The 71456-nt window shown below is 41.3% G+C and overlaps 4 protein-coding genes across 4 annotated transcripts; 3 read left to right on the forward strand and 1 right to left on the reverse strand.

Annotated features, from left to right (window-relative positions):
• Positions 1–12190: 12190 nt before the first annotated feature.
• st18 (ST18 C2H2C-type zinc finger transcription factor) lies at positions 12191–28191 on the forward strand. The gene is made up of 20 exons (XM_067252829.1): positions 12191–12224; positions 13150–13180; positions 13588–13775; positions 16821–17534; positions 18352–18486; positions 19308–19398; positions 19485–19577; positions 20183–20394; positions 20840–21042; positions 22841–23074; positions 23557–23666; positions 24334–24396; positions 24704–24772; positions 24936–24998; positions 25275–25355; positions 26943–27164; positions 27321–27409; positions 27576–27679; positions 27768–27914; positions 28051–28191. The coding sequence occupies exons 3-20, from the start codon at positions 13601–13603 to the stop codon at positions 28189–28191; spliced, it is 2946 nt and encodes a 981-aa protein (XP_067108930.1). The 5' UTR covers positions 12191–12224; positions 13150–13180; positions 13588–13600.
• Positions 28192–31814: 3623 nt separating this feature from the next.
• On the forward strand, positions 31815–39046 carry pcmtd1 (protein-L-isoaspartate (D-aspartate) O-methyltransferase domain containing 1). The gene is made up of 6 exons (XM_067252830.1): positions 31815–31953; positions 34091–34550; positions 34677–34779; positions 35077–35248; positions 35745–35868; positions 36235–39046. The coding sequence occupies exons 2-6, from the start codon at positions 34244–34246 to the stop codon at positions 36612–36614; spliced, it is 1086 nt and encodes a 361-aa protein (XP_067108931.1). The 5' UTR covers positions 31815–31953; positions 34091–34243; the 3' UTR covers positions 36615–39046.
• A 2295-nt stretch (positions 39047–41341) lies between these two features.
• sntg1 (syntrophin, gamma 1) lies at positions 41342–52642 on the reverse strand. Its single transcript, XM_067253614.1, has 17 exons — positions 52616–52642; positions 51127–51261; positions 50481–50537; positions 50212–50269; positions 50087–50130; positions 49628–49669; positions 49253–49355; positions 47725–47807; positions 47288–47418; positions 46286–46415; positions 44549–44587; positions 43580–43696; positions 43098–43169; positions 42488–42640; positions 42230–42322; positions 41675–41785; positions 41342–41524 (listed from the first exon to the last, which is right to left on the reverse strand). Exons 1-17 carry the CDS (start codon positions 52640–52642, stop codon positions 41342–41344), a joined length of 1578 nt encoding a protein of 525 aa, XP_067109715.1.
• A 10979-nt stretch (positions 52643–63621) lies between these two features.
• On the forward strand, positions 63622–65757 carry snai2 (snail family zinc finger 2). The gene is made up of 3 exons (XM_067253496.1): positions 63622–63788; positions 64000–64521; positions 64922–65757. The coding sequence occupies exons 1-3, from the start codon at positions 63710–63712 to the stop codon at positions 65101–65103; spliced, it is 783 nt and encodes a 260-aa protein (XP_067109597.1). The 5' UTR covers positions 63622–63709; the 3' UTR covers positions 65104–65757.
• Positions 65758–71456: the final 5699 nt, after the last annotated feature.

The raw sequence follows: 71456 nt of genomic DNA on the forward strand, positions 1-71456 counted from the left end.
ATATTCCTCACAGGCTGTGTGGGTGTGATGCTGTTCTGGCCTTTCTAACTGAAGTACGACAGCATCATGCCTGTCATCTGTAGTGTCATGGTCCTGGTGGAATACACAGTACATCCGCTACAAAATACTCCAAAATCTTTTTTCTTCCTATCGTGGAAGAACTATGAAGACATACAGCAAATCTTGTAGTTAATTATCCAGACAACCATTTTACAAGTTTGCAAACAAAAAGATCCCAGGTGTTCGAGAAATGGAATATAGGGAAGTACAAACTTCCATGGCAGTAGGCTCTCTTTTGATGTTATTCTAATCCCCAACAGAGCCAACAGAATCCAATGGTGCAGAAGTGATAAGAAACAGGCGTTACTCCTCTTCCAACCACTTACATTTAGTCCTCTTTCTGCTCCAAGCAGTGGGACACTAGTTCAGTTGCTACCCAACAGGGAAATGCTACCTATCTCTGCCTGTTCTCTTGTGTGGCAACAGGAACTGTCCATGGTACCGACTAAAGTCTCTATTGACTTGAGCCAAGGCAATACCGTTCATCAAAAGGGTTACAAAAATGATCTGTACACATTTACAAAGTTTAGTGTCATTATTTTACTATAACATTCTATAATATGATTAGTAAAGGTTTTGGAATGGGAATATCATTCAAGCATAAACTCCAACCATAATCTGAATGTACATTTACATTTAGTCCTTCAGCATCTGGGGAGCAAGACTAAGAAATGGTTTCCTTTCTTGTGATGAACTCATAATTGAGTCAACAATTTCTTTTCTCATAAGATTGAAACTAAGTTATCATTGAAAAAAGTTCACTTTTTAAAGAAACAACCTAGCACTGAAATAAATACTGGTGAGCTTTCTTTGGGTGAATACAATGAGGAATGAAGTAAGCAGAAAGCGTTCACTGACCACCCAGTATGCATTGTATTACCTGTTCCACCACTCAAACTTCACTTAGTTAATCCAGGAAAATGAATTATGAGGATTTATTCAACAAGGTTTCAGAAATGTTCCATCTGCTGTCGAACAGCTGGTGAAAGGATAAATGTAATTAATTACTTAACTTTTAAAGAGTATTTCAGAAAACCAAGGCTCTTTTTAATGATTGTAGCCTAACTGAATAGTAAGGCTAAATCAGACAAATGAACTTGACGCTTAAGAACCTTGTTTTTTATAACATATTTTTGGGCAGGGCCCTAATAATACCCCTTTTTATATGAAAAGTGTGATTACTCTATTTAAAGACACAATATATTATAAAATGTCATGCTATTTCTTTATTAAAGTGATCGTTGAATGATCTTATATATCTCATATTATTTAGTCAAATACTTGTACAGCAAGTATCAACTAACATATTCCTAAAAATCTATCAGGTAAAACTTTATGATTCTGCCGTATAGTAACAAATGTAACTAAAATAAATTTAAATGAGAAAATCTTCAATTATGTTCAGCAATGTATATTTGGATTCAGTGTGGTTAGTTTGAGTCCATTTGACTATTGGGATGTGGCTCAGTTTGTGATATGTATTTCTGAAATGTAAACGGAATATCAAAATGCATTAGAATTATATATATTAAAAAATGCCCTTTAGAATAACAGGCTGAAAACCCGTAGCGGGAAATTCACATTAATGTGTCAACACTTACAGTGTGTGTTTTTCTAAGATTCATGAAGAAATGTAATGTATACGTTTAGCAAGTAGCCGATATAAGGGTCTTTTTTCTCATTACAATAACATGGGATTTTTTCCCCCTGTCTTTTTCAAAATATATTTCAGCATTTACCTTGAATGTAATGTACCTCATTGGCTGTGGTTCTGTTTGTTGGCCTAACTATAAAGGATCTGCTTGTACCCTTGTGGGTTGGGAAGAATTAGGATTTATGAATTTATTTCCTCTGTTGTATTGTTTAAACAGCTTTGGTTTAGTTTTGATCCCTTCCTCTTGCCTTTGAGGCTGTTCCACGGTGTCAGCTGTTGACTGATAGTAAGAGAACTGCCTCACAGTGTGAATGAAAGAAAACTAGCGGTTGGTAAACACTGATAAGGGATAAATAGAAAGCGGTCAGGCAGAGATAGTTCTGTGGGAGCCCAGATTGTGTGCGGTCTGTTAAAATGAGATTCTGAGCCTGTCCTTCCTCCTCCCCTCTCCTCCCCTGTGCAGCGTTTGTCTGGAAAATCTCCAGTGACCCTGCTCAGCAGTCCCAGGCTGCACTATTCTCTTTTTGTGTTTTGTTTTGTTTTCTAACAAGGGTCAAGTTGGCCCATAGACATGTCCCTAATGCATATGGACAGCTGTCATGACTTCAAGTACTTACAATAATTCATTTTGCATGGAATTATAGTTCTGCACCAGAAACACAGCATCAGGGAAATGGCAGGAAAGAAAGTAAAATGTGTCAAACAGACATTTTAACTGTATAGTCTTTATGTCTGATGGCCATTCATTGTCCCAGGCTTTCACTTCAACTTTCCTCCTAGTTTGTTTTTAATATTCTTACCTATGTGAAGTTTCAGAATTGTTCAAACATACAGTAAAACATAATGCATATGGTAAGCATATACCGTGCACATTATATACTTTAGTAATAATTATACCACTATGTTACACAGTAAAATACTGTATGTACATACATTCATACCTACATTCATACATACTGTACATACATACATGTCAACAAACATACTTTTTTTTTTTCATACAAGACTATGTTAAGTTTAGTCCTAACCTGAATATTTAAGAACCAATGTTTTATTCATTCTTTTTAAGGGCAATCTGTTCATTCTTTGGTCATTGATTTTTTTGGGAATCCATCTTTTATGTGATTAAAAAGACCTTCAGAGGTCTTACCTTGAGGGTCACCATGTGGTGTATTTACACAGAAAATAATTCAGCCCATTGTAGCCCCGGCAGCTAATGAGATTGGTCGTTAAGTGAATGACACAAAGGCTACAAAAAAAGCTTAGCGGCTCCGCTGAATATCACAGTGTCCCCGCACATACACTCCACGCGACAGCAACACACTGGACTACCCTACCCCACCTCGATTTCCCTCAACATCATCACCTGCTTCATGTGACTACTATGAAATGCAAAACAAAGGCTAAAAGGGGCACGGTAAGTCATGCTTGCAGATTCTTCCCCATCGGAAATGTTGATGTGAGAGTGTATGATGTGAGCTGCTGTGTGGACGCATGAGACTGCGAGCAAGTGGATCTGTGCGTCTTCAGGAAATGCGGTGCTGTAAGTCTCAGGGTAAACAGTGCTTTTAGCTGATAAGTAGACCGATGAAAGGATTCTGTGGCTTCCACTGGAAGTTCATGCTGGCTAATGTGGCAGAGGGAGAGGTAGACATAGTACATTAATCTCACCCAATTTCCTTTCCAACATTTTCACACAAACTTAACTTGCTACAGTACCAACCCACTTGCTGTTTTTCTCTTTGCCCACTTTCTTGTTGAAGTAAGGCTTGATTGTATCAGTTCTGTCTTTTCCAAACTTAGCTCTTTCAAATGGGGATACAAATATGAATAAGGTTGTAAATGTGAATTTTCACAAGTGGTCTCCTAGCTTCTTCAGGGAAGTTCCTAGCTGCTCTCCCTTTGGTTGTACTCCCAGTACATCTGGTGAACAAGTGTAGAACTGCACCTATCTGTTATAAATATTGGATGAATGAGGCAGAAGGTACTGTTGTGCTCTATGACATTCATGCATTCATTCCCGGATTCATTCATTTTCCCATGTCTTAATTCCTCCTTACGCAAATACAGTATCAAGATTGTGTTGGCATAGTACAAGTACAGTTTAGAACAAGTAATACGAGACCGATCGGCTGTGAATCAGAGAATTTGCTGCTCTATGCTTTGTGCAAGGAAAGAATACAGCTGTTGTATTAAGTAGATTCATCTGGGACGTGGTGGGCAAGCTTCATCATTTCAAGTGCATTAAAATATCATACTCTCCAGTCCGACAGGAAAGTGGGTTAAAGTCCATCTTGTGTATTAAACCCTGGAGTTAAGTCAAATTTACATTTTGTTAAAGATTATTCATTTTATTGATGCACATAATCATAATCATGGACCATCTGCTGATCTGGCAAGCTTGGTTCAAACTCACAAAACAGGCGTGTTAACCTTTTAAGTACAAAATAGTCAGGCTTAACTCTACTATCCCAGAAGAGAGAGTGTGTGTATGTGTGTGTGTTTGAGTGAATAAGGAGATTGTATGGATATTGGATAATGCTTAATTTATATCCTCTTGACTGCTTCTGGCAGATTTTTTTCAATCGCTATCATTTTTATTTCTAACGAAAGCATTTGAACAACTCAGTGAGCTGCAGGTCATTATGTCCAGACATTTTCATTTTTCTTTTTGAAGTTGATTGCACATTGACCACAACATGCTGTTTGGGATCTGTAGTCTTGCACTTCTGGTTTGGGTCTGGAGGCCAGTTGTTCTTGATTATTACGGTAGTTACCATATACTGAAGAAATACTTCTGTAGTTTTACATGCTCTTGTATTTATTTTGCTAAATTTTTTGTAGTGAAGAACAAACAGTTGTTTTTTTGCTTCTAGTTGTTAGTTTTTCTTATTGTTGTTATAAAATGGGAATTCACCAATGGGCATCTCTTTAATGCATAAAATACTTATGTACAACTCATTCCAAACAAAGCTTACGTAGACTGAGAATTCATATGCTAGAGGTAAATCCGAGTTAACACGGATTTATACTGGCATGAGTTAAAGGACTAGAGTTTGTAATCCAGGTGGCCAAGGGATTTTGCCACACAGTGGCAAAAATCACTTAAACCTCCCCCACCATACTGAGCCACAGAGCTCAGGAGGCAGACAGATCTTTCAGAATTGATGACAACACAAATACATCAGAACTGAACTGTATGTGGATATGTGTGTGTGTGACTGTGTGTGACTGTGTGTGTGACTGTGAGTGGGAATGCTTTTGAGTGTCTTGGTCTTGTGTGTGCCTGTGTGTTTTACTTACTTTATATCCTCAATTAGTAAGAGTGGGAGCCAACTAACATAAGACCTTGACAGATTGATATTCTTCCCCTTTGACAGACAGAGTGAGGGGACGATTGGGAATCCAGCATCCCATCTGCATAAACATAAATAAATATTAGTAGCTTAAAGTAAATGATAATGACCTTTATTTCAACAGCCATTGACTCCTCCTCTTCATTACTAAAGTGACGCATATCCTAATCATTTCCTGTTTTCCCATTGTGCAGTTTAGGACAGTACACAACACATAAATGCTAGTTAAAGTAACATTTAGAATCATTAAAAAAACTATGATACGAGTTTATGTTATTTTGCTTGGGTATTAGGATAAGTGTGTGTGTGTGTTTGTAAAGTGTGTTTGCGCGTGTGCATGTGGAGGACAGAGGAGAAGAGATAGAGTGGAGTTGTTTAATGACAGGAACAGCTGACTCATTTAGAGAGAGCAGTGAAAGGTAATTAACCCTGGGAAAACTACAGCTGCCATGCGGGCTGTTCACTTCAGCGCAATCTGATTAGGAATCAGTGGTAGAGTCTCTGGCTCCTTTCAGACTCTGTGTGTGTGAGGTAAACTTCTCCCTTCGCCCTGGAGGGCCCCAGAGCACAGGAGACCTGCCTTTTGTGACGGGGGATTAGCTCGAATGGTTACTACGTTTCTCCAAATTGCCAACCACCTGGTAGCATTCATGCACCCTCATCTATAAAAGGGCCTTCTTGGGCAGGAACAATGGCTGGGATTACTCTGTAGAGATGACAGACACCAGGGCTGGAACTTCTTTCTCCCCAAACACCTGTCCCCAAATTAGTCCGTTTTGAAAAAACAAGTTTAGTGATTTATCTAAAGATGTAACGTGTAACATGACAAGAGTCACTGTCTTGATAAAGGCAATCAGATTTGGATCTATGCAACCAAAAATTGATCCATGCTGCAAATTGCATACATTTTTTCAATAATATTTGCAGGTACTTATTAGCTAGCATTGACCAAGAAAGAGGGAGGACAGCCTTACACTTAAAAAAGAAAGCATTGCTGTGTTTGCGATTTAGAGTGATATTCAATTAGCAATTTCACATCATCTGAAAGCCTTCATGGATAAGAGAACTAAAAGTTCCAGCAATTTGGTCAAAAACTAATTTGGTCTGTCTGATGATAGAAGAAACATTCTGGACTTTGCGCTTCTGTGTGGTCCTGCTCCAGGTGAACTCAATTTAGAGGGAAGGCTTTGGGATGACTTTGGAAAGGGATTACAAGATTCATAAATCACCTCTGCGAATGTGTCACCATCTGACTCTTTTATGGGCGCCTTGCTAACTGGCTCCAATAACAAGTTTCCCCTGTAGTTATGCCATCATAACAAATCATTGAAGAGACAGTGGCTAGCCAGGCTCCTAATTGTCTGTTAAGAATTCTGTGAGCCTTGTCCTTTATTGAAGCATCTCAGTCTTGTGGCAGTGATAAGATAAGCTGCTACCCTCTTCTAAAAGTACTCAGTTGGCATGAGACACAAACACTGTGCTTGGCGGTCTAGGTGGCTGTGAGACTGTTATGTCTGAAATCACAGTTGTGCTAAAGATTTTTTTCTAAGTGTCTCCCAGCACCTCTCTTTCAGAAAACATTCATTTCCAGTAGGTTAAATAGTTAGCAGTCTTCAATGAGCAAGCCTTACTGAAGGAGGTCTACCTCTTGAAATCTGTGAGATCTGTGATGCACTCTTACCAGTATCACACTATTGGGATACATATTTTAAAATGATTTGTGAATGAGTAATTTCAGAAGAAAAAACCTATACTGATATATAAATACATACACTGTGTATATCAGGGCATACTTGCTTGTGTATAACAGTAGAATATGATGAAACCCAAAAGCAAATAAAATCCGCCCAGCGTTTTAGGGCCAGATTTGATCTGAATAGGAAATCAGCCCCCCTCCCCCTCCCTAAAATGTCTCTAGCTAGTATTCTAATGTCCAGCTGCTAGCTTTTTAGGCAGAGGGCATCTGATGGCTGGCTGGTCACACCGCAAATAGAAAATCCTTTTTGCAAAAACTTGTTTATTTGAGCAGGTTTTGATTTACTCACCATGCGCCCATTTCCATCTCAGTGTAAGGTGGTAAAGCCCTGCTCTGTTCTTTGCCTAAAGCGTTTTACTCTGTCTTCCCTGACAACATATTACAGCTCTGCACAAGCAATTGTTGGTAGCACACATTTCTGTTTCCTTCTGAAGTACTTTAGCCACATATTGCTGATTCTGTGCACAGTGGATGATATCAAAACCAAAACGGCTCCTATGTTTCACATAAATAGTGATCAGTATGCTCTGTGCTCAGACATTCATTACAAGAAAATATGAAAGTAAATTGTGCTATCTCTTGCCCGTTTGCTCTTTATTATGCAGAAACAGAAAACACTTAGCATGTAAAATTAATGTGGAAATTATTCCCGGGGTAAACTATAAACACAGAAGTTACCCCGCACATTTACCCTTTTTTCTCCTTCCCCTAGATCAGAGTGTAATTGCCAGTAATCAGGTCTGTTTGCTGCTGATAAAACCACTCTGAATGCGAGGAACCCTCTTTGTGTGATGACTCAATTATGCCAGAAGTGGCTCATCAAACCTGGCCCATCAGCTGCTTTAATAAATAAGGAGGAAAACTTGCTGCAGGCGCATTATAATTCCATTCATTCCATAATTAAATCCATTCCAGTTTTAACCCTTCACTCTGTGCGCCTCTGGTAGAGGAAACAAAAAAACATGGGTGGGTGGGGGGGTTGTGGTGGGTGGGGGAGTGGGAGTGGGGTTGGGGAGGGGGAGAGGGGGGCGTTACAGAACAGACAGTGACCTTGCACACCACCCTCCCCCGTCTCCCATAATTCAAAATGATACTGCTGAAAAAAGGTTAAGAGAAAAAGGTTGAGGGAGAGAGGACGGGTATCAGTTCAGATCCAGACCCAGTTCTTTATGTATGCATTGTTTCCCACACGCAGCCTGGGTCAGTAATTACGTTAGAAGACTAATCTAATCATAACAGTCGGTTGGATGAGCGCGCAGCGCTGTCGTTTTGAAATCTCACTTCGGAGTAATCTCGTTTGCCCCTATCTAAAGAAAATGTAAACAATGTCTTTAAATTTGTGGTCTTGGAAATCTTACATTGAGGATCCTACAGTTTAATGGGTTTGAAGATGGAGCGTCTCATAGGCTACAGTTCAGTTTTGCTCGATCACAATGGCCTCTATGTTAATTACACAAGAGTGTCCCAAGTGCATGGATAAGCTAGGAACAAGGGGACATTTCAATGACTCAAGGTCAATGATGATTATTATTCTTATTATTATCAGCTGTAGCAGTTCAGTAGTAGTTACACATTTAAATAAAGAAGTAACATATCCCTAAGAATAATCCGTACACCTGCTGTGATCAAGATATGTATAAAGAAATTGGGGGACAGAGTGGGATAAAGCAGAAGCAGCACAATATTGTAGAAGTAGCATATATTTGATTGGTCTGATTTGATTTGTAGTCGTGCAAGCAAGTCCTATGCACTGTGCATTAGCTGTGTGTACAACAGACAATAGCTATGAGCTTTTATGTGCTTAATTCAAGTTCTACAGTATGCAGTCAAATGTTTAATAGTCAAATACAATAGTTGTATTTGAAGTGAAACATTTGACATGGAGTTTGATTCATGAGAAGAGAAGCTATCCAGTGCATACTGGGATCCAGTCCCCCCCCCCCCCCCCCCCTCTCTCTGGAAGCGGTGTGAGGCGATGGTTATTCATGACTGGTTGACTGGGAAGGCCGTCTCTCCCCCAGTTGCAGCCCATTCTCCTTCCCGTGGTGGGAACTCCAGCAGATGGGGCTGGGGGGAATGGGCAGGGCCCAAGGACAGCAAGCAGATAGATTAACACGTAGAAAATCACGTAGGAACCAAGAGCATCAGGCGGCCTCTGTCCCCCTGAGAAATCTGCCCCATACACGGGTGCACATCCCTCTGAGAGCCTCTATTTGTGTTTGACAGAGAGGGGGGGGGGGCGGACTATGATTCAGCAGATGACAAACCGCCTGCAATGGTAATACTTTTTTTTATGCTAATGACAATTCCCCCCCTTTTGTTTCTGGGGGGGGGGAAGGGGGAGGGGGGGAACGCTCTGAGTGGTATAATTAAGAAGACGTTTTTTTCTTCTTTTTTTTCTTCTTTCAAAGCTAACAGAAATAAATAATTCTATAATAAGATCTGTGAAGTGAAGAGGCTTAATGTACTCATTGTGTTCATCCTTGTTTTCCCTCTTGGATGTTTTGTATTAATTAGAGGCAAGCAATTTGATCTCTGTCAAGCAATCAATTTGCATCTTGTTCCTTATTCCTTGGGAGGTATTAACGTGATCCCTGTCTCTGACTGCATGTACCGGTACACCAACATCTTCCTCATGACCAATATCACTGGAAGGAAACTGTTGATTAGCAGGCATCTAATCCTTACTTATTATTATTAATAAACCAACATCTACAATACCAGCCAGGTCATCTGGCTGCGGCCATTACAGGAAATGATAGATACCCACTTGACAATGATTTTCATTTGTGTTTGGGCTTTTTGTTTATTATTATTTGTTATTGTGTTACAGAGAATGAGTTTCATGCTCACATCCTGAAACAAGTGAAGAGTTGTGCACACACGGACCAAGGTGACCCTGGCCAGCCTGGCAGCGCCTTCCACATTCTGCCTGGAAAACCACAAGAAAAGGTGACAATTTTTTCCGATGGGTTGGATCATACTACGTTTGGTCTATGAACTGGTAGTTATCTTTCAAAAATATAAATAATTCCGGAAAAAAAAATCCTGATGCAGTAATGCGGATGTAGTCTGGGTGAATATTGATAAACAGCATAGCTAATGGCAGAGGTCATTAGGATGCATTGAATAAGCATCATGTTGGGCTAAGTCACATGGGTGCTTAGCTGATCCCTGGTAACATCAGACGGAGATGTTGTATCTGTATGCAGAGATGTGGGCGGTGCGCGGACACAGTGTTGGATATTGCTGAATCTGCTTCTTTTTTCTATACCATAGGCTTTCTATAAAAAAGTGGCATAATTGACTGCAGGTTGAAATAATTTAAAGTCTGAAGGGATCCTGCGTCCAAACTACAGATCTCATGATCTAACCCTAACCCCAAACACAACCATAACTAACCCTAACCATACCTGACTAAAATTACAAGCAGCCAACAAATCAAATGTAACTGTTGTGAGGTGTTCAGTATGTCAATGTGTGTTTTCCTACGTCAAGATAAAGGCACACACAAATCCCAGCCCCAGAGCATAGTAAACATTCAAACACAAACCTTCTCCTTATTTGATCAGAGTTCATGTATTTGTTTTCTGTGTGTAAAAAAGCCCTCAACATGGTGCTCTGTCTCCATGACGCTTCAACTCACTACTGGATGTTCTCCCTCATGAGTACTCACTTTGACCATGTGAGTGTCTAATAAAGCTTTTCTCACAGTGCCATTACTTCTCGTTCTCTTTGAGGAATTAAATCTAGTTGGGAGTTTGTGAAGTAGCTCTCGTCACGAGAGTGTAAAGAGTGCACGCTCTGTACCCTCACAATGCAAAAACATGAGGCTTCGGTTGCGAAGGGGTTTTTATGCTTGACAGTCTTAGCTTATTTGGGAAGCTGAATTGCATTGCAAAAGATTTGATCAGCTTTTTGGCATTTGGGGTGAATGTGCATCCCTTCCCATACCACCTTCCAAACGATATAAAATATGTTATAAAATGATTTTGGGTAATAAATTGACTTAATTCTCATTTTTAAAATAGCTTTAATGAATCTGTACTGGTACAAAAGGACATGGCAAATTTAACATGAGTATAAAACCAACAGATTTACATAATGAGTTTTACCCCAGTAACATAGAGGTGCTTAATGTGGAAATATAAGTCAAACTGTGATATTAAAACAAGTGTACTGATAACATAATTTCAATTTCAACTAATTAATTTGCTCTCGTCGGTGTTGAATACATTTCACACAGACTTTTTTGGGTAAAAGCTGTGTTTTAAAAGAAAAAAAATCATCACATGTGAGAGAGTGTCCTTGTTTCTGCCCGTGTGATGTGGAAAGTGTTCCAAACTAATCAACAGCATTCGTTTTTACAGAATGTAATCTATAGTGTTTGGGTGTTGTTTATCTCAATAGGCTCTAGTAATCAAAAGTAATGAACCTATTATGAGCAGGACCTCAGAGGAGCTGGCGTGGCATTAAGAGTGTGGCACATAAAAGGTTTATTAAAGGAAATTAAGGTCCATCACTGCCACACCTGCTCCCCTATTATAAATGTATGACAGGTCAGTGCCTTCAATCACAGCAGCAAACCAGAGAGAGGAGTCATGTTTCCCATTACCAGGAAAAGTAACAGCATATCCTATGACTCATAGATTTCACTGGCCTGTGACCACTATACACCACCATCAGCCTGGAATAATTATGTTTAATAGGTTTTATTTGGGATCCACACACGAGCAATGGTGGAGGGAGAGTGGCTGGATTTTAACAACTATTTTTGGTCGGAACACACGTTGTGTAGCACCACCACAACCACTCACGCTTTAATGTCCTTATTTAGCATTGTTGTGTTTTTCTCACCTCAGAAATGTTTGTTTTGTTTCGCCTTTGTTACAACTTCAGTTTAGTAATTACATTCACATGCGACCGGCATTTGTGATTTTCTCTGCATGTTGTTCACAGTCACAATGATTGAAACATGACATTATTGTCTACATTTACATTTAGTCATTTAGCAGACGCTCTTATCCAGAGCGACTTACAGTAAGTACAGGGACATTCCCCCGAGGCAAGTAGGGTGAAGTGCCTTGCCCAAGGACACAACGTCAGCTGGCATGACCGGGAATCGAACTGGCAACCTTCGGATTACTAGCCCGATTCCCTCACCGCTCAGCCACCTGACTCCCTTCAATCTGTCTAGACAGATTGAACATTACTGCATTGCCTACAAATACTTATGAAATCATTAACAAGTTTATTTCATTTCCCAATTTAATGGCAAACATTCTCAGATTTGAATCATGTCCCTTGAAGTATCAAACATATCGCAAATCAATGTTGTCTTTACAGATGGATTCTGAGGGAGAAGACTGCACACTTCAGACATGTATCAACAGCCAAGGTGAGTAGCTTCTGCACCATCTGTGCCATGCCATGGAATCACAGGTGGAAAAGTAGTTGTATTCAGTGATGCACACACATATTCCACTTACAGCCATGAGATAGGAGAGGGTTGGATCAGTTCAACAATCCAACGTCGCAGCTGTCAGCTTTATATGTCATCTTACCAATTTGAAGAGCACCGCATTGCCATTATATTGTTCAGAGGGGAATTACTTCATTACATTGAAACACTGGCTCAAATTAGTTAAGGAGTGCATATATATTGTGTGATTGAAAACCTCTAGACAGAGTTTGTCATTATGCAAGTGTTCACAGCCTCTGAGGCCTGAATGTTCACTCTGGAGCTCATCACTACGTCTGGGAAATTCATCTGGGCTTTATTATTAGTTGTGCTTCATGGGAATACATTGTAACCTGTGAATGAGATTTGCATAGGCCTCTGGGAAAATCGATTTACCTTTTTAGATCATGTTGTCAAAGCAGTGACGAGGATGAGCTACAGCGGTGTGCTTCGCTGGTCTAATAAAATAGGGAGGATTGAGTCAGGTTCTTTTCAACATAACTCAGGCCTCAAGTTCATGAATTTGGTTCAATACAAGGGTTTTTATGTGTAAACTATTTAGCAAATCATGTTTTGTGAAAGGTGAAAAAATATGCTTTCGATCAGATGGAGCCGAACGTTTTGTCGTTGTTTTGTGTGTTTAACATCGGACACAAACCAAAGTAAGGCGTTAACACTGATACCCGTGTTAACACAGGCATTGCATAATTCCCCAACTGGTTATCCAGGTAGGGATTTTGATCTTTGATCAGGATTGTGTCTCTCCGTAGACAGACGCTGGCAGAGCCTGAGTCACCTACTCTAGTGGAAATACAAACACCACTATTTACTCTCCACATCTTTTCTCTGCTTCTGTTTACAGTTCCAGCTGACTGCATCCTTAAAACTCCCAGGTAAGGGTTCATAACCTTTCTTTCAAAGAAGGCATGAAAAGAACCATTAACTCAACCCCAAATTAATATTCTTCTGATGAATGAAAATAGCATTCTTTTATCAGTCACTTCAAATTAGTAAAGCTTTTGAAATGAGGGTATGATTGTTTTTCCTTGAAACGGCTTTTGTATTTTCTCAATGTTTTGTGTTGAATGTTTCTTTCATTAACGCTAAGAAATGAATTTAAATTCTAACAACTTAGACAGACCAACGCAATGTACTTGTACAAGCGGTAATATGGGGATGTCCCCTTAGTGAACCTACAGTCTCCAAATTAAGCACACTTCACAAGTTCAAGCAAAGTTGGAGGCTCAACTAATTGTTGACCTAATTGCTCCTTTCTTTTCGTCCCCCGGCAATCCCCCAGCACATATGGGCCCATGGTAAGGAAGAGGAGCGCCCAGGAAAGAGTGCAGGGTGCCCCTGTCAACAAGAGAAAGTCTCTGTTGATGAAACCTCGGCATTACAGCCCCAGCGAGGCATGTGAGGAGGAGAGCGAGGACCTGGCACAGCCACAGGACAAAGAGGAGCTGAGGAACATTGACACTCCAGCAGGTAAACAGATGTCCTGTTGTTTTGTCTGTTTTGATGAACAATTGACGCTGAATTTTAAAATCCCATCTGTTGCATTCATATTTTCCTCCCCCTGCCATCAGCCAGCAGCCACAGTCATTGTGCACTGGAAGTGAAAGACTACACTGCTGGGTCCACATTAGTTGTGTCTCACGTCCTCAGATTGAAGTTTTGACAGCAGATCTGCCATGATATTTTTGGCATGGTTTCCCTGCCTTTTTTGATGGGGCCAGATTTTATACTCCTCATTTGCTTTTTGTGCAGCATGTTTTTTTTTATCCTTTGAAATATGGTTGAATGGTATAAAAATTAAAAACCGAAAGGTTGTCAGCTTTGGGCGTCCTTAATTTGAATCAAAGCAGTTCATTGTTTTTTTTGTTTTCTTAGTGTCGTTGAGTAACAGTCCCCTACAGAAATGAGGTGTGTAGGTGGTACAGTGGTTTGACAAACTCATAATATTTTATGAGAAATTAAGTGTCTAATTTCTATGTCTTCTTGCATGTGAATTCCAGTAAAACATAATCATTTACAAAAAGCATAAACTCATTGCATCAGTATTAATAATTAATTGGATATTTGTAGAAAATTAATTGTTATCAGAAACAGTTATAAATGTTTTTATTTCATTTTAAGTTGTCTTATCTAATGGCAAAACATTTCTCTTTGCTAATGAATTTAATTTTGCACATTTTGGCAACAATACCCATGGTTTACATGTGCATTCTCATTCACTATAATCTGCACTTATTTGGTATATTTTTAACGATGTAACTAAGCAACAAACGTAATTGTCCCTTTCGAAAGCTTTTGTTAGGCCCTCTTACACAGTCCAAATATACATAATTAGGCATAATGTCTACAGCTCATTATAGTACACATGTGGGTAGTTAAATGGACCTAGAGAGTAGCTCAATGAATTGTGTGGACTCGTTGGAGATGGAATTTATTTGTTTCCGAGGTTCATATTACATTACAATTATTAGTGTAATTCACATTTTTCTATCAGTATTTTTGTGAAAAATTTCTCTGAAAACCGTGCTTTACCCTTCCTCTCTCAAGCCTGAATTTTTCTGCTGAGAGGTGCTCTTAACCATCAATTTACTGTCACAGAATCAAGATACAGTCAGTCCCAAAACCTCTGAAGGCATACTGAGATGTTCAACAGACTTGTTTATATCATGTTTCTTTGTAAGGCAGCATGATAGTGAATTCTGAACAGTGAAGTGAACGAAAGAACTATTCTGCTGTGGCATGTCCTTTAAATTTGAATTTTGTTGCAAAAAGAGGGAAAATAAGCCCATCATTTGTTGGAGCTACATTACTTGCAGCTCCAGCCAAGCTCCAACCCTGCAGCACAGCATCAGTAATGGCTATTCTGGAGTACAAACTGTTCACCTGTTCCAACACACAAACCACAGGAGGGAATCCAAGTTTTTTCCCCTAGTCTTTTCAGTGCACTCTGCATGTGTGTGTGTGTGGAGTGTGTGTTCCAGGCTTGTGCATCCATCTGGATGGAAAACAAGTAACTAACTTTTAATCTTTGTTGAACAGAGGGCTATTTATACACCTCTATTAAATAGGAAATATCTCCAGCAACAGGGTCTGGATCAAAATCTTCAGCACACACACCAACTTCTCTTTTAAATGATTCAAAGATAAGTTCTTCATCCACATACATTATATGCTCACGTCATTGTGTTCATGTAGCAAACAGTACATGTACGCATTTTGCACAATATGCCCCAAATCCGCGCATGCCAGAAGCCAGATTCTTTCCTAACCAAGGGTGCCTCATTTTCATCAGAGCGGCAGTACAGTTCGGCTAGCGTTTAGCAACTCTTTTTTTAGGGGATTAGGTTTTGTACTATGGCCTTTAATAACTAGTGACTCCGGGGTAATGCCTATAGCTGTGTCATCCGCAGCCTGAATTATTCCTAAATCTATCAGCAACCTATCAAATGGCACTCTTCTGTGGGCTACTTTTGGTTTGGTCTGTGACGTCTAGCCACTTAAGAGGATAGCACTACAGTACAGCCCTACTTATGATTATATTGGAGTAAAAACCCCTTTTGGCCCTTAAGAACTTAAGCCACAGAATAAGTTTCAATGGTTTTGGTGGATCAAGAGAGATTTTATTGGATCAATCCAGATGATAGGCCATTGTTAATCATTGACCGTGACTGAATATAATCAGGGTGTGTTACTAAATAAAATGTATTTTGAAATGCATTTTTGGGGGGCTACTGACTTTCTTTAACTGTTCCACTTAAAATGATCAGACTTATAGATATAAATTAAAAATCTAGTCACACAATTCTGGTGCAAATATAATTGATGTGTATATCCATAAAGGAAAACTATTTCTTCATTAAATGATTAGTTTGTTGTATTCTCCACTTTACTGGTTCTTCCTGTGTGCACAGATATGGGTCCTTGAATTAGTTTTTGTATGAGTGGAGGAATTTTAATATCAAAATATTGTAAAGCCCTGCTTGGCTTACACTTGGTAACTACTTAGAACCCATGTTCAGTGTGACAAGCAGTGCAAATCCTGTCATAATCTGGTCCTTCTAAATCCGTATCAAGTTGTTGTGTTCTGATTTGAGATGTCGAAGAAGAAGAAGACAATTTTGTTCTTCATATCTAGGTTTCATGTTCAACTAGCCAAAATAAGTATCAAATCAGTTATCTAAGATGTACTTGAGGGAATTGCTTAGAAATCATGCAACGTACGTGACACGTACTATTATCATTTTTGAAACCCTACATCTTTTTACAATCCTCTTAAAGGCCATTTCAACTAGCAAACATGTTTTTCCAAGATGTTGTAACATGTAAAAGTGTCACCAAAATTGAAACCTTGAAAGGCTTTACAAACGATTATAAGACTCAATAGAGGACATGCAATATTGTTTTTCTATCTCTGTGTAACTGCATGATCACTGAAGTGTATGGCATTGAAACAGGTTGCTCAGCCTTAACAACAGAACAAGACCATACATTGTCTTTTTTCCTCTTGATTCGTAGACGGAGATGTCGAGACACTTATAGGAGCGTCCAACAGAAATGGTTGCCTCCATCCAAAGGAGTCCCAGGATTCCTTTGGATGGTCTGAAGTTGAGGCAGACGACTCCCCTGGATGTGAGGCTGCATCCTCTGAAGCTCTGCTGGATGAAGACACCAGGGAGCAAAGGAACGAGGAGGAAGACCAGGACAGAATGAGTCTGAGCTGCAGTTTGTCACCACACAAGAGCCTGTACGGAGACAGCAGAGAGGACGAATGGGAGCCTCTGTCTCGCACAGCCAGGCTGGGCGCTTCAAACAGCAGCCCGTCCAATCACACCCAAGACCTCTCGGTTAAGATGGGCCAACACATGCAGGAAGACCCTGACTTAGAACCGAGAAACTCCATGGGTCAAGCAGGCCCTTTCCAGGTAGAGGCACTGAGGTACCGGCAAGCCCCAAGTGAGGAGGACAGTGAGGGGGAGCCAGAGGTGGAGAGACCCCCCCGGCTCGAGGCCTGGAGTGTGGGCCTCCAGGAGAGAGCTCTGGAGATGGACAGGGGGAGGATGAACCTGAGCCTCCTGGAGCAGGCCATGGTCCTGCAGTCAGAGCAGAGGCAGGTGCTCCACCACGCCTACAGGGAGATGGACAGATTCCTGATGGAGCAGATGACCAATGAGAGGAGGCACCAGAGGCTGCTAGATGTAGATGCAAGAGTGGGTTACCATGGAGGCAAAGGTACAGTTGATCATTGCTAATATCACATTGATTTAAATATGTGTATCACTATTAATTGCTATATCCTATAGTATTTGTTACCTCTCATTGTGAACCCATGATTTGATGACCCTTGACATAGAGTAGAGCTCTTCAAGTTCAATTTAGCAATAAATAAAGCTAAGCACTTATCTTAAGTACGGGTGCTAGGCATGACATCTTTATTTTCCATTCAGATATGTATTTTGTAATTTCAATGATGAGGCATTTCCAAGCATAAAAAAGAATAAAGAACTACATTTGGGGAAAATCAGGAGTAGGGAATCCTCTTAAGTACTAAAACATTTTGGCAACAAGTGAAGTAATAAATTACCAGACTAAAAAAGAACTTACATTTCTGATGGAATTGCTACTACTTAGAATATTGGATTTTGATAGGAATCAACTGGATATTTAACCATGACCATAAGTCTTAAATCCTCCCAAAGTACCTCTCATGTTTTCCTCTGATTCTTCAAATGACTGCAGCTAAATGTATAATCCTGATGTAATCTTTCGATGGTCAGCATGGGCATTAAGAAGTGGATGCCCTGTGTTGAACTGCAGCCTTAACTAAAATGAAAGATTAATAGAAGCATTTTGCGAAACATTTCTGGCTTTTCATGATACTGCAATCCGTCTGCTTCACCTGAAAGTCTGCCACCTTCCAATGAAAACCTTTCCACTTAACCATTCTGAAATAATATTTTTGTATTTTCAAATGTTTTAGTTGCATATACCTTTATCAATATCTTAATATTCCCTAGTTGCATTAAATACAATCTTCTTGTGTCTCCAGACTCCCCACGAACAGATAAGAAGGATATCAGGTGCCCAACCCCTGGTTGTGATGGAACTGGTCATGTGACTGGTCTGTATCCTCATCATAGGAGTCTGTCTGGATGTCCCCACAAAGTCAGGGTTCCCCCAGAGAGTGAGTCTACACTGACACACACACACAACAGCACACCAACAAAGTATTATTTAAATTGTATACAAATAAAATAACATAACATTCTATTTGCCATTTCGGCATGTGTGCAGCTCCATACAGTATTATTATATTATATTATACTTGTCACCTATGAACCCTCATTTTTTCTCCCTCTAATGTTAGTTGTAATTACTGAATATTGAAAACGTTTTTTTAAATTGGTGATGTTTGAATTGTTTAATGTAACATAACAAACATTCAACATTAAACAGTTATGTTACAAAAGGAACAGAAAAAGTAATTAACTTTTTTTTAGTATGAAAGCATGTGCTCTTAGTCTGGAGGCTGTATTTGAAAATCAAAGGAGTTTAGAACACTGTATTGAAAAATAAATAGACAACTCTCGCAAATGAATTGGAAAATATGGACAGAAAACATAACTTCCTTTGGATACAGAGTAAAACTCGTAACAATGTGGCATTTGAGGGAATGAATCAACTGTTTTGTGTTACATTTTCCTTTCAGTTAAGCTTTTTTCTTTGAGACCCACAAATACATAGTAGCACATCACTCACACAATGGAAAAGTATGCTTTTCTCTGTGTTAACACAACAGTAGCTCCAGGGCCATCAAAACGTGACAACTATAATGATCAATAAATACATAGTTTATTTTAGCTGCATGTTGCATTTGAAAGTGATACACAAACTAAATGCACTTAGCAGCTTTCTAACTAATCAGTGTAAATAAATGATTATTTCATCAGTCTTATCATTCTTTGGTCTATCAACCCGATAATGGAACTACCTTTTATTTTTTAGTCCTGGCTATGCACGAGAACGTTCTCAAGTGTCCTACCCCTGGGTGCACAGGAAGAGGCCATGTCAACAGTAACCGCAGCACCCACCGGAGGTACAGCCACTGGGGCAGGCCATTAGAACCTGCACTGTATACAGACAGAGTCCCAACATTGGACTAATGTGTTTGACTTCCTCCAGTCTTTCAGGCTGTCCCATCGCTGCTGCAGTTAAGGTGCCCAAACCTCAGGAAGAGAGCCCCAGATGTAGACCAGGGCCTGACCGATCGCCCAGGTATGATGCTGATATTTATTTAAATTTGATGACATTGTGGATCCGACGCTAGCTTTGTAACAGCAGGTCCAGAACACATACTGCATGTTGCAGTTCTGTATGTGGGTTCATTACGTGTTTATGTGTGAGAGAACCACGTCCAAAAACCTTTTAAAGAATAAATTGGTGAAAAGTGCACAAATATAGAGACTAATACCAAAAAACTGACAAACACTATTCCCAAGATTCACAAACATGGTTTCACATTTGTCACACTTTAGCAATTCTCCAGGGTCCAACGGGATCCTTTCTATTAAGGAAAAAAAGCAGCCCAGGCCTTTGTTCCTTCCAGATAAATCACAGGCAGAATGCCCACCCAAACTAAATTAATTAGTTTGGCAACATGTCTGGAAACCCACCATACAGATTAGATCCATGAGGAAACATGAGTTATGAAGAGACAGGAATATTATCCAAACTACAATATTCAGTATTGAATTTGCTTCTTCTCAACAACCTGCGGACATGACAGTTATATTTTACTAAACGTACAGTAATGATACGTTTAAACCTAACCCTGTCCTAACAAACCTTCTTCTTCTCGTTTTCAATCCCTCTGCATCCAGACCTCTAGGGCTGGTGAAGAAGTTTGAGATGAATCAGTTTAGCTACAAGTTCCCCCATCCTGTGGCTGCATTGCAAGCCAACCTCAGCAAGGACATGGACAAATACAGCAAGATCCGCTTTGATTACGCCAGCTTTGATGCACAGGTCTTCGGCAAACAACCCCTGATGGCACCCAACCAGGACCAAGAAATCGCTTCACACTTCCCTGACTGTGAGTTTCGCACGTTTTATTAGATTCAAAGGGATAAATCTGGTGTTCCAATAGCAGCATGTTATGGAACATAAAAGTGATTCTTCCCCGACACATCTCTTTCCTGCAACAAATGTTCTGTGCTATGGAACACAGTGTAAATGTATATATTCAGCATTCGAAGTAGCTAGAGTTGTCGACAGATCCACTGCACTCTGATCTAGTTAGAGAGAATTTGACATGTATGCACACATATAAACATGTATTCATTGGGAAGATTATTTTATCCAAAGCATTGTACAAATAGCGCACATAGCCAATGCAACAGCAGGTATAACGGAATACAAGTGCACCGTTTTAACAGTACTGCAGTGGTTTTCATTCATTAAGAAGCCAAAACGACTTCCCTCACTCAACATTTCTCAATGATAACCCATCAACGTAGATGTTGTGTGGTGTTCCTCAGCTCCGCTGCAGTACCCTGGCTTCCTGGGCTCTCCTGGGACAGGCCTGCCCACGCCTGGAGCTCATAGCCCACCCAGTCATTACAAAACAGGAAGTGAGGTGCTCCAAGCCTCGGCCGCCACCGCCGCCATCCTTAACCTCTCCACCCGTTACCGGAACAACATGGAGGCTGTCACCGGCCGGCCCCGGGCATCCTCCACAAAGGTAATCTAATTAGACGACTTGGAAAGGTATTTATGTGGTCAGTTTAAAGCAACTCTGATTTGTGTATAAAAAGAAAGAAAAACATCAAAAGACAGGTTTTGGCAAAGGGAGCTGTGTCTCCAGAGGGAGAGAGGTTTTCCCAATAAAGCTTTAATATACACAAAAGGACATTTGTGTAATCGCATCAAAAGAAGAAAATATAATCAACCTTCTTTCTCAATTAGAATTTTAAGATTTTTGGTGAAACATGCTTTAATGTATTTAGTTTGACTATGTGAAAGTGTGTCTTGTCTGCTACAGATGTCATGCTTTGCAATATACAGTATTTCTCAGTATAAGCTGTGTTTATCAGATGGTCTATAAAAGTAAAGTAAGAGTGGATTAAATCAATAATCTTCAGGACCTATTTATTAGGTGAAATCTTTCTCATTCACACAAAAAGAAAAATCCCTGACCAAATACGTTTAGACTGGTTTAAACCTCAAACTCTTTTGTGTTGCTGAGAAACCTGGATGGGACACAATGATTTTTCAAAATTCATATTATTCGGTGGCCTTTCAATGAATGTGCGCTGACAGATTGTCAGCTGAAATTAGTCACAAAATAATGCCCCTGAAAGTAATTCATGGCAGAATATTGATCATATCCTGGGAGATAGGAACAGTACTGTACATAGATGATTCAAGTTTCCACACCTACACAGCACAGCGCCCTGTTTTGCCAGCATGGGGAGCTGAGAACATGGCCCTGTACCAGGTACCGATCCACTGGATGAATAAAACAGTGTTAGCAAGTTAATCATCTGTTCTTCTCTGCAGTTGACTAGTCCTGCATGGTGGGAGTCTGGTGGTTCTGCATGTGCCCACTCAAGATGTATGTTTAGATACGAATAACAGACACTTTTCTTTTCTCAAGTACTTAGACAGGCGATGATAGGGGGATAAAAATGTAGGGGGAAAAAGAAAGAAAAAGGAGCATGTAAACTGTGTATGTAAAGTGAGTATGGTCAAAACAAGCTTTGCAAATAGTGAAATAGCGAATTGAATCTGTCTTAAACCTAAATGTATTTACTCTAATGTTATTTTAACATCACCACATGCACAGATAATTAAAGTGGACAGTCACATGAAAGCTTTAATTAATTTGAAATGCTCTCCTTTGTTACAAAAATAATGGAATATATGATTTAATGAGACATATGTGTTGAATAATTGGTTTCATTTTTAGACAGGATTTTGGCATTTAATGAGGTAAAACTTTTAATGCTCTAAAACCATGACCATAAGCACAGTAGCATTTTTGCATGGGGCGAGTAACACATCTGTCAGTGAGAAACTTATGCTACATTAAGCTTTTTAATTTTTGTTTTAATGGTGATGACCTAAAACCAGCAACCCCCAGCTGCCATTATGGTTGTGTGTCCTAGAAAACAGATGACACAGCTGTCACTGAAAAACTATACACCAGCGATTATTATGTTCAACAGAATTAACGCTGGCTTAATGCTGTACTTTGCCAAGAGTAAGATAATCACAATGTATTTTATAAGTCTGTAACGTATATTTGCAAGGCATTTTAAGTTGTATTTCAGATTTACAATTGTCATTTTCAGAATAGGACATCTATATATAACTCACATCAGGATCAAAGCAGGCATATCATGACAGGGTTCAGTAATAGTTCCCACTCTAAATTTTCCTGGGCATGAAGTATGTTTTTGCCATCTGTCAGCCAACTCTTTTGTCCCAGTGAAACTCTGACATTTGTTTGGCGTGACTTTGGCCTCTTCCACCTGCAGGATGTGCCCATCGAGGTGGATGAAAACGGCACTCTGGACCTGAGCATGAAGAAGAGCAGGGGCAACGTGACACCCAAGGTGCCTTTAGGAGACGCCCTGTCTCCTCCTGACTCCTTTTTGTCCCGGGGCGGAAGTGTGCACATCAACCCTGCCCTCTACCAGGTTCTCTGTGAGAGAGAGGCCTGGGACACCCCACTGAACTTCAGCAAAGCACAAGGCATGCAGGATAGAGAGGTACTGGAAAACCACCGCTTGGTCACCTGTTGGTTTTATCTGTTACCAGTTAATGTGCAACTCATTAAATATGTGAATCTCTCATCTCATGGAATGGTTTTCTTTTTTCCTTGAGACATTTTGCAGACAGTGTTCAAAAGGCATCTGAGATTAAAGACATCTTCACAGCTGGCATTCCTTGTTTAAGCTGATCTGACAAAAATATTGTTTTTGTGGGAAGTAAATGTAAATGTAAGACATCTTGACTATCCATCATAAATACTGTGTCGAATAGTTGTGACTTTAAATGGATGGATGGTTTACTTTAAGCATCCCTAAGCATAATCACCCATTCTGACACTAAACCCTGGAGCCTGTGTTTTAAGAGCATAACTGGGAAATTTCCATTGATAATTCACTTTTAGGTCATCATTGCACTTTTAGGTCAAGACTCTGACAGGATATGAGGGGGTTAAGGAGCTGTGCTTTGTGTCTCTAACCAGGAGGATTTTGACGAGGCGTCTCTGGATGACCAACACTACCCCGGAGACGCAAGCATTTCAAGCCCCAAAAACAAGCTGCTACTAAGAGATGCCAAGAAGGAACTTATGAGGTAAATTGTCATGTCACCTTTTCTTCTTAAAGGGGAGGAATATACATCTTGAGGCATCTTTGTTCAGTCATCTGTCAGTGATGTGAATTTCCCTTTAAAAAGGTCAGTGGACAGATGGTCAGTATTAATAACAAAAGTGTAATTCCAGACCAGACCTTTGCTTAAATAGGGCAGTATATTTTAAGTAAATGAGTTTAAGCTCTCTGGAATTCGCTAAACTAGCCTATCCCTTTATTGGATATCCCATTGCCCATGATATATTACATATCGTTGTGACTGGTATGTCTACAGGTACATGTGGAGAGGAAATGTATCTTATTAAAAGTGAGTTTTTCACGTGTACACACTGTACGTCCTCATGATGAGCTTACAACTCCTGACTTTGTAGTTAGACTGCATGTTCTACCAGTTAGGCTCTTGTAAATGGCTTTATGAAACCTTAGGACACCGTAGTTTACTCAGCACACCTCTATGTGGAGCAGATATGCGACACACGGTAAAAACCATCAGTGATATTGCTGAGTCAAATGTTGGGCATCCAAATCTTTCTACTAAATTTCCCTGCTGTACTAACTTTTTACCAAAACTGCTGTGTCATGTCAGAAGGTTTGGTGATGCTATTGGGGACCTTGTACAGTGTGTCCTAAGGGCTTCTGTTGTTTTGCAGTTGTCCAACCCCAGGCTGTGATGGCAGCGGCCATGTGACGGGAAATTATGCATCCCATCGAAGGTAATTACACAAATATTAGCACCAGCAAGCAGGAATGTCCTGTTTGACGACTCCTGTTCCTGTTGTTTTATGTTGTTGAGTACCATGTTGCTAAAGGCTGTGAGGAGGGTCTGCCTTGGTCATTTTTGAAAGGGAAATACGTGGACAATTGTAGCAAATACTTTAATTGGTTGAAATGTCAGACAGATAAACTTGCACAAGTGGGTGATGTGTGAATGTGTAGGGGTATAGAGAATGCTCTGTATCAGTCACTGTCAGGTAAAAATAAATAAAAAATAGATCCTCAAACTGACCATTTCCTCTGCAGTGTGTCTGGATGTCCGCTGGCTGACAAGACGTTAAAATCACTAATGGCAGCCAACTCTCAGGAACTAAAGTACGTGTTGTGAGTGATTATCTTAACTTGTGACTACAACATGGCTGTGCCCATTACACTTTATAAATACTGTGTCTACTGGCCCAGTGGGTTACAAGTAAAGGGTTTGTGTTGAGCTAGCACATAAAGATTCAACTTCCTTCTGGATCTCTTCCCCATGCAGGTGCCCAACACCTGGTTGTGACGGATCAGGACACGTGACTGGGAATTATGCCTCACACAGAAGGTAGCTTTCTTATAGAGAATGAATGGAGTGTTCAAATCTAATGGTCTTCTTATTTTTTTATTTAATTGATATGATTGTACAGATAAAGTAATGTGTGCTGGGTTTCTCTTGTTATGAAAAAAGAATACACAAAATTGTACTAACAGTAAATGACTTACGACATTAGATCTGAGAATGCTATTAGGAGATACAGGAGTACAGTGTCTGCTAAATTTGAATTTTAGCCCTACATAGTGTTCATTATTGTTAAACCGTATCGTCTCTAATCATTTTTAGTTTGTCAGGATGTCCACGTGCCAGAAAGGGAGGCTTGAAGCTTACACCAAACAAAGATGAAAAAGACGACCAAGAAATGAAGTAAGAGACGGTTATTGTGTGCACTTTTCTCACCATCTTTTGACTAAAACACAATTGCAGTTTTGGTCTGTACTAAAGCTAAATTAATTGAATAATCTTATCACGCGGCACAGAGGGCATTATACCTGAAATCCATTAAGTTATACAAAGGAAATTATTTCAGCTCATAACATTAGTAAATTATACATAAAGGATTAACTGCATGTGTATATTACATTTAAGAGTCGTTGTTATTTAGTCAACTGACTTTGTCAAATATCTGGGATATTATATACCGTAATTTGTTTGTACAAATTCATACTTTTGTATGATAGCCCTCCTTGCAATTATTCAATTTTCCGATCAAGAAAGAAGTTGGATAAACGGCTTTAATTTTATTTTATTTTTGAGTCCAAGCATTGCACTCACGGAAAGCTTCATTATTCTGGACACAATGGTCTTAGAAAAAGTGTTATTGAAAAAAAATAATGTAATTGATTGCTGCTGAAATCCAAAGTCAGATGTATTTGCCCCTGTTTTTTTCTACATCTGGACACAGATGATCTATCTCTTTTTAATTACTAATGCAAGGCCAAGAGCTTAGGAATTAGACCTAGCATTACATCTCATACACACTAAAAGAGAGCGAGAGAGTGTGTGAGAGAGACAGAGAAAGAGAGAAAGAGTATCTGTAATTTTACTAGATTACTGTAAATTGTAGGCCATACGGTCATGGTTCCATTGTACCAGTATCTTGTCTACTTGTGCTGGTGGACAGGAAGTAATGGGGACCTGTGTTGTTCTGTCCTCTAAGTGCTGTTGCACTAGCCAGGAACAAAGTGCTAAAAACAAGGTTTCCACAGTAGCACTCTAGAGTACATTCTCCATTTTGTATCATCTCAGGTTGCCTGTCACCTTTACCGGTAAGGGAAGAGGTCAGTCACCCCAAAATTACATTCTTTCACATGAGGGGATACATGACAATTATGTGTAATTCATGTCACTCCATTACTGACCTGTAGAAAACAGACCTGAAAATGCAATTACCCCAACTCTTAATTATATTCAACAAGACTTGTGCTTATGTTTTGAGTACAAACATCAATAACCTCACATTGTATTCATTCATCAAAACAATATTTAACCTGAACTTTTTAGTGGATTAGCAACTTTGTTGATACGATTATTTGAACAGGTTGTTGTGTTGTTTTGTTTTCCGTTTTTTTAATCAGCATTTGGCTGGATTAATCAACATAATGGTTTATCAAATCTTCCGGTCTAGTTAGTGAGGGATGTTCATAAACTGTGAGAATCCTTCATTTTAAGCATGTTGGTTTGATTTGTGGTTTTAGGGGTTAAATCATAGCTTTCAGACTTTCATATGTTACAGCACTTCAGCTCAACCAAAAAACTGTACATATTGCGTTTTAGCTTCCTAAATCAGATTCCCTTCAATAAATATTGCCTATCGTGTGGACTAGCATAAATCATAAATCCATATTTATGAGTACTGCACATTATCAAGGGATTTAACACAACAGGAGTCCACCAGGACTACAAAGTACAGAGTACATTGCTGTGGTCTGACACCTGTTTTGTCTCTGTTAGGTGTCCAGTAATTGGGTGCGATGGGCAGGGCCATACATCTGGCAAATATACATCCCATCGCAGTGCTGGGAGCTGTCCTCTTGCTGCCAAGAGACAGAAGGAGTCCTCCATAAATGGACTGGCTTTTCCCTGGAAGGCGTGTAAGCAGGAGCTGCCACACTGTCCCTTGCCAGGGTGCAATGGCCTCGGACACGCCAACAATGTGTTTGTCACCCATAGAAGGTAAGCCACCTTGTTCATTTTCTGTCAAATCATGTTTGATGCCATTATCAACAGTGTCAATGTTCCTTTCTACAGTGCGTCTGGCCTACAAGATAAGTTTAGCCATCCACGCCCTCTAACCTTATATCTCTTTTTTCGACTTTCTTCTTGAATTAGTTTGTCTGGATGCCCACTAAATGCTCAGAGCATAAAGAAAAAGCTGTCAGGAGAGGAGATGATGACAATTAAGCTAAAAGCCAGCAGTGGTGAGACTTGATGTTGTGTGATGGTGCATACATTTCTATACATTGATTATATACCATATTTAATTGACTTTTAATATCAGCAATTGTTCTGAGGGGACAATTTGGTTTGTGGAGTACAATGACACCATTGAAATATTATTGAAGAAAAAAAAATGTTTTTGATCAGGAGTCGAAAACAAAGATGACATGCAACACTTGGATCATGAAATCAAAGAGCTGAATGAGTCCAACCTGAAGATAGAAGCTGACATGATGCAGCTACAGACACAGGTAAGCATCAACACCAAGGAACTGGCTCCAACGTCTAACATTGAGTTTAGACACATCCATTTTGACAGGTTTCTCTCATCTCCGAAAGCAGATCTCGTCTATGGAATGCAACCTGAAGACAATTGAGGAGGAAAACAAGATGATCGAACAGCACAACGACAGCCTCCTGAAAGAGTTAGCTCGTCTCAGCCAAGCACTCATCAACAGCCTCACAGACATCCAGCTTCCTCAGATGGTACAGTACAGTAGGCCAGGGCTTCTCACATCCATTCTGTTTTCATCTGATCCACCATATTGCAACAATAAGCATGATATTCCTATTCATTGTCATTATTCTTTGTTTACTAACAACTGAACATTTTGTGTTGCAGGGGCCCATCAGTGAACATAATTTCGAAGCCTATGTGAACACATTAACCGATATGTACAATAACTCGGAGCATGACTACTCTCCTGAGTGCAAGGAGCTCCTGGATAATATCAAACAGGCTATTAAGGGCATCCATGTTTGAGCTGTATTAAAGGCATCTATGTTTGAGCTGTAAAGCTACCAAAAGGTTTCTTTGACTTGGGATAATGGCACCTGTTATCTCAATTTTCTGGAGTGCTGGCTTGGTTGCATGTATAAGACAAGGCTTGGAAATGTGTTCGACATTTCTCCGTAAATACATTGCACTGAGAAATTTACCAGCAGAGATTTGTAACGCTTTTAACGTTTCTGCATTCATGTTTATTCTGGTGAGATTTTACCCCCCTTGCACTTAATTATTTTATATGGTTTGCTTGATTTGAAGCTGTGTTTAGTTGATTTGTGTCACTCTTATATTATTGCTATTTATTATCTTTGTTTATCAATGTATTTATTTCAACAAATGTTTTATTTATTCCTATGATTGTAAATGCTAAATATTGGGAAATCCATTGACTTTCTGCACATTGTAAATTACATTAAAGCACATTCCAATATCAATCATAGCTCTCTTTCACCACCTAGTGGTGGAGAATTGAAACAGCTCCCTCAAAACAATTAGAAAATCCCTTGAAGGTATAAAGCTACCAAAATAATACAGCATCAATATTTTTTAATTGTTGCTTTGGCTTTCTATTTGTTATTGAAAACTGAATGTATGGGAAGCTAAAATGAACGCTAAAGATCAAAAATGCAATGCAAATGTACTGTACATCTCATGTGTACGGCTGAGGACAACTTCGGAGTTTCATTCAGCCCTTGTCAAAATGCAACAATGATTATTTCATTCAATGAACCGGATGTCATATTCAACATTGCATCACTTGTTACTAGAATAGAGCCAACTGACTGCACCAGGGAAACTGAAGTCCTTTGTGAAGATCTTTCTTTTTCTTCAACTATATAGATATTAAACTGCCTTCTGTGCACACACTGTGCATATATGTGCCTAAATGTAAATTAATACATAAAATATACAGTACTATGTTTTGTGGTAGGACAGTATTATGTGGATGGTGTCTACTTTATTATACAGTTCAATTATTTTCAAATGAGATAATGTTCCTAATGACTGTTTAAATGCCATTTCAGATATCTAAGCATTGTCTCTGTAGCTGTAATCTCAAAGTCAGGTCTTGAAGTATCACAGTTGAGATTGAACATTTTGTGCTTTTTTATATTTACTTTTTTGTCACTTATCGACTTAGCAGGAAGGCTTAAAGTAGAAACAACACAAACTATCATGTGGGCTGATAATGTGCATCTTCTGTTTCTGTAAAGACACACATTCGGTTATTTGGAGCCATATTTGATTCTAATTTCAACGCTTGTTGAAATTTGGATAAAATATAATCATGGACAACTGTCATTACCATAAGTTATATCACTTTCACTTATTGCAAAAAAGAGACTAACATGATATTGGTGATTCTTGTTTATTTTATTCACCTTTCTAACCAGATTGTGAATCAGTTGCACTTTTATGTTTGTGAGTTATCTATTGCCCTGGGGAACCAGAAAAAAAAGAAAAACCTTTCTTGTTTTTGAGCCATTGCAATTGATGTCACAGTACACTGTTATTTACTGATTTGCATGGATTTATAGTCTTGAATAAATTGAGTTGGACTTGATCTATTAATTTCCTAAAGAGAAAAAGGTGCATATCTGCAAAAAAAAAAGGAGAAACTCAAAATTGAGGACGTGTTGAGATAAACAATGACTTTATGTCTTTATCACAATTCTCAACATATTTTAGATCATTTCTAACATTAACACTCAAAACAGAATCAAATCTTTTGCTAACAATTTTGTTGATTCATAATTTGTGATATTTAATTCCTATACCACACATTGTTTGCTCAGGAAGTTTTGTGAAGAATATTTATTTTTCCCTGTTAGTATTGATGTTTTGTAATGTGAACTGGATTTTTTGTGGAATGATATTAGTATGATGAATCGCTATTGTACTTTTTTTCCTTTTTCATTAAAACGTAATGCTTTTTCAGTTCAAGTAGTTTGTAAATTGAAAGTTCCTATTACTTTTACTATTTCATAATAAGCAGATATGCGCTGTGTTGTACAGTTTATGTATGGTAGAAATAAACTTTTTAAATGGTTGTGTGATTCTTAAATAAAGCAGTATGAATATGTCTGCCACCAAAAATGTATACACCCCAAATGTCTTAACCCTAACCCTTACATCTAAAGAAAAATCTATTTTCATATATCCTATTATATTTCTATAGGTTTTCCACATATAGAAAACAGACAGCCACTTCTGTACGTTAGCTCTGCTGTCACTCACATGGAAGCCATTTTCCCACTAAACCACTAAACCCATAACTGTAACATAACATAACTGTTTGTCTCAGAAGGGCCCGTGTGCAAAAAAACAGACAGCTCAAGTGTGACACCTGGTGGTTGATCTAATGAAGACAAGGCATGTTGAGAAAAATACTTTAAAACACAGACTTCACACTTTGAGCAGTACCATTCATGCTTCTCCTAAAGTATGTTGTCATAATTGATCAAACAGTCAAAAAGTTAGAAAAAGGTGAACAAATGTTTTAGGAACTTTGGATATAAGGAAAACCTATGGTACAAACATGTATGTACATTTACAAACATATATGTTACACAAAACAACCTGACAAATTATACTCTTCTTACACCTTCCAAACCCATTTTTGATGGCTGTGAAATTCAAATCATCTTGTCAACTCTTAAGGCTGCACATACAATTCGGCTTGCTTCATCAATGTTGACATGGGCCCTGCCAAGTGGTTATACATTTATAGCTTTCAAGGAAAGGTAACTCAAACTTCCTTAAATAAAATGTGGACACGTGTCCCCTTCCACCTTTCCTAAAGAGGTTAGCAGACATTAAATAGGAACTTGGCAAAGGCTACTGACATTTCATCTTAAAACAGCTTAACACATTTCCAGGAGTTTGAGGCACTATAACATTAGATTGTCTGTAAAGAACACCAACAGCAATGGGAATAGAGTAACTTGAGCTATCTTTCCTCTTAAGGTAAGAAGGCCTGGGAACTAAAAGCACTGATGGCATATGTTGTGTCAGGCCAGGTCAAGACTTGCCCTTAGCTCTCCAGGGGCTATAATGATCTGACAAGTGTGTGATGTTTATTTTTTAATTTAGATTACATCGATTTTGATGCAATTTAAGTCAAAAGAATATGATAATAACTTTGTTTATAAGGGAAATATAGGAGATGTGTACATTTGGCCATTCAAGTTGGAATGATAATGCTGAAGCTATCCTCCTATGGCTGTTAGGCAGACACCAGCTCACTTAAATTAGTGTAAGCTAATTTAGGTAACATAGGTAACATATGGTGTACTGTAGCCTGTAGCCTATTCGACAACTAACTGTGAGAACCAGCCAAGACCGAGAAGAGGGATGCCGATCTCATGTGGATGAACTCTGACGTTAGCGTCAGTTTTACAAAAAGAATGCGAACATTTCCACATATTTAACATTTGCATTGTATTTGATAAGTAAAATGGAACCGTGCACACCAGAATAGCAGAAGATATAAAAACAGTTCTCTCTCTAATTTGCACATCACCACGTGACACATGTTTACATCCTCAGCTGTTCCTTCGGTGTGAAGAAACTGTAGGTGTTCATTAGCTAGCTGGATAGCAACCTCAAAAAAACAGAAAGCAGCACAACAACAAACGTCGTGAAAGCCTAGCTAACGGTGTCTTGCTAACTTAGTCTACTGGCTGGCAAACAGTTTTCATACAAAGACGAAGTGCATCCTGTATGTTATTCAGAAATGTAAGTACATACAGCTACAGTTATACCGTGTTTCAAAATTGAGATAATTGGTTATCTAATAGGCGCTAGCTGGCTAACTTACTTGACAAGCTAGCTAGTCAACTGGCACAGCAGCACCATTGTCTAGTGACTGTCTAGGACGCACAGACTTTGTTAACGAGGCCTATGTTAAATGCATTCAAAGTTGACAGACATAAAAAATTATAATTATGGTCATTTTGATAAACATTTGTCGGATTACTTCAATTTTACAGAAAACTGTCTTCCTGTATGGATTGGCTGTGTTGGTTGTACAGGCTATCTACAATAGCTTGTCTACCTGTCAAACCCATTACTAAATTGGAATCTGGCAATAATAATCTATTATTAATTGGCATAGCCTATATGATTGTTATAGGTTGTGAGCTATTTCTAACATGAATCATTAGGATAGCTTAATCATGTTTCAGCCAACGAGACAACACATTTAACCAGGCTAGTTCTATAAATGTGCTCTTTGTTCTGTATACTGCACTAGCTTTCCTTTATACCAGGCTTGATAACGTTAGCCAACTAGCCTAGGTATCTAACGACGTTAACTTTGTCAGTGCCAGTTAAATAATTGAATGCATCTAAACTAGCTATGTAATCTTAAGTATGACGCATGTCTGTCCAACTCGACCAATATACAACCAGTCAACCATGTCCTGTGTTGTTTATGTTTTGTTTTTCCATCATCACACGCAGTGCAGATGAAGTTGGGCAGGCTTGTAAGATGATTGGCTCAAGAGCACCTGACTTGATTGGTTCGGAATGCTGTCAGTAACAGCCGGCCGCTGTTTATTTATTAATCCCCCACTCCCCTCCCCCCCACAAATAGTTTTTTTTACAATTAAGCCCAAATTGTATATTAAATAGTTGCCGGCCGTTATGATTTTTAACGACTGGCTACAGTGTAGCCTAATCTTAAAAGTTTAAGTCTTAAACACAACGCGTAAAGCCTGTTGTGTAAAATCAATACACTGTGTTGTTTTGGGGGTTGCCCAACAATGTCTGAAGAGTCCAAATAAATCATCACTTCAATTACCCAACAGTTTCCATTGAGCATGAGGCGTACTAAGTCTTGGCGCTCTTGTAGTAGATAGGGTTACAGTGTCAGTGATTTATGTGTTGACTGCAGATCCGTTACATGTTTTGTCACCCTGCAGGTTCAGCAGGTTGTCCCTGTCACCAAGTCGGATGTCTGCCAGTCTCACTGCCTCTATTTTTTTGGCTGGCATGTGCTCCCCTTCCCATTCAACATGCAATCCCAGAGGTTCATGTGAGGGCACACTACTTGAAATCGAACTGTACCCCTATAAATAAGTTAGCAAAAATCTTGTCTTTGTTTGAGTGAACAAACAGGCATAAACATATTTCTTTTTGTTTCCACACTAGCCAATTTGAATATAAATGAGACTGAAAGAAGATCCCTTTTTCTTCTTCTTAAGATTACCATACATAGGACTGCAGTGCAGTAAGGGTTAGGGTTTGGATTGTAAAATACCTTATCTGACCCATATTGCTGCCTTGGGTATCACGGCTGCAGAAAATTCAAAAGACTAACATATCCATTTTCAGGAAGACTAGGACAAAATGCCACTGTACTACTAGTGGTGAGAAATGAATCAATGATTATTTTGCCTGTGTGAGAACCAACGGGAAATTACCTCCTAGCCAGACCCGCTGTCACAATGTCACCTTTGGATTTCATTATTATTAGCTGACTCAGATGTCGAGGTGCTTAGAAGGCAGAGAGAATTGAAGACTTGCTTCCTTCTGCTGCTTCTGTCATAGAGACATCTGAGATTAGGTCTTCACAGGACGTGCTCATTCATGCTCCCCCGATATGATGTGTGAAATTATTTGTGACCATCATAGATCCCCAGTTTGGACTTATATTTAATTTGCTCTGAGCTCTGTAGCAAAGGGTTATTAAATGAGAATCTGCAGCATTTGCAGAAATGGCTAAGCAGATGCACATCACTGTACTATCCAGGCAGTCTGTGCCAGTTAGTTCTTTGTGGAGGCATTTGCCACATAGCTGTGAAAGTCTCGCCTTCCCTGTACCCCACGATCCCTCTACCCTCTCACACGGCCGTCTCCCTCTTGTCTCCAGATCTTTGACTCCACCATGATCTGAGCTGACCTCAGGGGAGCTCAGCTTCTGGATCCTTCTGCTAGCCTCTGATCTCCATGCCACAGTGACAAGCCAGCGCTCTGCCTGAGGAACAGTCCCCCTCCTTGTTCTCCGCTCTTTCCTCTCGTCACCATGGGAGGTGCCGTGAGCGCCGGGGAGGATAACGACGACCTCATCGACAACCTGAAGGAGGCCCAGTACATCCGCACAGACCGAGTGGAGCAAGCCTTCCGGGCCATAGACCGCGGTGACTACTACCTGGAGGGCTACCGGGACAGTGCCTACAAGGACCTGGCCTGGAAACATGGCAACATCCATCTGTCCGCGCCCTGCATATACTCTGAGGTGATGGAGGCTCTGAAGCTCCAGCAGGGGCTGTCCTTCCTCAACTTGGGCAGTGGAACAGGCTACCTGAGCACAATGGTGGGCCTCATCATAGGTAATGACCTGCCCTGGCTTCTGTCTTGCTATTTGAAGAGTGAGTGGTTGAGTGGGTGGCTGGGTGTAGAGGGGAAGGAATAGAAAATGTCAGAAGCGTATATTATTGAGTGCATTGTTTTTGCAGGGCCGTTTGGCGTGAACCATGGGGTTGAACTCCACAAGGATGTGGTTGAATATGCCAAGGAGAAACTGGAGGACTTCATAAAGAGTAGTGACAGCTTTGATAAGTGAGTTGATGATTAATAAAATAAAAAAACTTTCTAATGTTAGCCTTCAGCTTACAGGGATGTAATGATGCATGCACTGAGACTGCAGTTAATGTGCTGCAGTTCAGTATTAATTTTCCTGTCAATTTCGAATGTTCCACATTGCCCGAAGACTTTTGTCTTGCAAAGGGAATACATTTGAATCTGTATATTTGCTGTTTTGATTTCACTTTCCTCTCAGAATGGGGACAGCCACATTTTTCATGGTTGTCAGACGGGGTTTGCAAATACCTCCTCATCTCTGAATTCTTGTGACAGGTTTGAGTTCTGTGAACCCGTCTTTGTGGTGGGGAACTGTTTAGAGATCTCATCGGACAGTCACCAGTACGATCGCATCTACTGCGGGGCCGGGGTACAGAAGGATCATGAGAACTACATGAAGATCCTGCTCAAAGTGGGTGGCATTCTTGTAATGCCGATTGAGGATCAGGTGAGATGTACTGAGAGTCCGAAGGATGTAGAAGGCATCGACAGTGTTTGTTATTCATGACGCTGGCCCACAGGAGAGGCAGAAGGCCCTGCTGGAAGATAATCCTGACTAGGATGACTAGTTTTACAGTCTTTCCATGCATGACACTTTTGGAAAAAATATAGGCAAATTCTTTTTTTACTTTGATTACTTAGAAAATCTGGCTCTTGGTCGTTCAACCTGCCTACACAAGCTGTTTTTCACTAAAAGTCTCCCTGACTTGAGTTGGTTTGCCACATAGAGGGGATGGGTTTTGACAAGGGGAATTGGGGCCATGGTCTTAGATAGCTTAAGCAGCCACAGTTCACAAGCTTTTTATGTGGATAACTCGAAAGCATTATGACCCAGTTCAGCTTTCTTTCGCTGAAGATTTTTCAAAGCTCTCATCAACCATCACATTATGTTTGGCTGTTGTTGGTGGATTGGTGTTCTGGTTGATTCATGTCTCTTGTTGCAGCTGACCCAGATAACCAGGACTGGCCAATGCTCCTGGGACAGCAAGAACATCTTGGCTGTGTCTTTTGCCCCTCTGGTCCAACAGAACAGAGCTGATGGTGACAAGCCTGATTCTGTGGAACTGCGTGAGTCGTGTCATTTTTCTGAACCAAAGCCTACATTTTTTTTTTTGGGAGCTTTGCTCTTTTCATGTGTTTTTGTCTGTTTTCGATGTTTTTAAGTCAGTGTTCAGAGTCCATTCTTAAATAGACCTCTGGCTTGACATGAAAGACCTGCCTTGGGGGTGGTGAATATCATTTAACTATTTACATAAAAGTCATGGTTTTTAACATCTGTTGTTTGGACTGTTCATATCTCACCAACACACACAGGCTTTGAATTCCTGCCTAAAAATGGCTTCTCGGTGACTGTGGAGGACTCACAGATCTTTTGTGTTGTAAAACTTGATGAAGACTTTTGGTGAGCCAGCTGTCGTTTCGTTTTCTCTACAGCTCCTGTGATTGTCAGGAGCCTCCAGGACCTGTCTCGCATCTACATCCGTCGCACCCTGCGTCACCTGACCAGCGAGGAGAGCTTCGCCAAGGGCCTGGTGCAAAGAGTACCGCAGAAACGTAAGCGGCGGCGTTGCCGGCGGCGACGCATCAACACCTACGTGTTTGTGGGCAACCAGCTGATCCCCCAGCCTGCTGAGAGCGAGGAGGACGAGAGGATCGAAGAGGAGCACCGGGAGGACGAGGAGGAGGAGGAGGAGAAAGACACTGAGGTCTTGAAGCCAGAGGAGCCCCAAGTCAACGTGCTGAGAGACAAGATCAATGCTTTACCACTTCCTGAGTCCCTCAAGGCCTATGTGTTATACTACAGAGAGAAATGACTGCTGAAGCTCAATGTGCTGTTCATTCCAGACGAATGCAAAGCCTGCTGAGTTGATTTTCCTCTTATTTCTTTTTCAGTACAAATGTAGCATTCTTTTCATTTAATCTTTGATGGTAACCTTGTAACGGAGAGAGACTCGATGGGTAATCTTGGATAATATTCGGATGATGCTTTAACAAGATCGTTTTTGGTAGTTGTACTTCTTCTACAATTGTTTTTGGATTTGTTTATATGCTGTCAGAGCCTGTTGAATGGAAATCCTGCCAGAAAATGTGTTTAAGAAGTCTGACTTTTATGACATTACGTTCATATTTCTGAAAAATTTGCAAAAACAAACAATACATTTCTAACTATATTTGTTAAAAAGATTCTATTGAAAATATCAAAACTTCTACTGCACCTTTTTCTAAAAGCTTTAAACATGTACTATATTTTGTACGTTACCTTAGGATTTTATAAGGTTGAATGGAGTCTAAACACAGATTGAGCTCCTGCTTTGAGTCAATAGACAACATAGATTTTTGCCCCCCTCATCAATCATAAATGGGGCAATTCTGTAATTTGTTCTTTTCTCCTACTGTGAAGCTGGGGACAACAGTGGCCCATGTCAGCGAGAAACAAAATTGGTTTGTAATTTCTCCTGCAGGGTATATTCAAATGAATCTGAAGTTCCTCTGATGGCTAAATCCTTATGCATTTCGTCCCACTTTGCATATAAGTAACTGGCATCAGGCTTTAGATGAATAGGCATTGTAATGTGCTTATTCATTTTATGGCCTTGAATGCTTATCCACAAGACCCTTTTTTGGGGGGGAGCTGACACTCATCAGAGTGTATAATCATACAAGAGGGTAGGCTAATGAGGAATACGATTAATGACGCTTTTCAGTTTTTCAAAAAGGCTGTCTCATACATTTCCAAGCAAAGCCTTAAGAGCTGGATCTTACAACAAACATGCCACATACAAACAGCTAGATCCACTGTGGTCACAGAGAGGGTGGTCCTAGTAACCCGTTGACCTAGTATACAATTCTCCAGTGCACATGTCCATTCCTGGTCCACTTCACACTGTTGATCATTGGAAGTGATGTCCCACATGATCAGATAGAAATTGTTCTCTTTTTTTTTTTATTCTATAAAAAAGTCAGAAGATAAAAATGCATTAAATCACAAATTGTACTGCTATTTCATTTGCGGCAGTGGTTCATCACAACTGAGATTTTGTAAGTCTGGACTGTTAGTGTCCAGACAAAGCACCTTGTTTTCTGGGCCCTCTATTATAAAAAGAGATGCCAGCGCCGATCTGATAATGTGCACCCATGGTGCATTAGAGCGGAGGCAGACACAAAATAATGAAATATTGGTGGCGTTTTGGGAGTAAAAGTATTTTCTTGCGGAACTCCCCTTAGAAAGATGGCTTGTAAAGTGCCAACGCACAGCGTCACATTAGGATGGTGCAGAGTGGGGTTTTATGGCACAGTGAGTGGGACATGTTGACAGCTTGTAGAATGACGGTTTGTCCCTACATTCCTTTAACGTGTGGCTGGAGAAGCATGCCGTTGATGTCACGTTTGTGTTGGTGTCTCTCGGACCTTCTTAGCATCTTGCTTTTAGAGAACACGTTCATATTTCAAAAGCTGAGATGAATGTTGTTGACTTTAGTGTTCTTGTGTAAGTGTGGCATACAGTCGGTGGTTCCAACAACAACCTGCCTACAGCGTGTGCTGTGTCCATGAAATCATTTGACTTAGATTTGATTGTGGTAAATACTTTGTTTTGTACCTATACACTGGGAGGTCTGCCTGTCCATCCACACTCCACTGCGGTTCTCACACTTGGGCTTCTAGGACATCTGTTTAGTTTTGGTGATGTGTACAACATCTTGGGATATAAAGGGGATTGGTTGCATTCTTTATTCCAACAAAGTAGCAGTTTTGTGGGGAGGTGATATTTCATCATGGTCTGTGTAATGTTAACATTTCTAAGGAAGTCATTATTAACATGATTAATGGGGATACCTTGTCTCAGTAATCTTATCTTTGGCTCCAAATGTTAAGAGATTAAATGCCTGAAATTGCATGAAATGTATGAATTATTGCATCTGGTCAAATTGTAAATCAAGGTGGACATAATGCTGGGGACTTGGAAACAGGAATCCCAGAGTCAACCCATGCACCAAAGTTAATAACACAGTCAGAAAACGATGCAGTTTATTACAGTAACACTTGATAGCATTGATTGGAAAAATGGTCCCCATAGCAAAAACGATTCCCTTACCAATTTTATGGTTCAATTCATTTGTACAGCCAAAATTATTGTTCACTAATTCTTTATCAGGCCAACGTTAATATCTTATGGAGTGTTGTTCATTTGAAAGTGTTCCTCTGTACATGGTAGGCACATGAAATAAAGGTCATAGTCTACACTCTTCTCCTGTCTTTTAAATGATTTATGCCTTCAGCTGTGAAGAATATTAATTTTCATTCAGTTTCCAGAATTTTCACCTGTCCAATAAATCATAATAAACCCTGAACAGGATAGACTGTTGAGAAAAACAAAACATTGTTAAAGGTTGGACGCATTGTAAACGTATTGTATTTTATTTAGTCCACTACATAGTTGTTAATAAAACAACATCATTTGCCCAAAATAAAAGCTACCGTCTCAACTGTTTCCTCAGGCATGTCAAAGAGATGGTTAAAGCATAACACCACTCTAACCCCCTTTGCATAGACTCCTCTGCACCAGTTTCTCCCCAAACACAGTAATGTATAGTACTGTACGTCAGCTTGACTAACATATTCTCTCTTCACTGACCCCATTTTGTTTTCAGCTTCAGAGTTTGCGAAACCACAGCCCTCTCCTTGGAGACATCACTAAGGTGGAATGGTGGCCACAAGTGTGACTTACTTCACTCTGACATTTAACCTTTCAAAACATCATTAGGTTGTCGGTAGTCAGACAAAAAGATTCAAACTGATTTGACTGTATAAATAAAAGAGCTCTTTTGGCCGTGATGCTACATATTATAGTGCTTTCGTCTAGCAATGTGATTCCTTGTGTTTTTATGGAAACAGCATCTTTACATCTTATATCTATTTACAAGATTTATATAAAAAAATAAATTTACAATATCACATCTTTTCAGCCATCTTGGCCCATGGGGTAAATGGCAAAGAGAACAATAAAGTATAAGCTATTTATTCTCTAGTGCACATCAAATTAACAAATGCAATAATCCGAAAAGGTAATCCCTCTTGTACTTGTCCAGTCATTATTACTTTTAGTTCTTTTGGATGTGATTATTCATTTACATAACGTTCTGCAGAAAGAAAAGTGTTGCAAATGGTGCCTTTCTGGTTCATAAATACAGGTAGACTGCTCACACAGACATCATTCTTTGTCCTGCATTAACAACAGCACTCACATCAGACATAATTATATTGTCCCACTTTTTGAATTTGGCCCATAATCCGGGTCTTGACCAGGTTGAGTATGTGAGGGATTATGATGCTCCGAATGCCTTGATTAAAAACACCTCTTGACGGCCTCTAGCTGAATCATCACAGACATACTCATCGCTGTCCAAAACACCAACAGAAAGACAATGTTTCTCTGCACCACCCAGGCGTTCCTGCTTGAATTGATATGAATCTCATTTTACAAGATCTGATTTATTCTCACACAAGTCGTATCAGTTAAGGCCAACGTAAATAATTCTGTCTGCACGAACGAAAGTGATTCTTGTGATTCTATGTCAATAAATGAAGTGGTATTTTCAAATAAATTGAAAAGGTGTGTTTGAAATAGCTCCACACCAATACAAAGGGAATGGACTGAACATACTGACACATCATCACACCATGGAATCTATTTAAAATACAGGGACTAAGAGCTAGTGATAAACAATTTATTTTGACAGGAAACATTTTAATTGAGAGTAAATTACATGTCTGGCAGAGACTGACAATGCTCATACAAAGGCCATTGACAGGGGATTAATTCCATAATTTTATATCTTCTGTTTGCAGGGAGAAGAACACACCACCCTTTTCACATTACCTCTAGTCAGAGGTATTTAGCCATTTAGCTTGACACAAACAATGTCTGGTGTATCTATCTAGACTTTATTAATGCAAACCAATCTTAAGTTGTCCTCATGATATAAGGAAACAATGTATATATGTTTGAGTCACCTGTGCTAAGCAGCCACCAAATCTTGTGAAATGTATGTACTGTAGAAAACACTCAGTTTGTTTTATTTTCACCTTGGAAATACAGCAATGTTATGTGTATCCACATGTGGTTCACTGTACATGGGCCACTGAAAATCCACCCAAAGATTTCTGTTCAGAAATGTAGAATTCGATAACAGTGCCCAGCTGTTTCTGTGGCCCCTCGGTTAGCTACAAGGTTGTTAACATACAGATGTACAAGACCCACATTTTGTTGACAGATATTCTTCTTGAGAATATCAAATTTGTTCCGGCAAAGAATAGTTCTTTCAATAAAACAACTCCACTGTTCGATTCAGATTGTCCTTGTTCATTGTGAGACCTTGTATTCAGCAGCAAGACTCTCATTCATGTGTTCAGCCCTCCACTGTTTCAGGCCGTAGTATAGTGACTAAGTGCAGTTTTCATAGGTGGGAGCTTGGTGTAGGCATGGTGGAGGGTGGGGGAAGGGATCTGGGTACTTTCAGGGCAAGAAAGAGAGCAAGGTCTGTCAGGTGGAGTACTTCATTTTTGATGTCTGTGTGTTATTGGAGATACTGGTGAGAGTGGGCTCCCCTGCAGTAGTCGCAGTACCGTGACTCTCCACAAACATTGGATCCAGGCAAGCGACTTTGGCGGCGAAAAACGCATGAATGCAGTGCAGCACTGCAAAGAGGTTGGAGAATTCCAGCTCCTGTAATAGACAAGATTTCCAAACATTCAAATGACTGATTCTGACAAATGCTACACACAGCACAGTTAAAACAGACTTTTTTATTTGAGTACTAGTTTCCAAGTTGTCAGTCAGGATCATGACATCAGAAACAGATAAATCGCTGGTTACCTTAGCTTCAATAGCTTTAGAGTCCGGATTTTGGAACAGAAATTTGATCTTGCTCTTCCCATCATCGGACGATCCTTTCAGTTGAGAGAACTTGTACCTCCAGAGCACAGCCTGAAAACATCAAGAGGGCTTAACCTGCTGGAACCCAATGAGCATAACGATCCACGACAGCCTTCCCCAACATGATCAGATCACTTAGGATTCTCACGCTGTCTCCCACTTCACAAAGACAGATAGAATGCAATCTGGTTCTCAGGGGAGGAAATGACTGCGGTTGCGTGTGTTAGTGTGAGCACTGTGTTCCAGTGGAGTCGCTCCTGGGGCCCTCAGGCTGCAAGCAGGAGCAGCAGAGGTTCAAGCGTGAAAACAAAGGTGCAGAGACGACAAGCAGACACCGCGGATGAAAAGACACAACGAGCGGTCAGCTTTGCGATTTTTTCAGAGTAAAGTCGACAAGACCAGACAATCCATGTTTCCTACATATTATTTTCCTTCATGCACCCCCTCCCCCTGACGACAATATGACTCGGTTCATATACAGCCTTCTGCACTTACCTTTGATGCAGCATCGAAACAAACAAACCCCATGCTGAAGTCTATGGTCAGTCCCATGAGGTGGCTCTCCATGATGCAAGTGTACGTTTTACACTGGAAGAGAAGAAGGGTAAACACTCAGCCGTTCGAGGCACAGACATCACAACCTTCCCTCTGCTCCATAAAACATGCCACATAACCATAAATCACTGTTAGCGAAAGAGAACCACCGGGCGGCTAGCGCAGTATAGACCGTCACTGGCTTTCTCGTTGACGTACCTGGATTCTCTCCACTTCCAGGAAGGTGGCCATTTGAAAGGCCTTCTCCCAGGTCAGCAGCTCGCTCTCCAGCTCCACGCTGAAGAACATGTCCTCCCCACTCTCCGTCTGCACGCTGAAGCAGTGTTTCCGCTTGTCCAGAAGGTCGTTGTCCTGAGAGAACCCCATTAGTGACGCTGCCATGCTGATCACGTGCAGATGGCAACGCTGACTTAGATGTTAAGATGATGTGACAGAGCTGCGGAGCGCTGGCTAGCTGGGCGGCAGAGGCACTGGGTGCTATTCTATCCAGGTCTCTATCTTCAGGGCTTTATGTTTCTGGTTTAGCCGTCAGCCTTGTCATAGAAACATGGATCTGAAGAAGCAGAAACTCTGGCAGAGGTTCTTCTTACTTTTGTGGAAGCCAAAATACCAAGTGAATTATGTAACAAAGAGGGTAGAGGTCAACCTGAATCTGATTCTAATTTTAAATCACTGTTGGAGTGTACTTGCAATTTTCTTAATTTCCTTTATTTAAATTTTCCTTCAATTCAGTTTCTTCTTTGGAAATCCAATTCATGGATTAATCTATGACCCTACCAATGTTCACTCGACCGAACAGGTGACTTACCTTCAGAACTTTGCACATGATCTCATAGACGGTGAAGGGTTTCTCTGCTCTGGTCCAGTCCCATGTTGTCACCTGCAACATTTCCCACAACTCCCCTCAGTCTTTCAATAATGCACACACTGCTGCTTCCAACATAAGGGGCTTAATCAAACATAGAACATAAAGGAAGGCAAAGTTTATTAACAAACCAATAAAAGGACGTCCAACTACTTTCTACAACCACTTACGTCTGGTTAAAACATTTAAATATCATGTAAATATCAATCCAATGGAGATCAATGGAAGCCAGATGGTGGTGTTTTGTTTCAATCATTGTCCAGCTGGATGATATAATATATTCAACATCAAGTCCCTAAAAATGCAATGTTGTTATGTGATTTGCTTTTACACTACTAAACAACATACTGATCCATTTGAAAGCAAACAATTCGCAAACACAGCCTTTTTGTTTTGCAAACGCACTGGAAGAGAGCGACACTTACAGGGGGCGCAGAGAACTTGAAAAGTGAGCAACCCCTCAAGGCGAGGAACTGTGGTGAGTACATTCGGTCTTGAACGGAGTCCTGCTCCTTCTCATCCACCCAGCCCATGTAGATAATCTGTCAAAGTGACAAAAGGGAAAAGAGAGTGATCCAATCAAATAAATTGAGGAAAAACAATTAATGTGTGTAGAGGGCACACAAATATATTGTTTGCATGTGTGTAAGAAAGACTGAGATAGAGAAAGAGAGAGTGAGCGCTCAGGTATAAGGGTGGATTTTATGTTTAGAAACAAGGGCAGACTCTCAGTCTGTACTTATCACAGTCAGGCTGATTGCAGCTTCAGTAAAATGTTTGTTTGCATTTCTCAGTGGGCATTTTGCTGGATGACAGAAAACACTGAGTGAAAGATTCAGGTCGAGCAGTCGCTTCTAATGTAGTTTAATTGCTATGAAGATACAATATGGGATGTTGAATGACTTCAAGCTTTGTCTTATGGGAGCTGTGGTCAAATTAATTATAAAAAACTACAAATTCACAAACCGTGTCAGAACTGAAAGTGGAATTGATGGCGGAGTGAACAAGCAAACATCATTAGCTAATCTCCAATGATTTCTTGTTTGAGTATTATGATGTAAACAATTTTCCTACTGTGCTCTAGTTGCCAGTTTTCCTTATGGTTTATTCAAGTACCTGGTCAGACAGGTGCTTCACACCGAGACAATGATTTATCTCAACATGAGCTCAAGCCTTAGAGGATAGGAGAAGCCTCAAGGGCTTTGTGTATCTTTGAGTGTGTATCCTGATTTTTGTACCTTACCTCAGAAACCTCTCTTGAGTATTGAGAAAGAGAGAACAATTGGGGTATGGATGACAATGATGTAAAAATGAATCCTAATTAATCAAGCTTTGATATCGAACTCGTAGGATCTCGGAGTAGAACGTAGCTCAATTCAGACATAAACTATTACCTGATGATTAACTGGAAAGTTTCGGTTAATCTTCTTTACCTGTTAAATGAAACAAAACTTATTATCACGAAGAACATAATGGATACACAGATACAAAGCACCATATGCTACCTGCCTGACATGCTGAAACATTTCCCTCATTCCTTACACATTTACAGAGATTGGAAGTACTTGTGAAAGAGCCCCAAATCAGCTAGGCTCACTTTCCAATAAAGTGTTCTTGTTAACCAACTACCTCCACTCCATAAAAATAAACTACAAGTAATACTACTTCATTTATTCAACGTATGCAAATTGCACGTGGGATAGTCATTTCCACCAGGACCTGAGGCAGTTCCAAAAAATCCATTTTGCTGTGGCTGGTAATAAAACCAGGGGAAAAGCACAGAGAGCACTGAGGCTTTAAATTAAAACATTCTGTTCAGATCACAGGTATCAGGCGCTCCTAATCCACGCTGAGCTATCAATAAAACTCTCTCACGAACAGAACACCAAATTAGATCCTCCACGGCAATACCCAGGTTTCACATGGAGATGAGCACCTTTCTGCTGTGTTTCATATCAAAATAGCGTAAATGTAGTTTAAGAGAATAAGCCATACAGTGTGTTCATCATTTCAGTGTTAGAATGGAGATAGCTTGTATTTAATGGCTGGATGTGAGTAGTGTATACTATCTGAATAAAACAGGTGCCTGTGGGCTTGCTCTGTACATCATTTCAGATAGAACCAGGCCAGGTCCTTTGGCTGTAGCTCTGCTACGTGCTTACTGTACAGTTAGGGTTTCCCACTGTAAACCTTTCCAAATAATCCAGCAAGCCACACTTCTATAATTTCATTGAAAAAGAGGCTGACATTATAATATCCAGGCTAGAAACCTCTTTCATGCACCGTGTTATGAGGCCATGAAATATCTGCTCTTTCACACTTATTCTGACAATGACTCATAGGCATTATGCTCAGTATGACCCTTACTTAGTCCACTCCAGATTAGCCTGCGCTCCATTAGACCTGAGAGGCTCTGGTCTCTCTCACAAAGCCCTACGGTTACATTATAATGACATTCCTCCGAGGTTTCTGAGGTGTTTAAATGATCTTTGCTAAGTTTACGGCCAGCTCTCAGCAGGCAGCTTAGGAGAGTGGAGATGTATCTGAGTGGGGCTATTAGCTTAGCCTCCTGTTCCTCACTGAGCTCTAATGAGTCGTGGCAGATGACCAATATGGGGAAAAAAGAAACAAACTCGGTCCTGACAAGAAAATGTGGTCAAACTAGCAAACTGGACACCCAGCTTTTAAACACACCCACTTCCATTTTACTTTGTTTACTGAGCACTGTTCATCTGGAAAACACAACAACAACTCTAACTTGTGTCCCACACGCCCAGGAAAGACTTCAAAGATGTTCAAACAGACGGTAAGTTCCATTTAATTTGCTCGCCACCCCTTGGCGTCCTTGTTGTATAATACTTTATGATGAATTATGGATAATACAAGGGCACTGAACACAGCTTGGGGGAGTAAGTGGTTGCAGAACATTACTACAAGTGCTAGCCACGTAAATGGCCTCTCTCAACAACAAAAAAAGTGCAAAGACTTTGTATTGGCTATATTTGTCTAATCGAGAAATTTGTCTCATTCAGAATGCACTGTTTAGGATTAAAACAAATGGTTTCAAGGAGCAGAGACGATATCTTAATCGTGTCTTTCAACAGTGTGATTTCTGTATATTTGAAACTCACATTGTGCTTGGTGAGAGCCGATATGTTTGTTGCTATTGCTTGAAGCCAGTCCAGACAGTCTTCAGCCGTGGGGCATTGAATGACCCCACTGCAAACCCCATCCACGGCTATGACTTGAAATGCATTCTTTCTGCAAAAAGGACAGTCAGTATATAGAAATTTACATGAGAAATCTTGTGGTATAATCGAACTGTTTTTTGGGGTGGTACTGAATTACACATTACGCAAAAGCATTAGGTAAAATGACTTTGGATCCACATTCCTGTATCAAAATCTCTGTTGAAACCTTAAGTATTTACACTCTTAAATTAAGGTTGGATTCAATTTCAACATATCAGTTTCATTCAAAAAATGCCGGCAAATGTGCCTCCATATACAGTAGATCTCACTGTCCACTGTCAGGGCGTCAGACGGCTCCAGCTGAATGGTCCAGTGTATTTACAGGGGACAAGTGATCTAACGGGGACGGCCCCAGAGAAGCATGCTGGGGGACGTCTGTCCACCCAGCCAGGAGACGTCTGTCCACCCAGCGAGCCAGGAGACGTCTGTCCACCCAGCGAGCCAGGAGACGTCTGTCCACCCAGCGAGCCAGGAGACGTCTGTCCACCCAGCGAGCCAGGAGACGTCTGTCCACCCAGCGAGCCAGGGGACGTCTGTCCACCCAGCGAGCCAGGGGACGTCTGTCCACCCAGCGAGCCAGGGGACGTCTGTCCACCCAGCGAGCCAGGAGACGTCTGTCCACCCAGCGAGCCAGGAGACGTCTGTCCACCCAGCGAGCCAGGGGACGTCTGTCCACCCAGCGAGCCAGGGGCCTCTGAGGCATCAGCACAAGTGACAGCCGCTGAAAAGAAAGTCCCTTTGGAGCTCTGCGTTTTGACTGCGACGATGTACTCCACCAACCCCCAGCCCCACCCCCAGCCCGTGCCCCCCTCTCCCTGCCCCCCTCCCCCAGCCCCAGCCCCTGCCCCCGCCCCCCTCCCCCAGCCCCTGCCCCCAGCTCACCTGCAGACATCTGAGCCAGGGATGTGCTGTGACAGGCGGGAGTGGAGCAGAGGTATAAGGCGCAGATCCACCCATCTCTTCTCCCAGCGTAACCCTGGGGAAGTGGGCCAAGACGAGCAGGACAGAGAGTCCTGGAGGGGTTGGCAAACAGAGGGGGGATGGGGGGGGTGGCAACCACATCATTTCTCACTTCACAGACATCCATCAGCTGTCCTGCCCAGAGGAGAAGCGCCTGGGGCTGCTCTCGTGGTCTAACAGGTAGAGTATGGGGCCCGATGCAGCAACTCTGAGCAATTATGGAACTACTGAATAAGCTTTCTTTGCACTTTGGGAAACATACAAGAAGCATCCTTGTCTGAAAATGTACAGTACGCATTATAGTACAGTGTCTGAGGTAAATACATAGCCCAGCTGAGGGGGTTGTACTGGAATGGTACCGTGTTATTGGGGTGGAAGTTTAAGTGCAGGCCGCTGTCACACAGAGGAGAAGATGTTCCACTGCTCTGATCGCTGGGGACACCTGAAACACAGGGTCATCACACACACAAACATCACTTTTCAAGATTGAGATTGTCAGGTGTCATTCCATTTTACTCCAGTCATGAGTACCTATAGAAAGTGAGTGAGAGTGCATGGTTGAATTCCAGCCTAGTGGGTTGGTTAAACTCACAAACCACACCCTCAAATAGCTAGCTTTAAAACACATCAGATTCTGAAGAACAATGCCATTATTCCTTTTTCCGAAATGAAAGCAAAATGAAATCTGAATGAATCCTCCTTATTTCTCTCTTATTTGCCGTTAAAAGCTATGATCACGAGAATCATCTCAAAGGGTGTCTATATGTTGTAGGTTTCCATGAATTACAGCCTTTAAAATAATTGCAAATGAGAAGGGAATGGTTTCAGGCATGTACACGATTCTCATTTTACACAATAGCAATAACATGAAAGATGGGAGCAAGATGTGCTTGTCTCACTCACCCCACTTAAATGGGACATCATTCGGAGTCAGATTTAGGGTAATACTATTGAAAAAAAAACGCACATAGCGCATTCATCACCCCCTCTAGGCTATCAAATCCTCTCAAGCGTACGCTGGCATGGTTGGCGGGAGGTGGGCACCCTTGTGACCTGTCTATGGCTTTGTCCGGTGTTAAGGACCTCTGGGATGTAATTATAGATACACTTTCAAAAATCTTGAACACGGGTGTAGCTCTATGTCCGGCGGCATGCTTGCTGGGGTTCCAGCCAATGGCATTTATTGTACATCTGCACAAAACAAAACATTTTATAAACTGGAAATTTTGGTAGCCAAATCAACTTAACTTAAATGAATGGTTGTATTTTAGGACCTTTTGACCCTGACAAGCATGAAAGAAGCAGCTTTATCTGTCATTGCTGGATTGGGGGGAGAATGTTTTACGGGACAAAGTAAGGTTGTTTCTGGACTCACAGCAGCTCGCTGTCTTTTCTTTACAATGTAACAAGGTCCTTAATAAGATTCACAATATTCAATACTGGTTTCAACCATATTGTCTGTTTCTAATGATTATTTAATGATGTAAGATCATGTACACATTGTGTTTAATAGAAACACATGCATAAAACATTCAACATCGTAGCCCTTCCTCTCCTGCCTTCCAATGGTTTGTCTGATTTGTGCAAAAGCCATATCTTTGTATTATCACACTTGTTTTGTGTGTTTGTCTATCATGGAAAACCCAGAATAAAATGTAAGTTAAAAAAATGTTGGTGGCTTCGCTGGCTAAAGCTGTATTTATAGAGGCGGTCGTCATGTTTATCGGTCCCGAGTTTGAACCCCGGCGTGGGAGAGTTAGAGAGGGAGCAAGACTGATGGGCAACGCAACTATCCATGTGACACTAGCACAATGATTAAACCAGCCACTGCAGTACCTCTCCAGGACTGCAGTTGCAGAACACCTGCGGTTGCTAAGATACACATACATGTGCAATCTTCACAGAGCGGCAGCTTCAAAAAAGCTGGTGTCTTCTTCAGGAAGGAGACTGTCAGGGTCACTTCCTCTCCGGCATTTCTCAAAACTTGCACCTGAAATGAAACGAGTGATATGTTACAAGAGAAACACAATCTGTTTCTCAGTGTGTAGATCTGCATGCTATTGGATGATGCAGGTTATAGCTTTTTCATAGCCAAGAAAAGATGGTACAAGTAAAAAATCTGAGTGTAGCTGGTATTTTGCCTCTAACACTGAATTTTGTAGAAATCGATCAACTATACAGCTACAAGATATGAATCAAAGAGCGAATGCAGATAAGGTGTTGCACTTTCAGTGAAATATTAGATAACAGTTGACAGCTTACCACTTCCTCATGGCGATAGCTTCTAACATTAATTCCATTTATCTAGAAATAACAACATTGCCGTTAGCAGTGATACCGACAATATCATCACGTTGATAAGATGCTGTTAAACAAGCCTACATGAGCCAGCTTTCAGTTATCTGCACTGAAAACAATAACTTACATTCACGGTTGCCAGATTTATTAATTTAGTATTACAGTTCTATAAACAACACTTCCTGGCTGAGCCTCAACATTTCGCCCTGTAAAGTACTGTAAAATGTTGCTCTTTTAGTGAAACCTTGGAAAAGAGTGAAGACGTTGTATTTGGACAGCAGTACAAACCCTGGCTGACACAAGAGGTATGAAACAGTAACACCATTCATCACTCAGTGTAAAATGAGGGCTCTGGGAGGGAACGTACCAACAAACACTTGATGACATATGGCGAATAAAACATGGATGCTACTCAGTGCTTACCTGCAGGATGCCGTCTCCAATGAAGAGCAGCCCGGAGAGTTCAGCTACACAGAGCAGAGGGCTGTGAGGGAACACATCCACATTCTGGCGCGTCACATGGAAACACATGCTCAGCATCAGCTTACCTTTTTGCTCTTTGGATATTTTGGATATCACAACTGGGATTTTGTGTTCCGCGCCACCCTGCGAGACAAATCAAGCAGATGTAACAAGGCTCAGGAACGATTAGACCAGACAAGAATAAAACAGAGGAAAACGATGTACCATTATGTACCATACCCCACAGCAACTGCAACTAATCTATTTTGACACAAAGGATGGAGTGCACTCAGTGACAGTAAATGAAGAGACAATGGTGGGGAGGGTCACACTAATCAATTGAGATCTTAATTACCTTAATACTCAAGCCAAAACCTCCGATAGTCTGTCTTCTGATGGTCACAGTTCTCTCCTTAAAAAGGGTTATCGAGTTAGAATACAGGTAATTGGATTACTTTGAGACTCACAAACATCTTACAAGAGAACATCTTACTCTAAGCAGAGCAGGCAGGGCTGATTGGTTTACAGCAATAATAAAACTGTTAACAGTGCCTCGAGAGGGTCTGTCCATCAAACACACCGAAGAAGCCACCATGAGTGCGGTTTCTACTGTCCAGCCGGGCTGCGAGATGCACGCCTGGCTAATGTGGCTCAATGCCTGCCTCTCTTCCTGTTGAAGTCACATTTCTACCTTCCCCATAGTTCCAGATATTGAGCAAGACCCACCATGACATTCCATGACATTTGATGACATTCCGGGGCATTTCATGACATGTTTTCGTAATGGAAACAATCTTTGAGAACCTTGAATTACGACCTATAGATTAATCGAATCAGATCCGCGTGCACACACACGGTAGGCCATTCAATGCATTATCAATATCTTAATATAGTCACCTTCATTTATGCATTATTGATTTCTGTGTGTGTGTTTGTGTGTGTTTGTTCCAACCTTTATAAAAGGGAAATGGGTCTTACATGTGTGAGGCTAGGTTACTTACACAAGAATAAAATGGTTCTCCAGACACACAGATGACATCTTGCTCTTGGATGGTCAGAATGTCTTTTGCCAAGTGCAGTCGAATATTGAAGGGCTCCTCGTTACCATCTTGCAGCAAATAAATCCCAGTCTTTGTCTGAAAGCAATCACAGTTGCCAAATCATTCATTTTGCCTCCATGTCCAACTTAACTGGCCATGAAATGAACTGTCATTGGAGAGACGTGTTTTAAAGATGACATGGCAATTGTGATACAGACATTGGTTATGTCAGAGTTGTTTTTTACACCAGGCTTGTTAATTGTAAAGTATGTCACATATCAATCCATTTCAACAACAAACAATCTTAGATTTTTCTTCTCATCATCTGAACATCAGCACTGCCAATGACAAAACTTTCGTAATGTTCCCTTTAAATATTATTCAACCATCCTGTCATTATAAGCCGAGAAAACATTTTCCATAGCACCAAATGATCAAATAAATGTTTGATGACAGTTTGACAAACAGTCAAAGAACCTGCATAATTAAAAGTACAAATGAAGTAGGCTTTTCTCTTTATCTGAAAGTATGCAGTGTTTAGCAAACGACGTGCAGAGAGAAGTGCATATCCCATGATACATTTGGAACATGCTAATCCGCATAAATTTGCATTCTGCATAGCAAATTCTTTCCTGGCTAATTGGAATGCCTGTCCTGTCCTTGGAACTACGCTTAGGTCTAAACAAAAGAAGCACCATCACCTGACAGGATTACTAATGAAAGAATGCACCAATGTCACAATCATTGATGACACCGTCACCCAGGATACATCGGTCACTGGTTAACAAGGAGGTGAGTGCAGTCATAAACTAGGACATCTATTTTATAGGTGCAAAGTGACATTACCTGGTGATCTCTTCAGAAAGTCACATTTTCAACACAATTTTCAGCTGCTTGGAGGGAGAAATGTCAGCACTATCCCAAATGTGAAAGGGGGAATAATATGATGTGTATGGTTGTGTTTGTGTGTGTGTTTGATAAAGAGAGAGAGAGGGAGAGAGGGAGGTGTGGGGGTTCATTGAACAAGCCACTTCTGCGTCAAGACGCTACTGTACAGGACTGTCCTGCATGTGGTGGGGTTGGCAGCAGACTTGCGTTGCTGAACGCTGTCTGACCTGCTGTAGTTCATGAATGTCATTTCCCTTCTCTCCAATCCTATTTTCAGTTTCATCATTACTCTCCCGTTCTAATCCCTTCCATCATCATCCACATCATCAACTCCAATTTATATCATTTACACGGCAGGGGCCGGAGATATGCAACAAGGACCCATTCAAACCAGATGAATCCAAAGATTTCTAATTTGGTGACACTCACTGCGGAGCAAAGGTTAAGCTGTGTCAGCATTTGACTGAGGCTGCTGTAACAGATGTTGAAACAGAGCAATTTGGTCTAGTTATCTTGCAAAATGCTGAGAGCTGAAATCTATTCAACTGCAATTACACTGTACCTCTTCATTTGAAGTCTTGAAATCCATGTGCCACTGTACAGTGAGGGAAACTGCCCTGGAAAAAGGGAAAAGAGCCTTGAAAACACCAGAAAATACTCAGCCGTAAATTGACCCCCATCAGCAGCAGGGCCCTTTACAGAGCAGTTCCATCCCTGAGTGACTAGGGACTATTTCCATCACATCTGCTAGCACAGGTGGAGCCTTTTCATTTATGCCAGGTCATCATGATGGGGGCAATAAGATTAGGATGTAATAGATTTTAATGCAATGTTTCTCTTGTTAGCGCTATCCTTTGCAGAAGCAGTCCCAGCAAGCTATCTGCAAGGGAAACCAGAGAATATTACACATGAATAAATAATTGATGAGCAAAAGGGGAAAACCTGAGTGTGGTAATAATCATTTCAGTATTGAATCACTTTCTCCCAGAAGGTAACCAAGCTACGGTAGTGGTCTGTGCTCTCGCCTGGGCCTCAAAGAAAAACTTTGAGACAAATGCTAGCTAAAACTGCAGTACTGCTGTACAGTGACAACAGTCACAGTACAGGAGCTATGTAGAAACACACACACATAAAGTAAGGTTATTGCTCAGGTGCAGAAACATAACTTCAACATACAGTATGGTCACATGTCATGAGAGGCCATGGGTCGAAAAAGGAAACACATAGATGGAGCCATGACAACTGACACAATCTCAAAGGGGATTGAAGAGCATTTAATACAATATGGATCTACCTCAGTAGGAAGGCCCCCAGCTCTTAGTTTGGAGAGGTCTAGCCATGAAGCAGGGTGGGTAGGGCTGCGTGTGCTGCTGGTCCTGGGGTGGGGGTTGAGGTGATGGTGGAGGTGAGGGAGGTGCCGCCACAGAGTCAGGGCTTAGCAGCGGTGCTGCCAGTACAGGTTCTGTGGTGTCCTGAACCGGGGTAGAACCATAGAGATCCAGATCACCACACAAGCTTGAGGGAGAAAACATGTATGTTACCTTTTCCATTAGTCTACTGCATGAGATAGTAGGCCAACAGACTCAGCCAGAAACTGTGCTGTCATTCCTTCAGCGGTACAGAACAGATGTTTTTGCAGACTAGAGAGAGTGAGACAGAACAAGAGAAAGAGAGAAAGAGACATAGAGAACAAAAACGATGACGACTTTTTTCAGAGTTGTTTAAGATCAGAATAAGTGAAACCCCTCTAGAAACCTATGGATGCTAATGTGTGAATGCCAACCTTCAATTAACAAATTTTTCTTCCACTTCCTTGTCTTTTGTGTACCAATAACAAATTATCCTGCCATGGTGCTTTTCTGTGTGTAATAGCATCCACTAGAGAAATGCTACTCATTAGTAAGCCTTCGCTGACATAGTGCCACAAATCTGCCATGTGAAGAGGCACCTCTATGATCATTGTTTTTCAGAGAGTACCCTGAATCTTTCCCAATTGAAATAAGAACCCATGTTATATTCATCGTTGATTTTTGCATTCAAGCTGGATTTTCCAGAAACAGAGGACTAACAGAACTCGGTTCCATCTGGAGAAAGATTTCTCTCCTTGATGGATGTGCAGTCATCCCATGCCATTTTTGGCCATCTTTAAAAATGAATGCCTACATCTGGTCAATCTAAATTTGAGTTAAAAGTGCAGCGTTATAAACCGTAAGCCTGGTGCTTGGGGACGAGCACTCCAGTCTAAAGTAGGAGATGCAGGGGAGACCACAAAAACAACCGCTCCCTGGGAAGTGAGAATGCCAATGACACACTTGGGCCGAACCTTTTGTAACATTTAAGCGGAGTCGGCGAAAACTCAGAGGTGCGCCATCAGATATTTGCTCAGCCACTAATTTGCCGAACACCGTAGCTCGCACGGAGCCGACTGTGATTGAGACAGCAGAGTTAGGTAGCCTGGAGGGTACAAGCTGTGGTGGTGACAAGCCCACCTCCAAGACCCGGGTACAGCTCCTGTCACCACGACAGCATGATGGATAGTTGCAATATAGGCATTTCATCTGGGGGAGGATCAACTGTCACAGTACAGACAGGAAAATGTTGGGGTGGACTATTGAAACCCAGATAGAGTTTATTTATTGTATGGTCTGATATATACAGTACTCAAAGTGCCATGATCTGGAACTGAAGTGGTTGATTAATGACGCTAGAATTGTAGTCCTCCACTTGGAAAGAGTTGGCTGACTTTTGGACAGTGAACTAAGCATCCAGGTTTCTTCATTGCCAGTATCTCTTGGTGTGGAAATATAATGAGTAATGTGGCCTTGCAGCAAAGCCACATTGTTTCTGTCACTGCCCTCTCTGAGCTGTTTGATTGTAATACTGCACATTGTCTCTGTTCTTGTGCTGTCTGAGCTCCTTTTTGGTGATTACCAAGACAGAAAAAAATGAGATCCTGATCTTCGCTCTGACTTGCAAAGGCAAAGCAAACCAATTATTTTCTTGGTATTTACCAAGGGGGTCTGTGATTCAATAATATCTTATTAGCGTACTCTTTTCTAACCCTTCTTCAGCTTTGAGTGCAGTGGTATTGTGAGTGCTGCCAGACTCCAAACCCCCATTTTTTATCTTGTTGTATCAGTGCTCTCCATGCCAGACCCATTGAGGATTGCGCAAGAGCAGAGGTAAGTTAGTGACACGTTTATGGACCTGGCTCCTGACCTCTCTGATTGTGATGAATGGCTTTTGGCAAAAGCAATGCCCAGAACTATCAGGTGGGTGCCAGCTTAAATCAAACAGGATCAGTCCACAAACCGGTACCTATTATATCACTGAATATCAAGGAATAAAGATGTGTAAGGATGAAATAAGGATAGTCAGTGTATTGTTGTAATACACAGAAACTGGTGTAGTTCACTGTTAGAGATGACTGTGCAGAGGTCAGCTGGTTCCCTTTGGCCATGTTCTCAACTGGTAATAATGTATTGTTTTCCATTAACAACTTATACAATTTTGGGCCTATAGGCACACAGCTTGAACAACTGAAGCGTGTAATCTTGCACGGTTGTCCTAATTACCATTAATGAATCAACTAAATTTTTTGCTTGTTACAGCAGAGTACCTCTCATCTGGTGGCTTGTTTCTTCTTTAGATTAGGTTTGGCTGAAAACAACATGGAATACATGATGTTCCAGTTGTGCTTCATTAGCACACTTTGGGGCCTCAGGAATATACCAAGTTTATTGTCACGCTGACATGAAAGAAGAACAATCAGTGCAACACACTAAGGACCGACTTGATAGAACCCCATTTGGATCGTCAGATGACATCTATTACTTGCAGAAAAATAAGGAATTGATGGGGTGGGGGGGATCATCAAGAGACCTGAAACACTGAGGATTATCATTTGTTTGACATTTGGCAAATTATAGCCAAAGGGGAAAAATGGTGATTTGCTGAAATAAAAATCTAAAAATAGCTAAATTCAACGTGCGATCAAAGGAGAGGGAATAATATAATTTCTCAATTTAGCTTGAGTGAAATCTGACAGAGTTCTCATTTAGTACGTCTACATCTCCCTGGGGAACTGTGTCATTCTCTGGAGTTGTTCCCAACTTACTCCGACTCATTCTGCCCGAAGGACGTGAACATACCCTGCAACACGGCTGCAATTCCAATTACCGGTACCATGCATGACCCTGTGTGGTTTTACCCGGACGTGGGTTCAAATCTTCCAGCTAACTGGTGCTCTTCGACAAACCAAAGCTACATGTACATGGTATAGTATTCTAACTTCAAGCCATGTGTACTTCATTCCAAAACACAACACACAATAACCAAAGTAGGCTTAATAAGCTAACGTTGTTTCTGTGTAGAACTACAAATATGGAACATAAAGCAGAATGCTGCCTACTGTAGAAAAAGCAATTGGCTAACAGGACAGTGCAGGATAGAGAAGGCAGTTAGCTTGCTGTCAAGGTACCAGTGCTTAACAAACTGAATAAGCAGGCTATCCACACATTAATCAGACATGACTTAAAATAGACCAGTGTGGGCTACTTAGTGACTGTAAAACATCTCGCAATATACTGCCTGACCTCGACAGAAATCCATTGGAGGCCTGCATCTTAAACCAGAGGAGCTAATCTTGGAGTCAGTGCTTTGTTTGTTTTTACCTTTTGTCACTTTCAGGCTCAGCCATTTTAATCAGGTTTGAATACCATGGAGCAAACAGAAAGGCTTTTGTATCAAATTTGAATTATGTGTTTTCCCACCATGAGAACAGTTTTGTGTTGACCTGATTAGTCATCACTAGGCCATGGAACTAATGATATCCTTTCTGTGCAACACCAACTCTGTGGCAGCCAAAGATAACAGTCCATAGCACGCATAAACAACTGCATCTTCAATTTATATTTAAACTTTCGCTTTTTTTGTCTCTGTTTTTTGGTTTGTTTGTTTTTTATTTCAAAATGGTATCTCCCCCGTTAATTCGGTCCAGCATCTGGGACAATTCATACGGATGGTTGACTAAATCTGCCCTGGTAAGAGTGAACATGACCATAAGGTGTGATATAGTCTCCTTTCCCTCCCCTGCTCAGCTGCAGGTCTAGGATGTGAACATCTGGGACCACCTCACTTTGCACTCTGACAGAGAGCGTTAGACTATCTTGTCTTCCTATAGAAAGAACAGTCGCTAGAGGATAACATTATAAAAGAGTTATTTCAGCGATGCCTTTCTGTTTTTTCACAGTAGTATTGTTTCCTGACATGGAACACAGGGGCAGGCAACCTCTAAGCATATGTAGGCCTAGAGTGAATATAAATAATAATAGAACAAGAACAAGAACTCCCATGCACAAATAGTGCATGGGAGTTCGCCCAACCAGTCTACACATGTTTTGTGGATTTGGAAAAGGCGTTCGACCGTGTCCCTCGGGGGCTCATGTGGGGGGTGCTCCGGCGGACTCCCTGATCAGGGCTGTTCGGTCCCTGTACGACCGGTGCCAGAGTTTGGTCCGCATTGCCGGTAGTAAGTCGAACTTGTTCCCGGTGAGGGTTGGACTCCGCCAGGGCTGCCCTTTGTCACCGATTCTGTTCATAACTTATATGGACAGAATTTCTAGGCGCAGCCAGGGCGTTGAGGGGGTCCGGTTTGGGGACCTCAGGATCGGGTCGCTGCTTTTTGCAGATGATGTGGTCCTGTTGGCTTCATCGGGCCGTGACCTCCAGCTCTCACTGGAGCGGTTCGCAACCGAATGCGAAGCGGCTGGGATGGGAATCAGCACCTCCAAATCTGAGGCCATGGTTATCGACCGGAAAAAGGTGGAGTGCAATCTCCGGGTCGGGGAGGAGATCTTGTCCCAAGCGGAGGAGTTCAAGTATCTCGGGGTCTTGTTCACGAGTGAGGGAAGGATGGAGCGCGAGATCGACAGGCGGATCGGTGCGGCGTCCGCAGTGATGCGGGCTCTGCATCGGTCCGTTGTGGTGAAGAAGGAGCTGAGTCGAAAGGCGAAGCTCTCTATTTACCAGTCGATCTACGTTCCTACCCTCACCTATGGTCACGAACTGTGGGTAGTGACCGAAAGAACGAGATCGCGAATACAAGCGGCCGAAATGAGTTTTCTCCGCAGGGTGTCCGGGCTCTCCCTTAGAGATAGGGTGAGAAGCTCGGTCATCCGGGAGGGGCTCAGAGTAGAACCGCTGCTCCTCCGCGTCGAGAGGGGCCAGTTGAGGTGGCTCGGGCATCTGATAAGGATGCCTCCTGGACGCCTCCCTGGTGAGGTGTTCTGGGCACGTCCCACTGGGAAGAGGCCCCGGGGAAGACCCAGGACACGCTGGAGGGACTATGTCTCTCGGCTGGCCTGGGAACGCCTCGGGGTCCCCCAGGAAGAGCTGGTGGAAGTGGCCGGGGAGAGTAAAGTCTGGGCCTCCCTGCTTAGGTTGCTGCCCCCGCGACCCGACCCCCGGACAAGCGGAAGATGATGGATGGATGGATAGAACAAATTCAAATACTAAACTCAACAGTGTTTACATGTCTATGCTAAAATACTTATTAGCAATAGCTTTTATAACTAAAAACCAACAATCTAAGAGGGAGGGATGTGCACGCTTAAATAACCAGGTCCGTCTTAACACACCTAGCGATGAGGAGAAGGTCCCACGTTTCTTCATAACCCCTGTTATCCTAGAATTTATCTACAGATTGACAAACCGTACTTTCACTGTGATTGCGAAAACATAAATAATTCATGCAAATGTGTGTATTCACTTTTACTAAGTTTGCCTTTGAGGGTAAAATATCCCACTCGGGCAATAATTAGTAAAGAACATTCCGTCAGCATTTTTGAAAGAAGGAACAGTGGTAGGACTAGTAATTCCTATTTGCAGTATGAGTTTAAACAGATTATTGACAGTTACGTTGGCTCACAAACATAACAAATATAAGTTGAACTATTTAATAACTATAAGTAATAGTTAATATGCAGTTGTTCTTGTAAATGTAGCATAAGGCTGTAAGAACATGACTATATCAAAACATTCAGTGTTCAACATGATTTATCCAACCATTCAATCGACCACATAAATAATTTGAGAGTTATTACAAAGATAAATGAGCGACGTCATGTGATACGGCAGCTTCTTATAACAGAATCCTGATCTCACTGCTCATCCAACACTGGTGACACACAATACAAATGTGGCACTACTTCCACAACTGGGAGTGGACCTAGAGCTGCCTGGTTTGCTGTCGGGGTGACATGGTCACCAGCCTTCATGTCACATTTCACTCAAGCCTGAAAGACCTTTAACACTTGGACAAACAGATTGGTGATATATGACTTTAGCTGTATGGGGGAGGGGGAGGGGGTGAATGCTCAGAACAGAAAGCTGTCAATGACAAGGCAACATCCTGTCATTCAAAGAGAAGTGAGACCTTCACTACATCATCCAGATTGCTCCTGACCTATGCCTGTTGGCCAGACCTTGCTCTGCTCACCATTCTCACCATATGGATCTGCAACCACTAATGTAGATCTTTAAAAGCCAGCATGAAAATAACTATTGATGGCCATGGCCAAGTAATAAGATACATTTGTACCAATATGCTGATATGCAAAACAATATTTTTCAAAGGTTGCCAGCTGCTATTGATAGCAAATGATGTCTGTGTGATCTTGGGTATTCATTCACCCTAATTAGGTATTTACTCATCTTCAACTTAATCTTAAGAAACTACTGTATTCGGGGAACCCTGTCAAAACTGACCTTATCAAGATACTGAGTTTGCAAGCCTCCTCGCGCCTACTTCATGCATCATTGGCTATTATGAGATTGACAGATGTGAGAGCTATAGTCACAATATGAGTCTCAGGGGCAAATATCAGGATTTTTCTACACGTGTATAAAACAATTATAGCCAAGGCGACGCATGTTTCTCTGGTTGCCATGGCTGAACGCATCATGCCTTGTCGGTTGCTCTGATGAGGTTTATTGTGTTACAGCTGCAGGGAATTGCAGGTTTCGATCACATACTGGCTTATCTGACTGCAAGATTTGTGGCATTGGAACTACGTGTTATGCTGTCGACTGTGTGCAGTAGGCTACATCTTCTGTATCCTACTTCAGATTTGTTTTATATCACTGGATAAAACGCGGTCTGACACGGCACTATAAGGCAACTGCGGGTGCCATACATTCGAGTGCCGAGGCAATGTGAGGGCTCGTGTCATGTCTTTATTTTAATTATCCACTGTTGAAATAGTGATCTGTCAGTATGACTATTTTCAGTGAACTACCCACATATCGTAAAATGCTAATACAGGCTATGTCTAAGCTATAGGCTACTCCTGAATCAGTCAAGTCTACTGATGATGTGGTCCCAGTGTATGATGACAAATCCTAGCCTCTATTGAAAAGGCAATTGAACACCAATTGCTAAGGTCATGGTTTATCAATATCCTAAATACGTCAATAGGCAATTCTAATAAAACAATTTGCTGGTAAAATACAAGTCTGACTAATGACTTAATGGGATACCTTACCTGTTTTAAGTATCCTAACAGGTGGTGATGTTGGATTGGATCCCCTCGGCCCCTAACATCAATCCCTTCTGAAATGTTTATTCAGAGTAGGAAACGGATTCTAGAAATCTCTGCGAAATCAGCTCCATGAAGCACCCTCGCCCACACGATATCCAGAACCCTGAAGCAATGTCCAAGCCCGGTCAAATATCCCGCACTAACGTAAAAACCATTTCGCCACATTTCAAGCAGCAACGATTTAGGGATTTCTTTCCGTCGACATCTCAAGGGAGGGAAACAGTTTCACATTTTCTTCGCACAGTGCGCTCAGCTGTAGTGCCAATACGACTGGATAAAAATCACACACGATTTGTTTCAACTCACGTCAATGGAGTCAGTTCTTCATTTACTCACGGAGCACTCATGCTACTCACTACAACGCATAAATATTGTATTCATTTACTTTCATCTATTGAGCACACAACTCCCCAGCATCCTCGCAAAGAGCGCTTCTGCCAATTACTCTGTAGCACACACTGCGGTATGATTTCCTTAGTGAATGAAACCCCAGGCTGGTATCAAGCTGCATGGACAACGACCACCGCTGAAGAAAATTCAGATGAGCCGGCTTCAAGAATATTTTCAACTGATTTTTAAGTAGCCCAGTCCATAGCAAAGACATTCATTTTCTGCAGGTTAAATAAGGCGAATATCTCGCTTTTTCACCAAAGCGGTCATGACTCATGAACGTGAACCGTCCCATTGCTCACTGGATCAGGAGAGAAGACTCACGCTCCGATCTTGACTTCAATAAATCGAACAGCTGTGTTTCGTGCATTGAGATGCAACCCTACTGCCCCTGAGTGAGCAGCTGCGCAAAGACCGCAGGTTGAGTTGCAGGTGCACGTGCCGCTCCTAAGGTAGACAGAACAAGTCCACAAAAAGTTCCAAATATCCAAAGTGTATCTTATGGCTCTGTTTCACTACCAACTCAGAATCGAGTCAACCATCAATTTAGAAACGCTTGTGAAAGGGAATGTGTGTCTTGGGCCACAAAATAAAGAGTGCTTTGTAGAGCCATTGCGGTATGAATGCTCTTAATCATTGTACACGTGTGTTTTCTGTATAGTGTTTTGCTTTCCAGTCATGTAGATGTTAATGGCTGGTCGGTGGTGTTATTGAACCACGGTTGTAGTGTGTCTGTTTCTGTAACTGATCTGCAGGCCAGAGGGCATCTGTCTGGAGAAGCACCAGGCTCTCCAACAAGTTCAATATGATCAACCCACACTGTTACCTAACCACCCTGCTGCACCAATGTGACGAATTGAAGCTGGATTCTGTGTGAGAATCATGTTGTGAAATTGTGACCAAGGCTAACCTCATCAGTTTTAGTGTCTTGGGCTTGAAGCACTTGTCAGCCTCCATCTTACTGGGAGATAATGCATTAGATCCACTGTTCACAGATGAATTATCATCCTTTCAGTTTAGCTTCAAAATGATAGTCTAAACCAATATTTAGAGAGATATTAATCAAACTGTAGAATCAACTGGCTGCCCTGATAGATTTGTGGCTGCAGACCAAGCTGCAACATAATCACTAAATCTCTCTCCTGCCTGAAAAAAACACCTGTACTTGAAGTATCCATAATTGTCATTCTAAATGAAAATAACTGATTTATTGATTTCTTTTACTTGGATGCATCTATAGAGCGCATATTTACTTGACCCTTGTCCTCATCACTCACGTGGATAAAAAGATCAGAGAAGGTGTACTCGCGGTTATACAGAAAATCACTCTTGAAGCCGAGGGGTTTACCACAACACCATGAGAAAACTGCATATCTACCACGTACCTTGTTGGCCATGTGTTGGATATGCTTGCTGCAGGTGGACCATGGAGCTGTTGGGGTAAAAGAGTTGGAGCCATAGGTGTGCGTAAAACCCATAACATATTGAGTTACTGTGCAAAGATAACCCCTCCAACCATTTATAATTTAGCGCTGTACAAAAGTGAACCTTTCATGATGTGTAAATGATGTTGCACAGATAAGATAGCTGGCTCCCAATTAACTTAATTTGTGCGTCCAAATGAGATTCTCATATCTGCTGACCTGGCCAATCAAATCGCTTGGGGGCCTACTTTCATAACTGCCAATTTATGCTGGCTTTGTTTTCCATTGTCTCAGTTATGTTGGACACCATCCACCCCTCCCATCCATGGGTAAGTTAAACGAACACAAGGGGGCGTAGACTGCTAAGTTTCCCCTTCCCCAACAAACTCAGCCAAGGTAGATGTGATTAAACTGCTGAGATTGACCTTGAGAGCCAACTATAGTTAGATTTATGTTCAAAGGAAGAAAACTTTATTCAATTATTGGCAACGGAAATGTATGATTTCCTGCATCCACTCATGTCAGGAAATATGTCACTGGATAGACTAAGGGTATTTCAATGTGGACCGACTGGTCCTCCTTGACTTGTGCTCTATTATTGGTTCGAAAAAAAGAGGAAGACTGTGGATTGTTAAATAGGCCTAACAAATCAAGGTTAATTATCAGTGCAGTGCTCAGTTACATAAGTAGCAATGGAGCTGTTAAGAGCAATAAATGAGACGTATGTCATGTAATTGTTCTTTACATACTTGTTGGCTGTTATCACCATTTTCATTTTCTTCCGCCTCCAGAGCTATGCAACACATCGGTCATTAGCAACAACCTGCACATTCCAGTGATTGCAAAGTCTACCTACTGCGTACCAAGATCATTATCTTCCTGCAAGCCCATGCACCACAACTACTCCAACAGCCCCCAGTTCTCTCCAACACCTGTCTAGTTAGAAGGGCTAGAAGAGGTGGTTTTAACCCCGCCCACCTGGGACTGCGTGTTAAAACCCCGTTTTAATTGGATTGAGGACCCCATGTATGAATGTGTGACTCCTCCCATGCACCTGATGGGGAGTATTTACTGCTCCTTACTGCTGTCTGTCCACTGTACTGTTACAACAGCGCTTCACTACACGATGACACTTTGGACTATGCAATAAGGGATTCCCGTCCATACAGTGTTTTGAACCGTCCAGAGGGGACCGTTATATTTACCAGAGGTCTAGAAAAGCTTTCCATTTCCTTTTCCAAGATGCCACGTTCCTTTCTGGTCAAGAAACATATTAATTCCGCTAAGAAGCCAAATTATAGTGAGCTGGAAAGTCCCGCAGGTAAAGAAACACAAAGTTTTCAAAGTGTATGAGTGTAGCCACACTTTTATACTGCTAAACTGTATAACGTTCCTAAACTAACTAATGCAAAATACCAATGTCTGTTTCAAGTACGCGTTCTTTGATTGCCTCACTTGTTTTCAATACTTTCAGCAGGTGTTTAATGCTTACTTCCGAGAAAGGATCAAATGTATTTTATCTTATTTTTCAGTATTAATTTCGCCGTATCTCTACAAGGGCCTTCCATTGCCTGTCATCCCTCAAACGGAGATCCTTAGTTCGGTGGCATACAACCCTATAACGGTTTGGACTACCAGCAACTTGCCGCTCTCCCCGCTTCCAAGTGACTTATCTCCAATCTCTGGATACCCCTCGTCCCTCTCCGACACCTCATCTAAAGACCACAGTGGGTCAGAAAGTCCAAGAAGTGACGAAGATGAACGTATGCTCACAAAGTTCTCAGACCCTCACGGAGTTGACTCTGAAAAATTCCAATGTAGTTTGTGTAGCAAGTCCTACTCCACTTACTCTGGACTGCTAAAACACAAGCAGCTGCACTGCGACGCCCAAACGAGGAAATCGTTCAGCTGCAAATACTGCGAAAAGGAGTACGTTAGTCTGGGAGCCCTTAAAATGCATATTAGAACTCACACTCTGCCGTGCGTCTGTAAAATATGCGGCAAAGCCTTTTCCAGACCATGGTTACTTCAAGGACACATCAGAACACATACCGGTAAGTGTCTGCACACATTTGTAGAAACAAGGAACATGTCTGTCTGTTTGGTATAGTTTTAATTTGCGGTGGTAGGTTGCAAGCCTATTCAGATGATGATCTTTGATACAAGTTTATTTTGTTGGGGCCCATACTACCACAGGCTGAGGTAGCTTGTCAGAACAAGCAGTACCATGAACTGATAAAAAACACTGGTACCCATGCCTCCCAATAGGACTTCAAACATTTTCACAACCGCAGCTGTCTTTTACCTGACACATCATTCTTGTTTCCAAGTGTTTCTACCTTGAGCTTTATCATCAGCTGAGGGTGGACTCTTTAGGTCTGACAGTTAAACAGATAGTAAGTTGGTGTGATCTATTTCTGATTGCTAACACATTTCTTTTCTCCTATCCTACAGGTGAAAAGCCCTTTTCCTGCCCACATTGCAACAGGGCTTTTGCAGACCGGTCTAACCTCAGGGCTCACCTACAAACCCATTCGGATGTGAAAAAATACCAATGCAAGAACTGCTCCAAAACTTTCTCCAGAATGTCTCTTCTGCACAAGCATGAGGAATCTGGTTGTTGTGTAGCACGTTGAACTGGGATACTTTGCCTTCAGAGCCCTCTGTTATTTTCCAGTCTTCACAAACTGTCCGCTGGGAAAAAATTGGCTTTTTTCCTCCAAATATGCAGAGTCACCTTTGACATGACAATCCATTTCATTTCAGTATAAAAAAATTCTACGGAATGCTTTTTATTTCAAGCAGTATTTTCGCCATTTCACCACTGACAGTGTTGAACCTTGCCATAACATATAACCATCTGTCAGCGCTCTTCGTGCTCTCTTGACATGTCCAGAGATATATGTCTTTGATACAAATCTCACAGGGGATGTGTTTTAGGTTAAACCTGAATATTTTTCTTTTGATATGATACTGTATATTGTAACACATGACAGCAGCAGTGCACTGTCTGTGGAATATTTGAAGCCATCGCTACATGGAGAACAAGTGCAAAGACTTTTGAGGGTGAAAGTGTTTCAAACTTACACAATCATGACACAGTAACTACTTGCCAGCACTCAGTTTAGCAATACATTTTCAAGTGCCTCTATTTTGTCTGGCATTTATGTATTTTAAAAAAAGGTTAGCATTTATATTTTTATATATTTGAATGTAAGTGTGACTGAAATGATTGTATTTTGACAGTGCAAACTGTGATTGAATGATTTTTATATTTTAAGATACTTTAAAAAATAAAAATTAAAAGACTTTTAGAAAATGTTTTTCTATTTGGCAGCACAAACTATTACAGCAGCAATAAATATATACTCATGTTTATACTGCAATCATATAAGCAAGTATTTGGATATCTATCAGCTTTTGTTGATTTAGACATAGCTTAAGGACATTGCTTTTGTGAAATGTATAACAAGGCAAAAGTCAGAGTGTAAAAGATGACTCAGCCCAGACTCAAGGCTGAACCTGTTCTCTGTGAACCTGTCCAGACATCAAACAGGCTTTACATTTAACACATGCCAGCTATATTGATCTGCACTCACTTGTTATAGTCTTTTGAGGACCCAGGGATCTTTATTTGCTTAACTGAGTGTCTTTAAAGCACAAGAGCGTATTATTTTCCAGTGAATAGCTGCCATCACCCTAAACAGTAAATTAACTAAATCTTTAAGGTGCCTTTTTAAATAATGAAATAATTCTTCCTGTAACATGCCTGCTAAGTGAGGTAAAGTGAAGTCTACTCAACTGCATACAAAACTGTCTCTGGCAGAAGAATTGTTCTCCAAAATGTTTTTATGAAACCCCAAGATTTGCATTGCTTTGACAACCTCCAATAATTCTGGGATCTGTTCCGCCACGGATAAATCGACGACCCAAGGTTACATTTAGTTGTATTTTACACTGTGCTGTCAACTTATGTTGAACGACACAAAGTGTAATATCTGAAAGGGTAGATTGGTAGTCGAACAGTGTTTGAGACTTTGACACCATGGTCAAAAGCTGCTGATCTATGGGAGATGATTTGACAAATAGACATTTGTTGTCTGGTGAGCTGAACTTCCCCATAGGTCAATATCAAATCAGATTAGTCATCATCAAGCTAGTCCAGGTGCTCTCCCCTGTTGCTCTGATTAGACCAGGTGGCTCGTGGCGCTCTGGACTGACTGTGTGGGAGAGAGGCAGGTGCAGACGCTGACACACATAGAGACCACAGCTAGGATTCCACAGGACAGTCCAACTGGGGCATGATTAATGGGGAAACATTACAAGCATACAGTGCACTATAACCTACACTGTTGGACCTTTACAACACTAAGGAAAAAAGTGTTTCTTCAAATGACCGTGTTGTTAGCACAAATGCCACACGAAGTGTCAATACTAATACCCTATACCATATGCTTGTGTCACATACGATATGTAAATGTGTAAATGTGCATAGGAACGGTTGCCGTCTTCTTTGACTTTTTGTGATATCTCTGAATACACCAATTAACTGCTTGGCTGATTGCTCAGATAGTAGCAGGACACACAGCGCTTCTCATTCCTCCATGAATATTTGATGTAGCAGTGTAGGGGGAGGAGACGGGGTGGAGACCAAGCAATGGCTCATTTGTTCTCAGCATATGGCTATTATGGAATGTGTGAGATCCAATATTTGTTGGGGGTGGCAACTGTTAATAGGCCTCCTGTTGTGTATACAGTAATTATAGCAGACCTGAAACACACAGCAGTAGGCCCTGTTTACCAGGAAAGAGATGGATGTCAGAAATATTTGTTGCCTCAGGTTACTTCTCCCCTTCATGATGTGAAGCACCATAGGACATTGTAGCACTCCTCCATGGCTTGTGTAGCTACTTTTTGCTCTCTGAATGTCTTTTCTCCATAACAATGTTTTAGACTTACAGCGCTGGAAAACATGTAGAGACCATAGCACCTTTTTCTTTCCAAAAAAAAAAAGTTGAGAAGGACAATTTTGAGTGAGGAGCAGAAGGCCACTGCAAATTTGACCCTTCTGTTTCTTACTCAAAATTGTCCTCTCAACCTTTTTAAAAATGAAAGAAAAAGGTGCAGTGGTCTTTACATTTTTTCCAGAGCTGTATATAGTAGTCACAGCAACAACATTGCATCATGAATGGTATACAGTAAAAGCAACATGTACCATTGTAATTCTTACTCCACTCAATAAACGGTGGTGACACACAGAGAGGCCTGCGATAGCTGGATGAAGACGGAGGCTGATTTGGAAACCTGCTGACTTGGTGGTGAATGGGGAGTGTGATTCCTTTATGACCGTCAAGTGGAACAAATAAAGTTAGCGGTGTCCTGTGAGGGCTGATTGTCCTGGGCATAGCGTGATCCACCGGCTCCTCTCCAGCACTGGCCCCGCAGAATGGGGCTGATTGTATATTCTCACTCAGCTACTTGAACAGCCTGGAGGAGCAAGTCTGTTTATGGAACTCCAGCGTCTTGTTAGAAAGGATTCTGTTTCATTTTCACTGTCTCCCCAAATTACAGATTTTTTTTGCATTGCTGTCTAGAAGGATGCATATTTGCCTTACTTAAATTACATAAACCATACAGTTCAGGATTGGTTGATAATTGACTATGGAGTTGTGAGTAGACTGTTTTGAAGAATGTGGCATACTAAGCAGTTGTTGTGAGTTTGGGTGACTTGAAGACAACTACAAATACATTAGTAAACAGAAAAAGAGTACTAAGTCAGTTTTGTTTTTCATGTGTCAGAATGTTAGGCTGATAAATAAATAACTTGGCTTTGATTGAAGAGTCAACAAAACTGATTTGAGGACTGCAATCTTATCAGTTCCTGGAGTAGGGTTGTCCCCATATCTTTGTAAGGGATTGTTAGGTCCACATGTCCACATCAGAGGCTGGGGAGACAAGACTGAGACAAGCAAGACTGTGTTGTCATAATCAATAGTACTTTGGTATTTTCAAGTCGCTGTCTTGTCGAGCATAGGTCAGCTGTCAAAAGAACCTGTGATCGTACTTGATTGTATTTCCTACTCTGTGTGCAACTCAGAAACTCATGACTGCTGCAATTAGGGAACAACATGACCCTTTGTCACCACACATCCTTAAGCAGAACAGTCATGCCCTTAGCAACACTTGCTCCTTGATGTATTGATATTATGGTTTGTCAGTACAACTGTATGGAAGGCTAATTACTGTGTCGAGGATTCCTTCATCTATCGGCTAGCTTGCTCTGGCATTGAAGTGCATGACAGGACTGCATGATTGTCGAGATGATTGTTGACTGGTCAGATCAAGATGGTCGCTCGTTACTTTGACCCATTCTGTTATACTGTTAGTCAAGTCAACTGTCATGGGATCATTTGATCTGCATGGAATAAACAAAGCATATCTGGTGTTATTGTCTGTGTGTGTGCTTCAAATCTGACCTCTCTTTAACCTTCTCTTCTTAGGCCTATTAGGGCTTTATGGAGAGTCTGCTTGACATCAATGACTGCTCTACACTAAGCAAAGGGCTCTGGTCTATCATGTGATAGTTACAACCTGAATCGCATGCTACTTAACCAATTAGAGTGAACATCATCTGAATGACAAGCTGTCCTAGAATACCAGCCCTTCCTTTAATATAATATTCACTCCCTACAAAGGCCCAGGAACCCTGATTAGCATGGATGTGTTCCATGGATTCAGGTTTACTTAACGTCATCTGGGCTCAAAGGAATTTGTCTTTTGGGCTCTGTGAAAGTGATCAGTAGGCTTGTGCTGTTTGAATGGAGACAATGGCTACAAGCTGTCCCTCACGTCCTCACATGTGGCGAAGCAGTACATTGCTATGTCTACCAGGGAGCACATTTCAAATGGGAAGTCCACCAAATGTTTGGCTTCACAGATGCATCTGTCCAAAAGAAACAAATGAAACAAACTGTAAAATGCGAGCTGTTCTTTTGGTGTTCTGTAGGCTACCCCTCTCCACATTTAACAAACCACCCATTGTATCCATTATCGATTATTTGGAGCACTGATTCATCTTAGTGCCGGTGTTTGGGGCGGTTGGGTCTGGCCCTTGTTATGTAGGTTGGTAGGTATTGCAGATAGCATATGAGTGTGTGAGAGCCTCCCCAGGGAGGCCGACAGACCTAGCCAGTGACCTAATTATGATGAATCAGGGCTGGGGAGAGATGTCTGGCCACAAGCCGCTAGTAAGTGGTGCTCAAGCTCCCCTCCTCAGCAACGACACAAACGAACACTAACAGCCGAAAACACCGTGCTGATGCGCTCAGACATGTGCTAATGCTACCGTTACCATTCCAGTAGCAGTGGTGAATCCCAAACCTTCCCAAACACCGCATCTGGATGGAGAAGGATTGATAATAGCTGGAGCGAAACCCTGAATAATGATCAAATGCTTCCATAGCCACAAGGCTTGCCAAGAGAACTTTTTCAAGCGAAAGGAAGTAACTGGATCAAACCACTGTGGAGGTCCCCTGGGAACAGACCGATCCCTGGTGAGTCCCAGGTACTGACATCAAAGAGCAGCTGTTCTGGGACACACATATTGCAGCGTGACCTCTCCTAAGTTAACGGGTAAATAGTGAAACAGAACACTGCAGGGGCTTGAGAATCACCAGCTCTGTTTTCCAGCGGAATATGAAGGCCTCAGGATTGGCAGCAGGTGCCATCTTGCTTAAACAACACGAAGGCGTGACGCAGCTACCAACTAATTAAAAAAGCCTCACATACATTTTGTTTGTAAGTGATCGAGGAAGCAAGCGGTTCTATGACACCATGGAAACACACTCTTATGTCCCAAACTGAACCCCTAAAAAATCCAAACTGAACGTCAATCCCGATTCCAATCCATGCTGACTTGCTGATGTAGTCCAGCAGGGATGACACCTGTGGCCTTCTGCTGCTTCAGAACATGCCTTGGATCCCCCCTCTCTCTGTTGACTGGTTATCTGATCATCAGCATGGGGAAAAGGTGAGCATGGAGCGCAAACAAAAGACGCTTGAATAAACTAGCTCCCGGCCACATTATACAGAGTCTGGGCATTGTGCTTGGCAGACAAGCCTAGACAGGAGACAGACCTCCAGAGCAGCTTCACTGTGGTTTGGCCACTCCCGCTGTGCAGGAACAAATGTCCACACCTTATAGGAATCATGTTGTCATACTGGGCCACTGCACAGTGGTACTGTGTTACACACATGCACATGTGTGATGTCACCTGTGTTCTTAGAACTGGTTTTATCAGTTTGCCACAAACTCGGTAACACATTTGATAGTTGAATGAATTGGGTGACAGCTTCCCTATCTTTTGACACAGAGTGACTGGAATGTATACCTATAATTCGGATCAAATGTAATCGATGACAGTGAATTTAGAGCTTAATGTTTTTCTAGCTATCATCCTGTTTCCTAAGAAAAATTGAAACATTTTCGCACTCCTACATTTATATGAAAACAAATGGAGGAGGGTGAATATTTCTGCTGTATGGGGTAATGCTTCGCAATTACAGACCCTTATAAGACAGTGGCGCTGTCTCACAATGACTGAGCAGAGAGTCTGTTTGTCTGGTTTGTTTGTTCCAGCTCACGGTCACCATCCTAGCTGTCATAAATATCCTCTGTCAATGCTGCATTCCTCTTCATAGTCCACAGCCTTTGAGGTTCTTAGAGTGAATTGCTCTGCTCTGCAGCAATGTTCCTCGTCTCATTCCAATGGACTGATCACAGGAGACCTGATCCAGCTGCTAGCTGTTGGGAGCTGCAGAGATTGCCACAGCTGATAAGACTGAAAGGACACTGATTGATGTGGGATAAGCTTAGACTTTCAAGGCAATGGTGCTAGTACCATTTGGACTATGTCATAGATAATGTTAATGACATTCTGATTAACACTCATTTACGTCTTTCTAATTGACGCTAGAGTGCCAAGTTGAC

The sequence above is a fragment of the Osmerus mordax genome, chromosome 16, assembly GCF_038355195.1.
Source record: "Osmerus mordax isolate fOsmMor3 chromosome 16, fOsmMor3.pri, whole genome shotgun sequence".
NCBI lineage: Eukaryota > Metazoa > Chordata > Actinopteri > Osmeriformes > Osmeridae > Osmerus > Osmerus mordax.

What these genes read in the sequence shown, in the direction of transcription:
- snai2 (XM_067253496.1), top strand. Translation starts at nt 63,710, where the DNA reads ATGCCACGTTCCTTTCTGGTCAAGAAACATATTAATTCCGCTAAGAAG. An exon ending in TGAGCTGGAAAGTCCCGCAG is followed by an intron (nt 63,789 to 63,999) that starts GTAAAGAAACAC and finishes CTTATTTTTCAG; the next exon opens with TATTAATTTCGCCGTATCTC. An exon ending in ACACATCAGAACACATACCG is followed by an intron (nt 64,522 to 64,921) that starts GTAAGTGTCTGC and finishes CCTATCCTACAG; the next exon opens with GTGAAAAGCCCTTTTCCTGC.
- pcmtd1 (XM_067252830.1), top strand. Translation starts at nt 34,244, where the DNA reads ATGGGAGGTGCCGTGAGCGCCGGGGAGGATAACGACGACCTCATCGAC. An exon ending in AATGGTGGGCCTCATCATAG is followed by an intron (nt 34,551 to 34,676) that starts GTAATGACCTGC and finishes TTGTTTTTGCAG; the next exon opens with GGCCGTTTGGCGTGAACCAT. An exon ending in TAATGCCGATTGAGGATCAG is followed by an intron (nt 35,249 to 35,744) that starts GTGAGATGTACT and finishes CTCTTGTTGCAG; the next exon opens with CTGACCCAGATAACCAGGAC.
- sntg1 (XM_067253614.1), bottom strand. Translation starts at nt 52,642, where the DNA reads ATGGATTTCAAGACTTCAAATGAAGAG. An exon ending in TTGGAGACGGCATCCTGCAG is followed by an intron (nt 49,670 to 50,086) that starts GTAAGCACTGAG and finishes TGTTATTTCTAG; the next exon opens with ATAAATGGAATTAATGTTAG. An exon ending in CGGCTCTCACCAAGCACAAT is followed by an intron (nt 44,588 to 46,285) that starts GTGAGTTTCAAA and finishes TTCATTTAACAG; the next exon opens with GTAAAGAAGATTAACCGAAA.
- st18 (XM_067252829.1), top strand. Translation starts at nt 13,601, where the DNA reads ATGGTAAGGAAGAGGAGCGCCCAGGAAAGAGTGCAGGGTGCCCCTGTC. An exon ending in GAACATTGACACTCCAGCAG is followed by an intron (nt 13,776 to 16,820) that starts GTAAACAGATGT and finishes CTTGATTCGTAG; the next exon opens with ACGGAGATGTCGAGACACTT. An exon ending in TGATGCAGCTACAGACACAG is followed by an intron (nt 27,680 to 27,767) that starts GTAAGCATCAAC and finishes CATCTCCGAAAG; the next exon opens with CAGATCTCGTCTATGGAATG.